The 72,089-nt window shown below is 35.8% G+C and overlaps 2 protein-coding genes across 2 annotated transcripts in view; one reads left to right on the top strand and one right to left on the bottom strand.

Moving 5' to 3' along the window:
* REPTOR-BP (REPTOR-binding partner) overlaps positions 1-13,830 on the top strand; it is a 35,599-nt gene extending 21,769 nt beyond the window's left edge. The window contains exons 2-4 of the mRNA XM_089106710.1: positions 4,880-4,991; positions 6,500-6,621; positions 11,868-13,830. Of these exons, the coding sequence (XP_088962836.1) occupies positions 4,880-4,991; positions 6,500-6,621; positions 11,868-11,945 (312 nt within the window). The 3' untranslated portion in view covers positions 11,946-13,830. The remainder of the gene's footprint in view (positions 1-4,879; positions 4,992-6,499; positions 6,622-11,867) is intronic.
* Positions 13,831-17,820: 3,990 nt separating this feature from the next.
* Positions 17,821-42,525, bottom strand: LOC148939492 (mitochondrial nicotinamide adenine dinucleotide transporter SLC25A51). Its single transcript, XM_089106662.1, has 3 exons — positions 42,451-42,525; positions 26,160-26,365; positions 17,821-20,263 (listed from the first exon to the last, which is right to left on the bottom strand). Exons 2-3 carry the CDS (start codon positions 26,340-26,342, stop codon positions 19,514-19,516), a joined length of 933 nt encoding a protein of 310 aa, XP_088962788.1. The 5' UTR covers positions 26,343-26,365; positions 42,451-42,525; the 3' UTR covers positions 17,821-19,513.
* Positions 42,526-72,089: the final 29,564 nt, after the last annotated feature.

Raw genomic sequence — 72,089 nt, forward strand, 5'->3', positions numbered from 1 at the left:
TTGACCTCCGGGGGAGGGGAACATGTCCCAGAAACCACACCCTGGATCCGTCCCTGTACTCGGTGGCAATCAATAAGCTTTTAACCCCTCCAAAAGCTTGTAATTTTTAAGACTTCTGAGTTTCTTCTGAATTGCCTCATTTTATCTGTTGAATTTCTACGCATCATGCTTAAAATGGTAATTAGCGCTTTAGTTGATCATTTTTAGACCCGCAGGGGCTAATGACCCTACTTGCAGTGTGCAGAGCTAGTGCCACCATAATTTACCACTCAGCTACCCAGGGGTTAATGCTTCTGCCCGCAGAGCGTAAGCGCGGTAGGTGCCATTATCTAGCACCTAATCCTCCAGACATTTTAAACTACTCTTGCTTAGGATAAGTATAAGGTACTCATCCTTGCCAAGTATAAGGTCCTCTGACTGAGGTTCGACGTATCGTCCCCCCTGGAAAATTCTCTTCATATGTAAAACTGAGGAGCCGAAAAGAAAAATTAAGACAAATAAAAAGAATAGAGAAAAGAAGATAGTCTGGTTCTATGTGTTGCTAGTATAATTTACAAAAGTTCATGTCATTACTATTGCGATTTTTCTATTGCATTACTGCAAAAAAAATTGTATTACACGCAAGGGATTTTAAAGTACCATTGCTTAGTATCAGTACAGGGCTCTCTGACTAGGACCTGGCGTACCCACCCCGAAAATTTTGCCCACACGGATTCATGTCATTATTGTTGCAATTTTTCTACTGCATTACTGCAAAAAAAAAAAAAAAATTACCTTCTCGTAAGAAATTATAATTACGTTATTTTCGCTTCTTGGACCTTAACATTTTATGAGAACTCATACCCTTGTAGAAAAAATAGATAAATAAAAGGACGCATCAATGCTACCCATGGAAACAAGGATGATTTTTCTTGACGTTCAAGGTGGGGGGGGGGGAGTGCAATTTCCTGTATAAAATTTTCAACAGTGGCAATTCCAACGGTGTAATTTCATTTCGATCTGGCGCCATTTTGTGGGATTTTAGGCTCTTCTTCAGAATTCCTATAAATTTATTCTCTAAATAATATTTAGGCTACTATTAAGATCAATGAAAATAATAGAAAATAATAAAAAATTGTAATAATTACCATTTCTGAATCAGCTAAAGCATTATTTTACAAGGAATTAAAAAAAAAGTATTTTAAAATTTCTTGTTATTATGGTCCTTGGTTCGCTTTTTACTACGGTGCAGCTCTCCCCATAACCACGATAGTATGCGATAAGAACTCAGACTAGGGTTTTTCGTAATTCCATCGAGAATCATTGTGCTAATATATTATATATATATATATATATATATATATATATATATATGTATATGATATATATATATATATATATATATATATATATATATATATATATATATATATATATATATATATATATATATATATATAATCGAATGTATGTCTGTTTGGCGTTTATGCATTATCACACTATACCTCGGATTACCAAGAAATTTGAAGAAGGTGTTGGGTACGCTCTCGCGACGGGTTTAGGTATAAACTTTTCCTCTCCTCCCCCAATCCCCTCTTATTACTTTTCGTGCTGCCTGAAATTAGATATCTCTGAACACAAATGTTTGACAGTCCCTTTCGGTCCCATTATTTACATTTTCTGGATATTCAATGAACGGGTTATTTAATTATGAATTCTTTCATCTAACACCTTTCCGAAATTATAATTTTGTTTTTTTTCAATAAATTCTCTGAATCTGGTATTCAGTTTCGTTAACTTGGTATTCAGCCATTTTTTTCAATTTTAAAAATACTATCATTATTTTACATATGTGGAAAATCTTTCTTGGGGGGGGGGGGGAATTGTCTTGGAGATTTTGATTTTGATACCCCTCCTAAATTGTCAGGGAAATACTAAAGCGAATTTAATTTGTATATGTTTCCCGACTCTTTTACCTATGTAATCAAAATAAATAAGTGATTTATGTAAATGTAGGGTAAAGGACAAGTTTATTCAGTCTGCGATTAACTCCATTGTGGGAAGCATGATGTTTGAAAAAATAATCGATATTTGTGTTTATCAATTCAGTGCAGTATCGTATTTTTCTATTAATGGACTCGATTTCCCAGTGAAGGAGAATTGTTTGGGGGATTTTTTGCGGGGGGTGGGGGGTTCCTTGAATTGCATTTCTTTTGAGGTCTCAGCAACGCGCGACGGGTAATGGGATAAGCTAGTGTTAAATAAAGAAACTTTTTTTTAACTGATAGTAAGGAGCAACACTAAAATTAAAAATGAACAGAAATTATTCGTACATGAGGGGGACTGTTCCCTTCTCAATCTTTTGCTGTTTACCATGAGCGCCCATAAGCTGAATTCCGGGGGGGGGGCGTACCGGGTCTAATGGGCACTATTCATACTACATATTAGAAATCTCAAAACCAAAATTAAAAGATGAGGCACCCTCATTCGGCCAGGAGGGGCTGGTGCCCCCTCCTGCCCCCCTTATGGGCGCCCATGCTGTTTACGCTAAAATTTCCTATTGTTTAAAAAAGCTTCTTCTTTGAATTCAAATGCCTTTGTGTTGAGCAGTCGTTCTTAAAGAATTCGGACTAAATTCAAACTTTAGATTAAAGAGCGAGGGGTTGAGGAGGGGGCAACGCCCTCGTATACGGAATAAATTCTATTTGTTTTAAGGTTTAGTGTTGGTCCTTACTTTCTTTTGAAAAACTTTTTTTATTAAAGTTCTGATCATGTTTCAAATCATACCCAGGCTTAATCAAGGTATGATGTGGGGTACTGGTCCCATAAACCCCGTTTTCTTGCTGTTAAATTGTATATATCAGTAACTGTAAATTGATTGGAAGTGTCCCGCTTGTTCAGTTTTTCTGCTCAAGAATTAAGAAGTTGGATTATAAATAAAATTTTGGACTAAATATGAATATTTAGTCAAATGTTCGATGAACAGTAGTCTTGTTGAATAAGTTGTCAATAATTTTTTTCTAAAGAATTTTGGATCGACGGAGAGGGGTATTATTGTTCATATGGATGGCGTAACTTTTGATCTTCTACGCGGCTGAAGCCATCATGACCTCTTCAATAGGGTTCTCTGATGTTTAAAGAAACAGTATACATATGTTTAAACTGATATTATGTATTATAGTTGTCAGTGCCAGTTAAGTCCAAGGGAAGTAATTGCTTGTACGTTTTTACTGTGAAAAAACACCCTGAGCCTTGGCTATTCTACTTTTAACATCTTCACTGCTCCCACCATCTTTACTAATAATACTACCAAGGTAAGTGAAGCTGCCCACCTGATCAATCTTACGTACTAGTAATTACGTACGTAATTAGTCGCAGCCTGTTATCTCTGTGTGCTTCCATCATAGAGCAATCCTTCTGTAGTTGCCACTAATTTTATATTTTCAACTTATTTACTTTAACGTTTATTTTACCATGCTATGATAAGTCAGCCCCCTAAAATATGTAAATAAAAATAAATAGTGTATTATATTCTACACCATAGATAACTGCCAAGAATATTCAAAAATTCCTTCTTTTCTTCATTATTTTTATTGGTCTTGCTTTCTTTTTGGCTGCTCAATTACGTATGTGGGGAAATTTTCCAGAGGGAGATTGTACAAGAGGGGGGATTCTCCAGGTGGAATTTTCTGTGGAGGGATTGTGCGGAGGAAATTTCCAGGGAAAATACGCCTAGTGCCCTCTGACTGATCTTCGTTTTATGTTTCCAATTTTCGTTTCTGGATATACTAAACTTAGCTGGGCTACTATTTTTCAAGGAGTATTCTATTAGTTAACAAACCACTCTAGATAACCTCGAATAAAGCCAGTCAGGTGGGTTGTAGCACCTCCAGAGATGAAGTGCTACCTTTAAAGGCAGGGTCTGATTCGGTGTCAATGACTATCTCCAGTCAAGAATAAGGTAATAAAACTGCCTAATGCCCTCCCCCCTTCTAACCAATTGACGTGCCTGTCTCTCACATCTGGGCTTACTGATGTTTTACTAAGCAGTCTTCTCTCCCTATTCCACTAAATTCCTAAGCAAAAAGCGGAAGATCATATGAAACCTAGTGAATAATGAAACCTAAAATGTGACCGACTTTGTTTTTGACCTATTGGCTCTTTTATCTAGTGCTGTAGTTCAGGTACGTGCATAGTAATTGATTTTGGGATTGGTAAATTTGTCAAATTAACGGAAACAGGTAAATCAAATGTCACACGATATTGTCCATTCTTGTTCAGTTTTGACGATTACATTCATCAGACATTAACATATAATTACTATTCCGCTTCCATGTTCAACTTTTGCGTTGCTTGGCTTCAAAAAATTTTGCTTCGTGTCCAATTCACTCAATGTTTAGGGCCAAATGTGATCTTAAATATTCCAATGTAGCATCTATTAAAAATGAATGTCAAACATTCCTTGCAGCAAAATTGGAAATAGCTCGCAACTTGAAATAAGGTAGGGGATGATATCCACAGGACACAACACCTGTTCCCCTTCATCCATGTGTTCCTTCGCCTAGGCCATGGAGCCTTACGGGAGACGACGAAACAATTAATTTGTCTTGTAATTTTTTTGCTGGACTAAATAAATTGGTGTTGACTGATCGACCACCTACTTAAGGAAGCACGGCTTTACAGTTTAATTTCGAACAATGTATTATTTACCGATTTTAGCTCTTATATTCTTCTTTTTTTTTTTTTTTTTTTTTTTTTTTTTTTTTACAAAATTGTTGTTGTTTCCCTGGTTTTATTTTTGTGCACTTTGTTTTATAGCTTAACAAAATTGATACCCAATCTAGTTGCACAAATATTTTTCTCTACACATTCCTTTTATTGATTTTCACTTTCTTTATAGGATGCTAAATATCAAAACCTAGATAGTAAAGAAGGACCGTCTGAAGAGGACGCAAGACCTGGGCGGCGACCTGGAAAAAGACAGGAAAGGAGCGATATGAAAGCGAAACTAGGTCGGTCTTTATGATAGAAACCAGTTTTTTTAAACTTTTATCTACAATTTAAGCATTAATAAGGCGAAAACTAAGAACAACTAAGAGAAGGAATGTCAGAGACTCAGACCGCCATGCATGACTGGCCCGAGAGTATTTAGTTATGGCCAGCGATCTAAATTAGCGATATTTGAGCTTTTTTCATAAAACAAACTTAAAGTCAATGTATTTGCGTGTATTTATATTTGTACTAATTCAATTGTAAAAATACTAAAATGTTTTTCTGAAATACTGTTATTTTATATAACTTATTAGTCAATCGTTTTGGGTATGTTAATAGGAAATACAAAACATGCATCCTGGTTCGCACTCTTCAAAAATTCGTTGTCACATACCTGCCGTTTGCTTGCTCCCCCTCCCCCCTCGAACGAGAGCCTCTGGTTTAGACTCCTAGGTGAATATCTTTAGTATAATTCCAAATAAGTGCAACCGTTTTGACACCATACATCAATGATATATTGAAACTCTTAAAGATATCAAGTTGACCTTTAAAATCATGCACTTTTTTTGCGAAGAGGGTTCACTGAACACTTTCGTGTGTACTAAAGGCACACCATAGACACAGAGGTAATAGCTTTAGAGACGGGGAGATGCAGAGCCATGTCAACCTTGTGACGCCAGTAATTTGTTGCGCTATATATGTCGTGAATGTTTTATATCATAGGTGCACGCTCTTCCGTTCCTAGAGGGCGGCGGGGAGCAGAGTATTTCTCCCTAGGAAAGAGGTATTAAAACTATAAATAAGTGTATTCCAGGTCATTATGTTTGAATTTCTCTCTTATACGCCCCCTCCTTTGTGCTGGTGTGCTTTAAGTTGAGCTCTAAGCTTTTCTTTATATTAAATAAGCATTTAGTTAAATCCTTGCCTGACAATACGTTCTATTGACCCTTCGGAAGATAGAATTCAACTCCTAGGCGAGGATATGCAGACATTTAGAGACAAATTCAAAGAAATCACTACAAATTATCAGCATAAAAAACTAGTTTGAAAACACAGATAATAAGAAAAACCAATAAAACAGACTTCAGGCTGGGACGCTCATCGTATTCAATTCAAGACACCAGGTTAAAAACAGGACTTCAGGTAGGGATGTACATCAGGAAGGGGCATTTAGGACGTACATCAGAAAGGGGCAATACATCTCACTTTCTATGATTGGTAATGTCGATAACTCCCAGCCAATCATTGTCTGAGAACAATCGCGTGAATGGGTGTCTGAGCCGTTTCCAAGTTTACAAAGCCAAACAGCCTGAAAGGTCTGTATGTTTCCAATAATCACGGGAGTGTACATTTTTTCTTTTTCTTTGTTTTTATACCTGAAGGCAAGCAAGGTTTTCTCATTATTTAGAATGCTTTCAGTCAGCTCTAATTAAATTGTCATGGATTTTTTTTTATTTGTCATGTCTACCCACCTTATTCTGAACATATGTTTTTTTTTACCGTTTTCACTTTTTTTTTCTTTTTACAGAGAGGAGTCGTCAAAGTGCTAGAGAGTGTAGAGCCAGGAAGAAGCTGCGTTATCAATATCTTGAGGAGCTAATTTCTTCTCGTGAAAAGGCGATCTTCGAGCTTAGAAAAGAGCTGGAAAGAGTAAGTTTGGTTATTTTTATTAATTTGTTAATAATATTAGAATTATCCCCTACTCTGTCTTGGTCTGTTTCATGTACAATTATTTGGTTATTTTACGAAGCTTTGTATCGTTTTTTAACTGCTATTACAATTCTAAGGAGCTGTTCGGAGCCAATTTTTAAACTCTTTTTCATTGATTTCCTGCTATATTGGGTTTTTTCTTCATTTTTTTTTGTAGGTTTTCTTTTCCTCTTGAAGGAGAATATTGAAAAAGAAGAGAGGTGATAACGATAAAAAGTCACTCACTATATAAGACACAAAAGAATATGAATTGTGAAAGTTGAATGTAGTTTTGCTTTATCGTTGTTTGTGGTTGCAGTTGACGATATTTGTGTCACTTCTTAGAAGAAATTGATTTTTACCTTTTAAATTAATTTTGTTTTTACTTATATTTTAAATCTTAGAGCTTGAATTTTTTTTTTTTTTAATTTGCAACGAGAGGAAAAACACCCTTTGAATGTCCTCCTGACTCTACAAACGCTTTTATTTAATTTCGTTTGTGGGGCGGGGAGGGGGGGGGGACAAGTTTTGCGATCAATATTTTATATTCTTTAGGTGGTCTGATGAGGGTGACATTCCGCATGCGTACTGATTTGCCATGGTTGTTCACGAATCAGTTATAACCAAATGATATTAATTAATTATAATCGATTTTTTTTTAATTAACACTATTCACCTCTAAAAAGCATCCATAGCTCAGTGTCAGACTACTCGCGTGTCACGCGGGTGGATCGATTTGATTTTTGGTCATTGTATTTTTTATATAATTTTTCAAATAAAAAGAGTGAGTGTTCAATTCCTGCTTGGGCATTTTTTTTTTTAGTCCGTTCTGTGTGATTTTTTCTGATAATTCACTATTTTTGTAAATGTGATGCACTTATTTTTTAAACTTATCAAGCATTTGAATTCAAAAGGGAATAGAACTCATCCAGTTTCATGGTTTGCAACTACATTCTTAGTAGATCACTAAATCCATACCCCAACCCCTTGCCACTTAGGGGTTGGGAAAATGTAGGCATGTGGTTCTGGAAGCACTCAAAGTTGTATATTAATAGAAGGATTACTTATTGTTGTATTTACTTATTCAAATTATTTACTTATTTTCACTATCTAATAGACATGATAAAACTATTTGTAATGTATAGCCTATACAGAAATAATAGCACTAAAAACCTATTTGCATTTTTTTCCTGTGATATTTTTTAGTTGCCAGGTTGCATTCCAACTTTTTCTTGTTTATTGCTATTCTACGCCTGTATATCTAACGGTTTTTGGTGTTTAGCAGGTGTGGGGGGGGGGGGGTGTTTAGTGAAATAAGTTCGAGATACGGAATGTTTGCTCATGTTTTGAAAACCTTGAAAATCTTCTCTTGAAAAATCGTTACTACTAGAGCGCCAAGGAAATCGGTGCACGATAAAAAATCTTAGAAATTATTTCTTAATATGTAGTTCATTTTTAACATAGACGAGCGCATATTTTCTTGCCTGCTCTGCATGACATTAAACTTATTTAAAACGTTAAACCCAAACCAATGTCGGTTACAATGTGGGAATACTCAACTAGTTCCATTCTAAATTCCTGTTCTCCGTGACTAAAAATGTATTGTTTTGTAAAGTATGGATAATAAACCTTTTGTTGTAAACTTGACCTTTTGCAGGAATACTCAGCTAGTTCCATATAGATATGATTTATATTTCTGATAGTACAAGTGCATTAAAAAAATAAGCAGAATTTTTTAATTGTTTATTGATATTAATATTACAATGGATCTTTCAACATACAATGGATTTACAACATTTATTATTACAATAGATTTTTCAACTTAACCTCCTTCATTGTCAAATCACTTTTCCAGGTGATCCATCCTTTTAGACTATTTTTAACCAAATCTAGAGATCCCTTCATCCTTCTAAGAAGTCCACAAGTACAGCTCCTTCACAGTCACAGAAAACGGTTGCCATTACCTTGTTGACGAAAATTTCATCTATTTTTGGAATGCCCCTCGTATTATTGCATTTTGTGGTACTGGGAAGGTAAACTCGGACCCAAGAGTCGAAATTGAACGATGGGTTGAAGAACGTGCAGAGCTGTATTGATAGCTTATTAAAAATAAATAATAGAAACTCCTTGTTTCGACATCAGGTTATACGCCATAATTTCAGGAAACTTTTCGATAAATACGGAACTTATGCTTAGGTTTTGAAAACCATGAACATCTTCTTTAAAAAAAATAGTTCCAACTTAGAAGTTAATTCTTAGTGCGCAGTTCATTTTTAATATAGAAGAGCGCATGTTTTCTTGCGAGTTCGAAAAAATTCGGAACTATACTGGATGAACCAGGAAGATTTAACCTATAAATCTTTTGCAAACCTTTAGTAATGAAAGGCTTGAGAGCTAGATAGTCTCCGTGAGAGGGAAAGCTGGCATAACTGTTTTAGAGTCGCATAAAAATGATTGTTTTCACTTCTTGATGATAGTCTATCATCCTAGCGCAGATAGACAGACAATAAGGGTAATTTAGATAGTCTTAATCAGTTCTGTGAGCCATTTGAAGGCAATTGGAGACCAAAAATGATTCAAAGATTTATGACCAACCATGTCCACAGGATTGGCAAGCGAGTGGACGACTGATATTTCTAATTAACAGTCCATCTAAAGAGCGAAGTTGAAACTTAAAACGAACAAAAATTATTGCTTCACAGTCCATCTAACATAATTTAATAAAACTAGTACAAATAAACCATCTGATGATGTTTTCCTATGTTTGTAGGATTATAGAAAACTAGCGCATTTGTTATAGCTAGTCTCACCAGTTATAATACCCATGGCGAGTAATATTACAATTTTAAATTGTAAAAAAACACGCTTTAGTATTGCTCGAAATGAAGAACAAATAAACCATAATATGAACTCTGGAAATCCGGGTATTCTGTCCATACAACGGAGCATTTCAAGTTATGATACAAATTCTAATGGAAGTCTGTAGTGCTAATACTATCAAGATGGCTTCACTTCCAACTTGTCTGCTAAATAATCATAAAATATGCCTGAAATGCTTTATTTTTATACTATAGAAAGTGTTCTTAAATGGTTTACTTTTACTGTATAAAATCTCCTATATTGTTTTGTGTTTCCAATAAAGCGCTAGTTTTCTGTAATCCTAAAAACATAGGGAAATATTATCCGTTGGTTTATTTGTACTAGTTTATTGATATATGTTAGATAGATCGTGAAGTAATAATTTTTGTTCGTCTTAAGTTCCAACTTCGCTCTTCACTTCCCTCAGAAAAACTTTTTTTTTAAATTTAGAATATAGGGCGAAAAAATCGGACATCCGTTTCATGGGTGAATTCTTCTCATTTCGTGGACTGGATGTTTGTGGGAAGATGTTGAAAGAACTTTAGACCTAATACCTACTGGAATATCTCACCATGAGGAGTTAAGCATGGGGTATGGATTTCTGCTGGATATCGATCATTTCGGTGAAAAAGTGGGGCACCTTTATGTAACGAACTGAAAATTTAATGTGTTGGTGAAACATACAATGAAATCTAATTTAGTAAACTCGAAGAATTCACATATATTAAAATACATGGGTTTCACTTCATTTACGCTCATAACATAGAAGGTGATCCATATTCGAAAGTGATTCCAATATATTAGTTCATTTGATTTGTCCGACTCATTTAAGAAATTGTGGCTCATTAGTTTTGACGGGTTTAAATCTAATTGACTCCTTAAATTTTTTTAGTACATTCATTTGAATTCTTTAAATATTATTAATAATTTCATTAGTCTAATTCGTTTGCATAGAAATTCCAATGCATTAGTTTTTGAAAGTTAAGACTTTCTGCATTACCTAGCAAGAGTCTTATAAATCTAAAACGGCCAGTACAAGCAATGATTTTGCTGCTCAGGTTGGGAAAGGGGTTTCAGCTACAGACAGGATTACGATGGAAAGGTCTTTTTTGACCCCTCCATTCTGGAAATCAGCCAAACTTGTATCACTGAAAAACAAAGATCTATTGTTATCTTGTACCGACTGAAGGGACTGCTCATCTCTAAATGATGAGGACGAGGAGGGTTTTGACCATTGGGGGGGGGCATAGAGTGGTGGAAGCCCGAAAAAGTTTATGTTTATTAATCTCTAATTTTTAAAGGGGTTAAGAGGAGTGCTTTTCTTCATGCATCTCGCTGTAACTTGTTTTTCTGTCTCTTCTTTTTATCTTGAAAAGTTAAAACCTCCTTTAAAAATGATTCTTGTTATAATGGTTCAGGTTATGGACATTTCAATGTCCATAAGTTCTGTTATTGTAGCCTAGGAAAATCGAATCTCAATGTCTGGAATTATTCATGTGAAAGTATTTTTTTAATCCCCTTGAGACTTTTATTGTCGATTTTCAACTGTATTTTCAATTCTTACTTCAAAATTGGAAGTATTAGAGAGATTTCCATACTATTGTATTCGTTAATCAGATACGATTACTACTATTTAAAACTAGAAGTTCAAATGTGGTTTCTAAAACTCTACAAAGTCAAACTCTTGTTAGAGATTCAATGAATTTTAGAAAGAAGAATGCACAAGAAAAAGCTTAAGCCCTAGTCTACTATTGAGAACATTAAGCCCTATTGAGAACATTATATAAAATACTACTGAAACCAGACATGTGTGAAGTATTTTGTCTTCGAGGGGGTGGGAGGGGGGGATTTCGAAAAGCGCTAGGAAACAGGCGAACTATGTGAAAAACATGGAATTTTCCTGGGTAAATCTTAAGAATCGAAAGATTATTGGGGACATGGGCGAAAAGGTCCCCTCTCCCCCATGCACGCATGTTGAAAATATCTATAGATATTGAGGATGTAGTAACAAACGTAGTTATTTTTTCCAAGACCACATTGCCTTTTCTATGACGAAACAAATAAGAATTCCAAATAGGGATAGGTTCTTTAATTAGACAGCGAAACAAATACATACAAAAGCTCTAGATGACATATGACATTGGCAGTCATTATCATCAGTAGAAAAACTAACGTATTAAAATTAAAACGAACTATATGTATACTGAAACAAAATAATAACTTCCTGGTCAAAGCAAGTTTCCGGGCCATTGGAACTATCCCTATTTGGAATTCTTATTTGTTTCGTCACAAACGTAGTTCTGTGTGGCATTAGCAGTAAAAATTTTAAAATTGAAATTGTTTTGCAGTATCGACAGATGGTGCATGACCTGGACGATGGTCGTACGCCAGATGGACTTCAGCAACTAATCGATGAAGGAAACTAGTTGGCTCCTTAGCCTTGTAAAGACTAAATTTTAATATATTCTTGTTCTTTTAAAACTATCGTATTGTTTTCGCTTGCAAATGGAATTTACAAAAAAAATTTGTTGTTGATGAAAAGAGTTAATGCCGAGATTTGATGACAATTAATTTGATTTTTAAATTCTGTGCTGGTAATCTTTTTTAAATTTGTATAAAAGTTAATCTCTATAACATTTGTATAAGAGCTAATCTCTATAAAATGTATGTAAAGATTTGTATAAGAATCTAAGTAATCACTAATTTTCAGACATGTTGTCTTTCCATCTTTGAGCTTGTCAAATCAAGCGCAATTTACCATGGTAACACTTTTTGAGAAGACTAATAAAACATACCTTTAGTCAGGTGTTGAGACCCCCAAATCCAACAGGTCTTTTAGTTTTAAATTCAAGTGTCAAACAGTTGATTGGCTATTTTCCAAAAAGAATTATTAATGTCCCATATTGACAGAAACGTTTTGGTCAGGGAACCCATAGCAATTTTTTCTTTTTTATACAAATTTTGCCTTTTTCATACTAATACTTAATGAAATATATTGTCCCGACTCAAACAAATAAGCAAAGATAAAATAATCATGAACACTTTTTTAAAAACTTCTCCTCATAATGTCTGGTACAAACCAGCCATGTGTCAGTTATTATTGTTAGGTTTATTAATCAGTTGCATTAATCCATTGAGAATCATATGAGGCTGAACCAGATAAATTAAATTGATCATTAAGAATCATCATGGAGCATTTCTTCTTTTCAAAGTTGGAACTGATGTGTTTTTGAGACCGAACGCGTGGGAAACTAGTTATATACTCGCTTTCATATATGGCAGTGTCATAGCAAAATCATCCTTCAAATTAGAAAAATTCAAATGTAACCCCAGGACGGCAGAAAAATGACCTACCAAAACTTGCAGAGGGAATGTAAGCGTTAATACTTAGAAATAACTTGTTTCTGAAAAGTGACGGGGAGAGAATATCTCTCTTAATTCCTTTATATACGTCCAACATGAGGACACTGCCATCAGGCTCTTTGAAGTGAATACCCCGATGAAACTGGGACTAATAATTTGAATTAAAGAAGGCCTCAATATAATACAATCAAATTTTCATGGATATTGTGCGCCGCCTTAAAACTTGTCGTAAGGCTCTATTGCTTAGGATGGGTTTATTGCTTTGGATGTCAATGATTCCGAACCTAATCTTGATTTAGTCAATTCATCTTACCATTGTTTTATATGATCATTTGTTTTCCAAAAGAAAAAAATTGCGTCCAATAGAGGGAAAAAACTAATATCCTTGATATTTCATTCTCATTTTGTTAGATCTTCTGGTAGGAAAGATTATTTTGAAATATATAGTAGTTAGTTGCGACACCCTCAACATTGTCCAACGCATCCCACATTTGACCCTTTTGCCCCCCCCCCCTAATGAGTTTAATTGGTGTATCCATCCTTCGCACTTTAAATGAAGAAATTATTTTTTTTTATTCCTTTTATTTTTCATTAAAGAAAGATCACTTTTTTTTATTTTTTTTTTATTTTTTTTATTTATATTTCATTTATTTATATTTTTTATTTATAATTTCTTATAATTTTTATGATTATTTATAATATAATTATTTATGATATGAATTAAACTTATTTAAAAATTTTATTTATAAATTTTTATTTTTCGTTTTATCCCATCTGTTGTCGAATAATATTTTGTGTTTTGTCGCATCCCATCTCTTATCTCGGCATCAACTCTTCAAGTAGAAAAAATAAAGATAAGCTTTACAAGAATTACAAATGTTGCTTTCAGTGTTACCAGTGATTTTATTGTTTGGTTTCTGGATAAAAATATATTGTACCTTTATCGTTTCTTTTTATTTTGCGTGCATAATTTAAGAATATAGATATAGTAGCTGAGTGGAGAGATGTTAATGGTCAAAATTTGAAAAAGCTACACAAATACAAACTTTATATTTTGCAAGTATAACTTGGTCCATCAAAAAAAAGTCAAAACAATAGCTGCGTTAAGTTTATTTCTTCTAAAGCAGGATTCACGGAGATGCCAAATGAATAATGGCATTAGCAGTGACCTTTCCTATTGTTTTTTTTTGTCTGGTGGGATGCATTTTTCTAATAGAATATATTGCTAATGCACCTTTTTTTTTAAAAGGGAAATCACGGCGATACCAAATAATGATGGTGTAAGCATTGAGCTTGAATTATTTCTTCTAACGGAACATACTTTTTTTGAAAAAAGATCGTATAAAGTAATTGCACATGAGTTGAGTAATGCTTATAACGCCAATATAATGTAACCTAGCGAATAATAGAAGAAAAGAAAGAGTGAATATAATTATTCATAAGAAAAAAAAAACTTAAAATTCAAACTAACTTTAGAAACAAAACAAAATGGGGTAGAAGGGGGAAGCTAAGCTGGCGTAGAAACAAAACGATGAAAAAAATAATCAAGTATATCAATAATTAGTCCCAAATTAAGTTTAAATTAAACATGTCCAGCCATAAATTTGCGTCAAATCGTAGTTGTTACACCTATTATTACTAGTATGGGTGAACTCACTACGCTGAGTCGAGGCTCAGGCCACAAAGTCCCATTGCCTCCACACCGCCCTAAAAAAATCAATTAATGGTTGGATTGCTACTGTTTAGTTTCGCCTTCCTTGCCATGTATGTCTCTAGGTTTCAGACATTATCTTCTCTAACTATGTCTGACTCTTACTAGATTAACTTCCGATTTGGGATATATCTCCAACCAGCATCTAATCCTGACTGGAAATTCTTCCATTAGATGTCTTTCATTTTATGGAAATTTTAAATTACCCTACAAGTCTTAACAATAGAACAGTATTATCCTTGGAAAATGAGTTGCAAGTATCTACATAGTTTATAATTTTCCCTCTTCGTGCCTCATATATCCGATTGCAATGATAAAGAATCTGCAGTCTGAGAGCGCTTTTAATTGCTTCTTCCTCTGGAAAAATGTTTGTAGGTTGAACTCTTATACATAGCTCCTTGGCAGTTCCATGATACGCTGAAATGATTCCTGGACAGGCTAGACTTATTAAGCACGCTTATTAAAGGAGTAACGTGGTTCATAACATGAGTCAAATTGACCGAGTCCACTTCACCATATGGTAGATCTGTCGAACTACCATCTTATCTGGATACATAATCTTGTCTGGAGCTAATCCCCGGTTTTTCCTCGTCATTCTTTGACAATGGATATGGTCACGTCTAAAACCTTTCTGTGATAATTGCCAAAAACCATTAACTAATCTGGTCTCAAAGGGCGGATCAATTGGGAAACTTGTGTTCAATCATACTTTGGTTCTTCTGATCTACATTGGTCCTTTTTATGAATTATGAAATAAATCCAAAGCACAAGAAGAAAGACTAAGATCATCGAAGCTCTGCATAACCGAACGTGAATTTATGTTCAACAACAAGCTTTTGCTAATGTTAAGAATATAACCTATTAACAAAGTTCTTTTTGTTTTGTTAGTAGTAACAATTTATTTTCAAAAACCACAAACAAAAACAATCAGAAGCACACCAAAAGCGTCGCTTACAAGGTTGAGCTACTAACAAAAAATGTCAAATATAAGGTAAAAGGATTTGAGAGGGGGTGAAACAGTGTACTGGGAAATGTATACATAAATATTTTGTATAAATTGTCCGCCAGCAGCAAAAATAGTTCTAAAAAAGGGCCCAGATGAAGAATAAAATAACCGCTGGACCCAATTATGTCCATAAAAAAGAAGAAGAAAAACACAGGTGGACAATGGTGTAATGTTGATACTATAAGCTTTTAACAACCTATGTTTTGCAAATTTATTGTGCAGATTATCCCAAATTGAACTAATTTTGGCAAAAAATGTACAGTCTTCTTGCATAAGGTTTTAATTTAAAAATACGGTTCGTTTTTTTTTTACTAATAACTAAGTTCTCTCAAAATTAATAACAACTAGTTGAGGTTCGATCTATAGCCTTGGCCTATTATCTTAGAATAAGGGAGCCCAAAGGAGAGGGAAGGGGCAACTACTGCTTCTCCAACTCCTTTGAAGACCAAAAATACATAAGCAATGCAAAAGTAACGAAGCTCGAAAAAACATGGTACTTTTTTTTACGCAAAAAATACCCCCCCCCCTCGACCAAAAAACTGGACCAACTTGTCATTGCAGAAATTTCTGCATGCTCCCTTGTCCTCGTATTACACTTTTAAATAATCCAACATACGTGGAAAATTGAACATAGCTCTGCAAAGAGTCCTGTTAGTTTCCACATGAAGGATTGAAAATATTCTTACTTACATATCTTCTTCATAGGGTGCATTGCTTTTAGTTTGCTATCAAGCGCCCCCACCTAGTGAAGAGCATTATGCCTTTCATGTATTTTTCTCTCCCCGGCCACTTTCGATAGCCATAGAACCCATACAGTGGAAACTGGCGCTAGTATTGACAAAAACCACCAACGCCATCTTGCGTTTGGTCATTCTTGGCATTTTCTTCAAGCTTCATATTTGTGTTTTTTTTCAGAAACTGAGATTAAACCATTATTACTAAACTAATTTTGCCTTATTGTTACACAGAGAAAATGCAAAGAAACGCCAGTTTATGATTTTTTGGTGACACTAGCGCCAGTTTCTGCTCTTGCATGTTACCCATAATCTTTCATACACCCCTTAATCCTTTGAGTCACTCTAATAGGTTATACCCCTTTTTTAATAGAGAGTATAGCCTTTGTCGATACTGTATATTCTGTCTACTGTTATAAGGTGATACCACTTTTAGAATAGCGGGGAATATAAGGCATTTAGACATTCTTTTCAGGTAAAACTAAGATAAAAAGCCGAGTCACATAAAACCTATTAAAAGTTTATTTTCAAACAACTGAGAATCAAATTGAAGACCAACAATTAATCAAAAAATAGTAACAACGGAACAACGGAAGTCACTAACAACGGAGACACGGGCCAAATTTCTCAATAATAATCCTATCATAGCAATCTATTACCACTTCTATAATTCAACCCCTCTGAGAACAAAAGTCCTGGTTCGTTGGCCCCCTCCTCCTACATCTCTGGATTTAAATTCTGAATGCTCTCATAAAAATAACCAATAACATTTAACTGAAAGTTTATAGTAAAAGGAGCTCATAGTCGAACGCTAAAATGGAATACAACTAGAGCATGATGTAATTACAAATATGTTTCGATTTCCAAAAAAATAAAAATGATTAATTGTTAGAAAAATATATTATACATTTTAGGACGATAATTTGCTATTTATAAAAAATAATTAGTTAATTCAGAAAACTACATTTATGTATTGTTTTTACTCGAGAAAAAAGTCATAAAATCAAATTCTTACAAACTAATAGCACAATAAGAAAATCTAAGTTCAAGACTTTACAAAAAACACTTCTGAGATGAAAAGCGCAAAAAACTGTCATAAAGGCGAAATATTTTCTTATATTATTTTACTAATTCTTCATCATGATCCAAACTATAAATTTTAAGGATCGCCATGCACACCGAGGCATAATTTCGGTCAAAATGACTTTTCATTTTCCATCACTCATTTCGGTTAGACTACTTTAAACTCTTATTTACGCAAGTTTTAAAAGAAAATCTCAGAATTAAAAATATGATAAATATATATACACTGGCCACATTCAATTGGCTCTAGAAAACAAATTTTGGTTTTAGAGCTATTCGGACAAATTAGGTAGGACCAAGGCCGTATCTAAGGGGAGGGGGTACCGGGTTTGAATCCCCCCGTCCTAATTTTTTTCGATCTCGTAAAAAAGCAACAATAGTGCATATAAATAAATTTTGATGCGTTTTGTAGTTTTTTTGTACACCCCCCCCCCCGAACAAAATCATGAATACGGCCTTAGGCAGAACATATGGCTCTAGGAGATAAAGACGCTAATTGCTACTCTGACAGCGTCAATAAAGTGCACGAAGTCATCAATAAGTCATTTTTCCACCAACTTTTATAAAGTACTTTGTGGTGCCCAGAAAGAAGTTGGTTTAGTGTAGCTGTTTCGATAAAGTAAGCAGAGTCGACCAATAGAACAAGGCAGATGAGGCAAAATTTTCAAATTGGAAAAATATGGAATTCCAAAGTTAAAAAATCACTTACTTCTTTTGTCAGAGTTATATCAATAGAATATAAATAGTCATTGAAAGGAAGGTAAAATGTTTACGTTGAAAGTTTAAATTGTTCTTTAAATAGAATTTCTGGTAAATCAACGCGCTCAAGTTCTCGTCTGAGCGGTCAAAACCCAGACTGTATAAACAAAGAGAAATTAATTATTTTTGTGAATCCTAAATGCCGACTACAAACAGTAATACAATCAAAGAACTCAAAGATATTTGTGCATTGAGACATCCCTCGTTTTGAATAAAAAAGTATTATTGGTATATTCTATTCTAAAACATACCGACTTATTCATAATAAGACCCAAAGTTCAACAATCAAAATTTACAAATTGCGACGAATCTGCCATGATAAAAAAAAAACAAAAAAAAAAAAACGTGAAATATTCCTCAATCAGTCAGGTACACATAACTTTATTTGATTTGACTCCTAATTTCGTATTTTTTTTAATAATAAAAAAAGATAAATCTAAAAAATATTTTTTGGGAATTTGAGCCTGATTTTCAAACGATTTTTTTTTACATCAGAGGGGATATTACGCATTGAATATATCACGAAAAAAAATTTGGTTTTAGTCACAAACTGAATTTAAGAAAAACTATCAAGCAGTATTTAAGTATTTAATTTTTCTCTGTAAGTATTTTCCTCAAAAACAAAATCTTCTTGCACGGGTATGTTATAGATTTATTTAAGTTAAGGGCAATGAGGGTTTAGAGCACGAGATAAAAAAACATTTGAATTAAGAAAATATAACTTGATACTTTTTCATTTAAGAGGCAACGTAGACTATTTTTGGTGTATTAGTTTTAAATTTAATTTTTGTACTTATTTTGAGCATTTAAGAACTGCTAAAAAAAAAAAATTATTTCCTAGTTTCAGGCCAAATCATACGTTTTCACTAATCTTGCCCAGCACATTTTCTTTAACAAACATTTATGTTTTCGTACATAAAAAATAGGTCTTTTGTAGGGCTGTAGTTTTTAGAGAAGGGGGCTCCCAGGATTTAAACCAGATTTACGATAAATGTCACCTTTTTTTTGTTTCAACAAAACTATTTTCATATAACCTTTCAATCTTTATTAGTGTGGAACAAGCGGAAGGTGAAACTTCAAATTTCCACCGGGCCTCATTTAGGCTGTAAATTCGTAAAAAAAATGATTTAACAATCACAAACATTTTCTAAGTTCTCGAGAAATCAAAATTCTGGAAGTAGTGTATTCAGGAACTCGGAAGTTACTTGTTCTTACCCAAAATCGGGCTTTAGATCCATCCCCGAAACTTTTCATTCACGCAGCACAATGCTTTTCCAAAGTTTCCGAGCCTCCCTCCCTCTTCTACGCTTTTACCTAAAATGTGTGGAAGTTAGAAAATCAAGGATAATTGATCATATCTTTTTGATATAGCAACTTATGTAATAACTCATAAGATGCATTAATTATACCCCAACTTAACAGGGCCCGAGTATAATTCACATGAACCCCATAAAACATTCGATGCAGCGACTGCCCTCTTTGATGATAAATCACTTTAAATGATTCTGTCATGCTTTGATGTGGTCCACCCAGATGACACTGCATATGCGTTTTGATAATATTAACAGGATAAAAAACAGTACTTATAAAAGCCCCAACCATTGCCCCACAAACAAAATCTGATATTAGATTTCCAATATGTGACTCTGTGTGTGGCAACAATGGTTTAATATGCTCGCGTAAATAGAAAAACATAACATTGCTGAAACCATTACGAACTATTATCGGTACAAGGCCTCTATAATATTCCTTCACGCCGTACGGCTTTAATTCACTAAAAGCATGGAACGTGTTCTTAAACCGATTTTGATAATGTTGATCTTGCATTATCATCTGGACACGTTCAAATGGACAAAGTATGGCTTCCGTCCACCCAGCCAACATCGCCGAGACAGATTTATTTGTTTGATGAGGAACTCGTGGAAAATATTTAGTGATCAAATGCTGGAATTTATCATACATTCCAAACATTATGGATATTGAGACTGTCTTTTGGCACAGGGGTGGTAGAAGGCCGCGATAAAGGTTCCGATATCCTTCAGATTTCAGCTGCTCAACTGCATGCTTTGTGTGCATTCCATGGAGCATCTTGAATATATAAAAGATAAAACTTAATATAAAGAAATATTAACATTGTGAACGGGATTGAATATTTATAAATGATATGTACTATAAATATATATTTATTCATATACATCTACAAGTATGAATTCAAGTATCTGTGGAATCAGAGATTTTGCAGCTAAATTATTATAGCTACAAATTTGAAATTTTTCAAAAATAACCCTGGAGTCATGAAAATGGAAACTAAGCTATAAAAAAAATATATGTATACATATTTAAACTTGAGATGTGACATCATTAAAAAGAGAAAAGAAATTTGCCTGAATGTTTTCATACCATTAAGCTGTTTTAAAAAGCCTCAATCAGGGCTAACTGTGACAGCTGACTGCCCCCTACAAGTGGAGGGGGCCAGGAAAAGAACTGACAAAGATATATATATATATATATATATATATATATATATATATATATATATATATATATATATATATATATATATATACATATATATATGAAAAAGAAACTCAGAAAATGTCACGGCGTAAAACATTGGTCATGGTACTTGAACGGCTTTTATATGTAAAATCCTCATATCATCCTAAAACATGTCAAAATATAAAAGAAATAGACATAAATAAATAGGATATCCTATATTATTCAATATTATCAGTTCTTTGATTTTTTTTTTAGAATCAAAGGCAACGCTATAGCGTTGCCTATAGTAGAGGCCATACGACTCCAATGTTTTATTATTTTTTTTTTCCCAAAGGCACTTCATATGGAAGGGGTTGTCGTATAAACTTCAAAGCGGGCTCATTTGATTGGAAATCGAGACTTCTAGTGCCCTTTTAAAAGGTCAAAAGTGATTGGAAGGCAACTTAACATCCCTTCCACGCCCACTATTTCCCCAAACACATCCAATCAAAATTTTGAGATGGCCATTCTGTTCAACGTAGTTGAAGATTCTGAAAATTAGGTCTTTGAGGAAGACAATCCCCCCATAGCCCCCAGGGCAAGGGTTGTAAGTTATGACCTGGGGGCATATAAGGTTTTTATAGAAAGCGTTGTCGTAGATAATTCAAAAAGGGCTCATTCGATTGGAAATCTAAATGGCTAGTGCCCTTTTTAATAGTCGAAAGTGATTGGAAGGCAACTAACACCCCTCCCACGCCCTCCATTTCCCCAAACACATCTAACCAAAATCTTGAGATAGCCATTTTGTTCAACGTAGTTATTCCCTGGGGGCATATATGGTTCTTATGGAAGGGATGCTTGTATAAACTTCAAAGAAGGCTCTTTTGATTGGAAGTTGAGAGTTCTAGTTCACTTTTTAAGAGTCAAAAGAGATTGGAGGGCACCTTGCCCCCCATGCCCTTTTTTCCTCAAACCCATCCGATAAGAACTTTGGGATAGCCATTTTCGGCACAACCCCCAGGGCCCGAGGGCAGGCGTTGTAAGTTATGCCCTGGGAGAATTTGTGGTTCTTATGGAAGGGATGCTCGTATAAACTTCAGAGAGGGCTCATTTGATTGGAAATTGAAAGTTCTAGTTCAATTTTTAAGAGTAAAAAAATATCCGAGGGCACCTAGCCCCCCCCCCACACATACCCTTTTTTACCCAAGCCCATCCGATAAAATTTTTAGAATAGCAATTTCATTAAAAATAGTTCAAAGTTCAGATAACAAAAACTCCGGTGTACACACAGCCCCCCAGTGCCCAGGGATAGCTGCTGTAAGTTATGCCCTGGGGGCATATATGGCTGTTATTGAAGGGATGCTCGTATAAACTTCATAGAGGGCTCATTTGGTTGGAAATTGAAAGTTGTAATTCACCTTTTAAGAGTAAAAAATGATCGGAGTGCAGCTAGCCTCCCCCCACACTCCATTTATTTTTTCCCCATAGGCACTTCATATAGAAGGGGTCGTCGTATAAACTTCAAAGAGGGCTCATTCGATTGGAAATCGAGAGTTAGAGTGCCATTTTTAAGAGTCAAAAGTGATCAGAGGGCAACTCGCCCCCAAGCCCTTTTCCCCCAAATACATCTGATAAAAAATTTGAGGTAGCCATTTTGTTAAAAATAGTTCAAAGATCATATAACCAAAACTCCTTTACGTATGGCCCTTTCGTTAAAAATGGTTCAAAGGTCCGATAAGAAAAATTCCTGTGTCGACGCACCCCCCCCCCAGGGCCGGGGACAGGCGTTGTAAGTATTGCTGTGGGGGCATATATGGTTTTTATGGAAGGTATGCTCGTATAAACTTCAGAGAGGGCTCATTTGATTGTAAATTGAAAGTTCTAGTTCCCTTTTAAAGGGCAAAAGATATCGAAGGGGAACTAGCCCCCCCCCCCTCCATGCCCTTTTTTCCTCAAACATATCCGACAAGAACTGAAATAGCCATTTCTTTAAAAAATAGTTCAAAGACCATATAATAAAACCTCTGGGGTCAGCAAAACTCCCCAGGGCCAGGAGACAGGCGATGTAAGTAATACTCTGGGGAAATATATAGTTCTTATGGAAGGGATGCTCGTATAAACTTCGGAGAGGGCTTATATGATTGGAAACTGAGAGTTCTCGTTCCCTTTTTAAGAGTCAAAAAAGATCGGTTTTAGACTTTTACATTGAGAGAAGGAGGCAATATCCAAACTCTTTTGTGGAGTGATTTTTGTTCTTTTCAAGTATTATGTGCATATTCAATTTAAGTTTCACTCGGTTTGATATATATTTATTCGTTTACAGTAATATATATTTTATTTTTGTTTTAATTTATTGTTTATCTTATTTATGTTAGAGTTAATTTTCATCTATACTTCAATAGGAAAATATTTTTTTTCGTTTTAAGCTTGATTTTCATATTCAATCTAAGCATTACTCGCTTTAAGATCTATTTATTCATTTATATTGTTACTTGTTGTATGTTTTTTCCTATGATTGTTTATTTAATTTCTGTTAGTTTTGGGTTTCATTTATTCTTTAATAGTAATTTCTGGTCGTTTTGAGTTTGAATTTTAACAGGTATTTGTATATGCTGAGCTTAAGTTTAAAATGGCCTTTACTTTTCTTTGAATAACTTATTTTTCAGAAAGTTTTTTCTAATTAATCTAAAAAAATGACTAGTTTCTCAAGCACACGCTTTAGGTAGCCAGGTACCATAGAGAAATTTATTTCAAAGGGGGTATACGTTCAAAAATAAACAAACATCAACAGTTATAATAAAATTATAAGAAAAATGTAAGGTACTATAGGAAAAATTATAAAACCGCGGTGGGATCAGAGCCAGAGGGCAGAAGGCTTTTTACCCACGTGTGTGTTCCTGTATATAATAAACTATGTAGTAATATAGTCCTTTTGATTGCATAATGGTTACAAAAGATTTTTACCATGATTGATCTACTCCACCCCCAAATAAGCTGCCTCGACTAAATCTGTATATTTATAGCCCCCCCCCCTCAATTTTTCTACATTCTTTTTTGTAAATTCACCTCTTTTTGGTGCTTCAGACAAATTTGCAAGACGAACTTCCAAGTCAAAAATTTAGGCCATGATACTTTTTTTGTACACCGACGTTATTTTCGTGTTTTTTATTTTTTGCAAGTTTTAAGAGTAACTTTAAATGCTGAATCTGATGAAAGAATATGGTTAAGTTTACTGTTTGGATTTCTATGTTCCGAAGTTCAAAATTATATTTGAAATAATTAGTAAATTGTCAAACACATTATCTAATTTCTCAAAAGAAAAAACATGTATTTGTTTTAGAAATAACACATTTTCAGCTAGATTTCTTTTAAACTTCAATGAAAACAGTGAGTTCAAATTTGACAGTCATGGTAAGCAAATTTTAAAAATGCTATCTATGAAGCAGGTAGACCACTGCAATTCCGCCCAATGAACCAACAACACCTCTTACGAGTATGTTTTATGGAAAAAGCACTATGTCACTATGCTTTTTTTTGGAAAAGCACTAGCAAAACTATTTGGTTTGGGGCGCAATATCTTCGTCAGACCTGGTTTGTTGCTCTAACCCATCAGTTGGTTTAGCCTATATGGTACAAAGCATTATTTCTTTAAAGGAAGAGGACGCTAGAAAACATCAACTAAATTTTCAAAATACGAAATTATTGTTTATTTTACTTGCAATGATGATACAGACAGATCTTCCAAGGTCAAAATAAATATAGGAGTCTAATCAATATCAGAATATTTTCCTTGAAGTAAATATTGTTTCCACATGAAATTTGATTTTTTCCTCTACCAAAGAATATGTCTTTCTAATAATACCTTTTTCTTGTTTAATTATCTGGAGATGCTAATAATAATGTCTCTATCTTTATCATTGACAAGTTCTACCAAGATTCATTCTCACAACTCCTTAGATTTCTTGACATTAGCATAACTTAAGAACTTTATGAAATGTTATGTAATCTAAGGGACCAAATTGGGTCTGTAACATAGGTGGCGCTGAGTAGATTCTAGTTCTATTAGGAATTTACCATTACGTCATTTTGTATACGTTATGGAGAAGTCAATAGCAGAAACAACATAGCATTTATTAATGAACAATAAACAGCTTTTGAAAATAAATGAAAAATAGCAAGCTTTTTCTAGAAAGCCTTTTACACTTTATAAGAGCTTGAATTTTCATCTCTATTCCACATTTCTCATTTTTAAACAGTTTGCTAAAGATGATTGTGATGATTTTAGACAATGAATCAGATAGATTCATGGGTTTTTATATTAAGGTAGCGTGAAAAGACTTGTTTCAGTGTGAAAGTTTACACTTAATACAGCATAACTTAACCACTCAGCACAGAACATTACATACATAGCATAAAATGTTCATTATAATGAATCCAAAGGAATCGTTTTGTCAACAGGATATGATGCAATTCACTAGCGGATCCAGGGGGACCCCCCACCCCAAGATTTTTTCTGGTGCCCTCATACCTTGTTTTTTTCTTCTTCTTTTTCACTTTTTTTTTTAAATAGATTTGTCAATTTGGTCAATTATTGGCACCCTTGTCACATTGACACCCCCCCCCCAAAAAAAATTTATTCTAGATCAGCCCCTGATGCAATTGAAAATATCTGAAAAATAAAACTAGAAAGAATACAAAAAATTTTTGCATGTACCTTCAAGATTAATTAATTACACACCTGATGAAACTTGTTTTATTTCCAAATCAAATAGCTTGAAATAATAATTACACATCGGATAAACTAACTGACGAAATAACTAATATTAGTCAGACGAATTGACTAGTATTTCAAATTAATTTGAATAATTTATTTACTTTCCAGCAGTAAGAGAGCTTCCTCCTTAAAATCATAAAAAAAATTTCAAATCTAAAACTAAAAAGATAATAATGATTTAAAATTATGTACACATAATTATGTAAAATCTTTTTTCGCCAACAAATACATTTTACATGATTGTATCGAGTTTCATCAGATGTGTGATTAATTTTTTCAAGTGTTGTTATTTGAATACTATTTTAGCACTATTTTTCACATATTTTCAACTGCACCACATCATGCTGATTAAAATATTTCTTTGAATTCGATACATTGAATCTTCAATTGAAGATCATGTTCATATTGACAGAAAATCGCATTTTCCACTATATGAAAATAATTCCAAATAAACTATAAAAATGCGGAATTTTATGAAGTCCAATTTTAAAAGAAATTTCTACTATTAAATTAGACTATCCCATAAATTAGTTAGTTTAATTTAAAGTATACTTTTTAAAGTAAACAGGTTGTAATAATTGTAATTATGTGTTGAAGAAAGTTACCCCTCCCCCTCTTTAATTTTATTCTTAAGATGACCCTTGAATGTTTATGCAGGTCTTTATGATAATATTACTCTGCTGGATATACTGTTATACCTTGTTGAATATAATAATAAAAAAAGGAGTTTACCTGTCTAAACATAACCTTGTTGATTGGAAAGGTGGTAGTAATATTGATAAAGGCTGCCCCCCATCCACAAACAAATTCTCGAATTTCAAAATCATTTGGCCCTGGATGTATTACTGCTTTTGCTCTATGAACAGATTTTTCCAAAAAACGCCTTGGACCATCACTGTCTTTTCTTGTATCCATGGTTTTTCAGTTGCTTCATTTCCCTGAAAGATTTCAGATTAACGGAAAAAATTAACTGAAAGTCTATTGTTGAAGAAGGATTTCATCTCTGCCCAGAGACGAATTGCAAATTTTGCATAATTCCTATTGAAAAATTTGGGGAGATAAACTTGGTTGCTAGATCATATCTCTGTCCTATACTTTCTCTTCTGACTTAAGTCCCATCCTTCCTTGGAGGTCTTCTTGGGGCCTCTTTTTTCGTAATGGCGTGGATATGTCATCTGTATGCCTCACAGTATTCTGCTAGGCAAAGAAGGTCAGAATGGCAAAGAGGCGCAAAATTTTCCTTCCACCTCTTTGGGGGGCGACCCCGAGGGTGAGAACCGTGAATTTGGAATTCAAAGACGATTTTGGGAGACAGGACTGACTCATTCGTTATACGTGCCCGAGTCAACGAAATTTCTGAAGTTGGATCTTGGTGAGGGTTGTTCATTTAATTTTAAGGCGCTCAAGGAGTTTGACGTTTGAAAGGCAGGTAATACCAACACTGCAGCAGAGACATTTAGTTTCAAACGCTGTGAGTCGACACTGGTCATCTACCTTCAACGTCCATGTTTCACATGAGTATATCGTGATGGGGTTAATCAACGTATGAAAAAGTCATATCTTAAGTCGTAAAGACAAATCCTTGCTTCGCCATATGGGCCTAAGGGCTTTGAAACTGGAACTCGCGAGGGCGAGTTCCGTATCTAATTTTACAAGCCAGTTAATTCTATCTTTGTTCTAGGCTATCCAGGAATTAATTACTTAATCTCCTCTTTCCTCCAGCTGTTGAATCTCCATTTCTTTACTATCTTTCTTTTTCTTTATGTTATTCCTCTTCCATTTCTCTCTGTTGATTTTTTCTTTTAATTAGATGGGATAGGTATTTTCTGTATTTCTACCTCCAATTGCTTTAATAAATGATTAATAGTGCTTGTAAATGCTACTATGCACGGACACATTAGAATGGATTAAAAAGACCAATTCAAACAGTGACAAAACATGATGAGAGGATACAAAATTTGGGTATACATATTTTTTGATGAATACTGAGTATGAAGGCAAATTACATGAAAATTAACCTCTAAAATTATCATCTAAGAACCACTGAATTTGGAATTGAAATAGACTATATAGACATTTTCTTTTTAATACTTTTCCTATGTGAAGCAAAGCTTATTAATATAGTAAAAACTATATTCTGAATTCCCTTAGCATAAGCTCTATGCTTTATGATGGGTAAGGCTATTCTCCAGATCCACAACCTGGAAGTAATAGTTTCAGAAAAAAAACAGCACTGATTGTGAATATGGGAATGCCATACCAGGATCCTAGCCAGTGCAGTCAATAGGGGGGGGGGGCTCCTAGATTTTTTGGTCCCCTCAAGAGTTTAGATTTTTTGGTCTTTTAATTGAAAACACCTTTATATATTTTTATTAAAAAAAATTACCAACCCGCCAGATTTTGAAAGAATATATTTTGACCTCCCCTTTATCTTGGTAATGTGATGCCACTAAGGCTAGCCAAGGCAGTTTCATCACTATGTCCTTTCCCATACTAAATTCAAAGACTACTGACATTAAATTCACCAATGGCAAAATAGACTTCCAAATATGTGTAAGAACTACACTGTAGAGAATTACTTGAAATTTCATCATGGCCCAGCTTCAATAAACCTTGTAATCAGAAATGTAACAAATTTAAAATCACATTTTTGAATCATACATGGGATGCAGACATATTTCAGTTTTGGCAATCAGCTCACACTGAAAAAACACCTCTCAGTTTTATTACAGTTTTACTACTGATGACGGTCACTGCATATGTGACCGAAATACCTGGTATTTTTGTGAATTTCTGTCACTGTTATCATCATCACTGTCTATTAAAAGGATTTTATCCCTATTTGGACTTTTATTTATCGTCATGGAAAAGCAGTGTGGTCTCTGAAATTATCTAAGATAGATGAATATTGTTTATGTTTTGTTCCTGTTGGTAGTCCTAGTACTCCTAGTGCTCCACAGCTAAATGCATTCTATTTTATTTTTAAAAAACCTTTGAGCATTTTTTCTTAGGAGGCAGGAGGTAAAAAAAGGTGTTTTTAGGTCACTATTTTAAACTAAAGTAAAGAGCAAAGCTATGTCTTCAGCCGAGTAAACAAACTAGCAGAAACTATAATGAACATGAACAATGAGCTAAAAGTTAAAAGAAACATATATTAAACTTGATAAAAAATGAAACCAATAATAAACTTATAATGAACCTTAAAAAAGACCTGTATTCAACTCAAACTCAAAACAAACTATAATTATTGGACATATGCATGCAGAAGTCATCCCCGTTGTACCCCAATAATAGTAAAAAAAAACCCAGATATTTAAGTTAAAAGGTACATATATTGGACTTAATAAAAAATAAAACCAATAATGAACTTATAATGTATGGTACCAAAAATAAAACTGATGTTCAACACAAACTCAAAACGAACAGAAATTACAAGATATACGAACTGGGAAGTTGCCCCCCTTGCACCCCAATTATAGCATGAGTGTCGTTTGCCCTTTACTGAAAGCAATATGTGTTTTAAGCAGCTTCTCTTTTATCATTATAACATTGAGAAATAAATAGACTAGGCCTAACAAAAACTCCCGAAATTGATTCGATTATTTTCATGATATTAATATATTTCCATCAGGCTGGTATGCAATAAAATTCCATTCAAACTTTCTTCATTCTTAACATATTCCTTTAAAAAGCATAAAAGAACCAAATAAGTTTGTCATTAAAAAACTTCACTCCAAAGAACAAAACGGATTTCTTTAAAAAATAAAACTATTTATTTCTAAGTGTAATTTAGGCACTGCTCTATATGTTTAAATAAAATAGACCAAAAAAGAAGAATTTAGACACAAAATTGTTTTTTTAAACATGTAGATTTTCTTTTGCATGATCTTGATTGTTATGGGAATTTTAGTTTTCAATTTTTATAGTTTTATTTAATACATTGATCAAAAAATTGATTTGGTTTTTATTTGTTTACAGCATCAACAACAAAGCAACAAAGAAAAATGATCCCTAAGACACCTCAGTAGCTTCACAAATTATTTTTCTAAGATTATTCCAACCATCTTCCACATTGTCAAATTTTAAATTCTCAAGTTTAGTATTAGTAACTGTTCCGGGAAAGTTTCTCTCAAATTCTCATCCGGGAGTCAACCAACATCATAACTTCCTGGGAGGTAGTTACCCTTCCAAAATAATAACTTTAAATTATCACTAGCCTAATAATAAATTAGACACTAATAATAATAAACCCTATACACTACTAGATGGTGATGTTTACTTTTAGCATCAATAACAGCACTCCTATATACCCTAGTATCTTATATTGATCCTGCCAGTCTTTGGTTTACTATAACATAATTGATGAGGTTTGTTAAAATCTACTTTTCCAAGATTCCATCTTTTCTAGATTCCAAAAATCATGCTCAACTTTGAATCTGATTGGTCAACATTTTTATGCTTGAAATTTGAATAATATTCTACTTCAGAAATTACTAACACCATACATAATTGATGCTTATAATGTGTGCAGTTTTGATTTTATCATTAAATGTAATTATAGTGTAAGGATAGAGCTAATTTTAGCATAGCCAATTGATGTTAGCATAGCCCAGTAATAGCTAGCAATACATGTGTGAGCTGAGGGATGGTTCATTCTGTGTGCAATCAAGTCTCATAGCCCTTAATTGTTTCACCAATAGCATTTAGACCACTAATTCCCAAAACAATGAAAAAATGGGGGTTCACAATTCTAACCTAAGGGTCTGCAAAAATTTATCTGGTTTAGATAATGATGAAATAAGCAGTAATAGGTAAAATCACCACACACTTCAGCCAAGCCATAGCAGAGCTATGTTTGCAGTAAAAACATACTCACTTCTGATTTCGCCCAGTCATCCACCTCACAGTAACAGTGCTTTATGGCAGGGAATAAAAGAGAAAAAAATCACACATGCTAAAAAACAAAGAGATTAACTGGCACCCAGCACTTCTTACCTACCAAAGCAAAGCACAACATCCAGTAGACAATACACACATACAATTCCGATTTTGTCCAGTCATCTTCTTTGCAGAGAAATAGAAATAGTAAGTACAATTTGACTGAAGGAGTGAATAGAATCTGAATGCTGGCAGAATTAAAAAAAATGGTTAAGTAGAATGATCAGACAAGATATGGACTAGTTCTGAGGGCCATAGGAACATCACTGTTCAGTTGAAGAAAAACAAAAGACAAACATGAGAGAATACTAAGAGACCTCAAAGTAAGGAGCATCATATTAACAGAACTATCTGTTTCAGGGATATGATTCATTGTAACAGAAACACTACGTAGTTAGACACAATTCTTGAAGGGTTTGGAAACTGTAAAATTAAGCTTTTATCCTATCAAAGCAATGGCAGGAGAGAAATCTGGACAACTTTTTGGTTAATTGAGTGGAGGTTGCAAAGCATGTGATGTTATTTGTGAGTTAGGCCTTTTTTTATATGTCACCACTTTGTCTCATTAAATAATTTCTTTATTAACCAAAAAGTCTTGAGTGAAAGGGTATTCCTCTGAAGCTGATATTACAGTTCTTTATGTTTAAGGTCCATACCATTTCAGTTTGCTTATGCTCTCTTGATCCATGTCCAAACCATTTTGATTGGCAAACCAATAGCTGTATTTTTGGCACTTGCTTGCCAGGCATCAGAACTGACACAAAGTTTGTAATGAATCTCAGTGGAAAGGATTTTCCTATGCATTGCATGGATTGTATCCAGTCAGGCCCTAATAAGATAGATCTGAAATAAACAGACCATGTGGTTCATAATTTAATCCTCTATCTGAATACAACAATCATTTCACACAATTCGGAAAATTCTGGAATTTTAAGTTACCAGAATTTGAAAAGCCTGATGTCGTTTTAATTTTCAGCTTTCTTGGAATTCTAAGCCACCCCACCCACAACCCTGTAGCCTGGCCCCAAATCCCTTTGTCTCCCTAAAAAGTCTGATTTATAAAATCTAGAGGATGTATGGAGTCCCACCAGTGACATATCTGTATAAATATATGACCATTCCACTACATAAGGAGACATGTCAAGAAAACAATTCTTACTTCAGATTTGCCAATTAACTGAGCAGTATACATGAAGAAACAGATAACAGTATTGATCTTCATACGGGTTTTTGTGCCCGGACGGGGTTCACATATAAAATCTTGGAAGCCCATGACACAGGCATTGTGGTCATCTTGCTTTACTTTGTTAATATTACATAAAATCGGAGTCAGGTCACCCCTGTTGTTTTGGTTCGCTTGTGGGATAAAGTCATTTTGATCACTGAACTTGCAAATATACTCCCACAATCTCTAATGAATTCAATTGCGTTTTTACACTGTTTCACTGGTTGTGATATTGTGAGCTTCATTTTTTCCAAAGGATCAAAGACAATCCTTAGAGCAGCTGTACTGTGGTTACCTCAAATATCTGCTCTTACTGAACAGATTTTGGAACCAATCAACCAAGTAGTTGAGCTTGAGGAAAATATTATGAAGCTGTGTTGTGAGATTTTGATTGCCTCATACAGAAAATCAGAGGAATTCGTGTTTGAATGACCTCCACGTTCACTTGTTCCCTTACCAGAAAATAATGAAGAGCCTGCCTCCAACTGATGACTCCTTTACCTTACATGTAATGAGGTGCATTTACCAGTGGTCCATTATGCTGCAGGCCCTTATGCCTTGCCCCTCATAGTACCCATTAAATCAACCCTTCTTCCTTGGCCATCCACTATTCAGAAAACATTGCCATATTGCAAGTGTAAATCTTGTGGACAAAAATGTCCATGTGCAGATAGGGGTTGCAATATTTTGTGCTCTTGTTGTGGGAAGGGCTGCAAGGTCAAGGCTGATTCAGACAAGGAATAATTGTGCATGGCTTGAAATGGAGGGATACTAGAGAAAAAATTATAATGAATTTGGAATGTGAGTATTAAATAAATAGTGTTAATTCTGACTTTGTTTAGTTTCTTTACATGCATCATTGCTGCAATTTTTTCTAATTAATTGTGTTAGTTTGTTATGAAGACATTCTATGGCCTCTAGCCATTTCTATCTTGTATTTGAGCAGAAAACTGCACCTCAAAATTTGTGGAAGATGCATTTCTTTGCATGAGACACCAAAATACAATAAAATGTCAAGTTTCAGAGTGTTCTATCACTTTCAAGCAAGTGCTGTTGGTATTTTTCAAATCAGCATGGTTGATTTAGGGGGGTAGGCTAATTCTCCTACCTGCCCCATTCTATTGTGGTATGTTTCACATTTTCAACACCTGGACTATAGCACAAGTTCATTCTGCCAAGTCCTACAATTTGGTTGCTGATGAAACACCAGAAGTGTTAAATATGTCACAGCAAAGTTTTATCCATTGCTACAATTACAATTGCACAAGACACAAGGATGAAGTTGATATTTTAGATCTACATATAACATGATTCGTCCTTATCGCTGGCTAGTGCGATTTAAGGTAATTAAGGTAACATGTTACTCAGAAAGCATTGGAAACTTTGAGTCAATCATTAATTTTCTTTGAACTCTTTGGGTAGACTTGCTAAGTTGTGTGGGCAAAGGTGCTGGTGGATGTAACATGGTGGATTCAGATCATAGTGATTCTGTGAAAGAATTTCAGAAGGTGGCAAAGAATGCTCTGCACTGCCCATATATCAACCATGCTCTAAAGCTTCTTCTGTCCAGAGTGTCCAAAACTCTATAGTGTCAATGAAGGAAATAATGTCTTTTTTTATGTTTCTGGAAAACAGAATTATGCAGAAAGCACATTTATCAGGCATGTATAAAAAACCCTGAATCACAAGGCATCATTCCTTAATGGAGTTTGTGGTAGAGTGCCAAAATTGTAGAAGGTCCCTTAACAATTTATATGGACTGATTTTACTACTCAGTCCACTATTACCTTAAATTGCAGCTAAGAGCAATATAAGGATTATTCCTTGCAGAGCTCCAGAATGATGACATGAGTTGTTTTCAAAGTTCTGTAGTGACCAGGTGCTGATCCATGATCAGTAGCATCCCAATTGAGTTTAAACTCTCTGGAGGATCACTCAGCATCCAGCCTTCATTTGAAAACAAAAATGGATTCAGCAGTAACTGTTTCTTTGGATAGTTTGTTCAAACTGTTCCCAATTTGTGATGAAAAGAATTGAGCATGGACTCTAGGTTCCACCATTGGAGCAAAGGAACTTCCTTCCTAGCTATTCCAGAAGAAGAGCTTGGACCTTGCATCTGGAGCAAGTCATGTTAAGAGCCTTCTTACCCAGATGCAAGTTAAACATGGAGAGTGAAAGCAAGTTAAAAAAAAATTTAATGAGGTAAGTAAATAGAACATTGAAGAGAGAACTTGAGGACAATCTCATCAAAGTTCTAAGACCACAGAGCAGAATGAAGAAAGGTATTTTCATCAGAGTCCTCAATTTTTTGTAAAATTATTTTCTGACAAAAAGTGCAAGATCTTAGTACTTTCGGTTGCAAAAAAAAACAGGGCTATATATTTGACCATTAGGGGAAAGGGGTAAAATAAGGCAAAGTGCTTTTTAGAAATGATATAAGCAAGGATTTTAGAATTTTTTTTAGCATTTGCTTCTGCAGGAGCAAACCACTGAACTAGCACCAAATGGATTTTTGATATGCAGAAAGAAGGAAGAAATATTAATTTACCTATATAAAAAAGTGAATAAAAGTGATAGTGCCTGGAATATCTGTTTACTACAATTTTACTGCATGCTATGAAGTAAGAACATGTTTTCTTCTGGTGAGGTCAACCACTAAATTAGCCCAGTAGCCTACCAGAGCTAGTAAATTTTTAATTTTTTACATAATTTAGTCAGGAAGTAAGTGAATACATCACTTAATGCATTTTTTATGCTCTTCCCAAATATAATAATTGCTTCTAGGGCAAATTCCATTTTGTGCCCTTGACTGGGCCACCCCAAAATCTACCTTATTATAGTTTTTAGATTAAGATGCAAAGTTCAAAAATTAGCTAAATACTAATTGGACATATCTTTAAAACGAACCTTTAAACAACTCTCTATGATGTTTTAGTGTCCTGCTAGCAAAAAAAAAAAAAAGATCAGTATTACCCATGCAAAACAGGATTTCCCCCCTGCTGTTCAAGGTGGGGGCTGTATGTTTCCTGTTTAGAATTTTCAACAATAGTGATTCTATGGTATAATTTTGTTTTGCCAGCTTTAATGCTTTTATCAAGGAGTTTCAGGTTCTTTTTAAAAATTAATGCAAATTTTTTTTCAAAAAACCATTTTACTACAATATAAGTCCAATTCCTGAATAAACTAAAAATGGCAGTTTTTTTCTCACTAGACAATGTTTTTCAGAAATGTATTTTTAAGGTTTTCATTACTATAGGCTTTTTTAAATTCTTTAAAGGGTGCTCAAAAAAGAATTTGCTCCAGAAAAAATTAGGCTACTATACTTGGAAAGAGCATAGAAAAGGCACCAAGAGATGTATTCACTTTCTTCCAATCTAAATTATACAGAAAAGTTTAAATTTACCCCAAAGGCCCTTAAAAATATGCAGTTTTCAACATAATTTAGTTGATTTTCATTAGTCCTAATTGTGAAATGCTATTATGAAAACAAATTTGCAGAAACTTTTAAAAACAGCCAGAAACCCCTGTCAAATGATGTCAGTTTTGCTGTAATATCATTTTTGAAGGGTTTCAGGCTCTTCTAAAAATCCCTGCAAATCTGTTTTCAAAATAACATTTTACTATTCAGACTAATGAAAATAACAAATACCATACCTGAATCTGCTACAAAAGAGAAGTTGCTAGCCAGTTTCTTCTTTTCTGGCAAGAATCACTTCCCAGTTTCTTCTTTTAAAAAATGTGATTTAAAATCTTTAAGAAAAACTAAAAACTTTTTTTGTTAGCCTATGGAATGTTTAACCTCGATGGGGTTCATTAAGGGCTCAAAATGTAATTTCCCCCAGAAACAAGTAATGAATTATGAAAAGAACATAAAAAAAACATCAGGTGATGTGTTCCCTTTTTTCCTAGCTAAGTTAGGCTATGTTGAAAACTATATTTATCAGCTAGGCAAACCAAAGTTCCAGAATCTTGCAGTTTTCTTGTAGAGAGTCAAACTACAAAATATATGCCCTTGTAGCTAGTAAGTTGATTGAGAAAAGCAAGATATTATTACAGTAAATTTCTAGGTGGTGTAATAATTTAGCTAGGATAAAAGTGAAAACATCATCACAACGTAAACACAACAGCAACCTTATAAGAAAATCGAAATATATTTTCTTGTGATTATTATCGCTTCTAATCAGCAGTTGTACCAAACCTATCCTGCTCAAGTCATCCTCAGGGCTATACTGTGGTGTTTATTCTCCCCATAGTATAGTGCAGACGGTTTGATATCATCTATTTTCCCTTCTTGTTTTAGTTTTATATTTGTGTTTAAAGCTTTTTCCAATAGGCAATGTTTAGAAGTCCTCCAAAAAAAAAAAGTCCCCCCAGATCCCAAATCAAATTCCATAGTTAAAGATACCCATCCTTGCTGGTCAAGCACATTATCTGAAAGTTCTAATGATAGCTCCAATTCGGAGAATATGACAATGATAACTGTAGGTCCTAATGCAACCATAAATGATGATAATGGGTTTCAAGAGGTCCTCTCTAGAAGCTCTAAAAAAAGGAAAAAAATCTCCCCAATTAAAAGCATTTCCCCTCTCCCTGCCAAAGATCCTCCCTCCAAAAACTTAGGACTTTACCTTAAAATTACTCCCACTAGCCCCTTTGAAATGAAAATGATCACTGCAATAAGAATTGCAATTTCTAAATTGCTAAAATCAATGTTCTCTCTTAACATTAACCGTAATGGATCTCTGCTAATAGCTGTAGAAGCTCAGAAATCCGCAGATACAATAATTAACCTAAAATCCCTTCTGAATTCCCCAATTATTGCATCTAATTGGAACCCAAAACAATCACCAACAAAAATTGTAGTTTATAATGTTCCCCCAGAGATATCTACTCAGGAGTTAAAAAAAGGCCTCTCAGATAGGGCTGGAAACACAATCCCAATTGAGGATGTTACCCAACTTGGAAAACCTAACTCTAATGGCCTAAAAACTAGTAGATCCTTCTTATTCACACTGAAGGATAAAATTGATATCCCAGAAAAATTATTCCTATTTGGACAAATCAAACCACACAAGGAATACAAACCTAAGCCTATTCAGTGTCAGAAGTGTTTGAAACTGGGACACACAACAAACAAATGCAATGAAATTCTCCAAGAGTGTAGTAATTGTAAATCTTTCCATCCTAAAGAGCTGACAACTTGCAACAACACTCAGCCTAAATGCATCAATTGCAAAGGCCCACATGAATCTACAAATAAATCATTATGCCCTGCATACAAGAAAAGAGCTCTAACACTCCAAATATCAACAGAGAAGGCCATCCCATAACCCTTTGCAGCAATGGAAGCAAATGCTGCCCAACAATATCAAATAAAGCCTGTAATGAAACCAACCAAAACCCCCAAGTCAAATGCCCCCAATGCATCAAGCACCCCTTATCAAACACCATCTTCTAAGCCCCCTAGCTCAAATCCCTATCAGAAGGAATCACCAAGCCAACAAGCCTCCTTGTCCGGTGAGATGAGGTCAGCCTGCCCCCCCTCCCAAGATGAAACAAACCAGAAATACTACCAGGAATCAATCCCTTAACCAACAAACAGGATGCACAACCAAAAATTCAATCCCCAAATATATGCTTATTCATTCTAAACTGTAATGTAGTTAAGGCCATGAACATACATCAACTACAGAAAACAAAATCATTGCACAATTGGCAAAAACTCTACATCCCAGAGGATATGCTCATTCAAGCAAAGAAAGATCTTGATTTAGTTTTAACAAAGCTGAACATTGATACAAAGTCATATGAAGAATAAATCAACAACACAACATATATCAATACTCCAATGGAATGTACGATCACTCACTGAAAATAAGCTAAATGAACTAATATCATTTATGAATAATAATTCCATTAATATTGCTTGCCTCCAGGAAACTCATTTAACCCAAAATCAACAAATTAAGTCTCCGGGATATACGATCCGGAGAAAGGATAGATCTTCAGAGAGAAAAGGAGGCGGGGTAGCTTTATTAGTTAATAATAATATAAAATTTTGTGGCATTAATTTTTCAGATTTTGCAAATAATGTTGATGTTATTGGTTTCAGTATTTGGCTGAATAATTTAAAAACCTACATAATAAGCTTTTATAACCCTAATGGCCAAACTACAGATGCCAAGGATTTCTTTAATTATATAAATAATTCTAATATGTTAAAAAATATCATTATTTGTGGTAATTTCAATGCCCACAGCCTTTTGTGGGGGAATAAACCAGCAAATAAAGCTGGTAAATTCATTGAGCATATGACTTTAAATAATAATGAATTAGCTGTTGCTACCCCTCCAAACCTGAACACATATTTCAACCCCAAAAGTGTCAGATTCTCCACAATTGACCTACAAATTGTGTCATTAAATTTTTTGAACACAATTTACATAAATAAAATTGATAGTCTATGTACTGACCACTTTGCTATAGTTTTCTCTCTAAATTAACCTGCTGAAACTTTATCTCATACCTCCAAATATATCAACACTAAAGAAGATTGGTCTATGTTCCAAAATAAGCTAAATGATGAAATTACAAGTTTCATCCAAAGTTCATGCATTTCTAACACCACAGTTGACACACATGCTGAAGCCTTGATATCTTTACTAATAAATACAGCTAATCTTGCTATCTCCGATACAACACCTAAGAAAACATTTCCTAAACAAATTCCTAAAGCATGTTTGACAAATGAGTGCCTAAATAGATGGAGGATAAAAAAGGCAGCTAGGACAGAATTCATAAGAAAAACAGACCTACTACATATTTAAAACAAATTACAAGCAGAATCTAATCTAAAAAGGACTATAATAGATGCTATTATATAAATACTGGAATAATTTTGCAAATAATCTCTCCAGAGAAACGCATGAGCCAATTATACATAAAGTCATAAGCCACATCTGTGGGAAAAAGACTTCCCCTAACCCACTCCTGTATGAGCTTTTACATAATAATACCCATTATGACAATGATAATGGAAAAGCTAACCTATTTGCAACTCTTTTTGTTAATAAGCTAACATCAAATAATCAAAGCAAACTGTCCACAATTCCCATGAACCTAAGTTACAAACCACGCCCAGGATCCGTATACATAACCAATCCATTTTCAATTCAGGAATTGAATAATGCAATACATTAGATTAGGACCAAAACTAGCAGCAGATATGACAATATACACCCTACAAGGATAAAGAATCTCACACCTTCATACAAGCAAGAATTGCTAAATTGTTATAATCAGGCTTGGGTATCTTATATGTTCTACAATATATGGAAATGTTTGTCCCTCCTACCAATCCTAAAGAAAAATAAACCAAAAGATAACCCTGAGTCTTATTGGCCCATAATGATTACACCTGTGATGGGGAAAATAATGGAGAAAATGATTGATCACAGACTCTTTTGGTTTGTTGAAAAAAATAATATGATCCGACACACTCAATCTGGATTCAGGAAATACCACTCCTCAACAGATGCTTTCATTTTGCTAACAAATGCAATAAATGAATCTTTCTCAAAAAATAATATCCTACTGGCAGCTTTCCTAGATTTTGAAGGGTCATATGACAATGTGAACCACCAAATCCTTTTAAATAAACTTGCAAACCTTGGAGTACCCCTAAGCTAGTATCTTTTATTAAATCCTTCATAGAAGTGTGAAGCTTCATTGTTTGTGTTGGTTAAGCCTCTTCACCCCAAAAGACAATATCCAAAGGCCTACCTCAGGGAGCAGTCCTCAGTTGCCTCCTATTTGCCCTATATCTCTGGGACATGAACCTACCCCACACAAATCTACAATATGCTGATGATCTGGTGCTATGGTCATCGGGCAACACCTTTCAGATAGCACAGTCAAATCTGCAAAAGTCACTTTTCCAGTTTGAAAAATTCTCTCAACATTCAGATTTACCCATTGCACCCACCAAGTCAAAAATAATCCAATTTCACCGGAAGCCAAACCATATTAATGCAAAACTAACTCTAAATAAAACAACTATTCCAGAAGATAATAATATTAATTACCTAGGTCTCATGCTTGACCAAAAACTTAATTTCCACCTCCACATTTCAAACACAATAAAAAAATGCTATAGAAAAGCAAATATACTAAAAAGACTTCTTTCCACACCCTGGGGTTGTAAAGAGAAAACCTTACTCCAGTTTTATAAATCACATATAAGACCCCATATTGACTATGGGCTCATCGTCTATGGTGCATGTGCAAAGACCCAGATGCAAAAAATTGAAACAACACAAAATGATATACGTCTCATATTTGGTCTTAGGAAACCCACAAGCACCAAGTTTCTGCTTATGGAGAGTGGATTAACAACAATAAGGGAGAGACGTAGCTTTCTCTTGATAAAACATCTTACAAAAATTGAATCAAATAGCTCACACACATTACATAATTGGTTAAGAAATCTAGCCATGTATAGAGGTATTGCAGATGAGTATGCCAATATTCAAAAGAAGTTCCCTGTACCAGCAAAGTCTATTGCACCTACTTTCCCCCAATCCCCTCCATGGAATTGGTCATTTCCCATAATAAATACTGAATTTTCAAAATGGAATAAAGATTTAACCCTCATTGATTTTGTCCAGAAAAAATTTGCAGAACTTAATACAATTACCTATAAAAATCACTTCCAAATATTTGTTGATGGGTCAAAAATGAATGAGAAGGTTGCAAGTGGTGTTTTCCTTCCTCACCTGAAAATTGCAATGGGCGAGGGATTATTTAATAATTTATCTATAATGTCTGCTGAGTTAAATGCAATAATCATGGCATTAGAACACCTTAAGCAAAACCAACCTTTGATTGAAAATTCAAATAATATGATCATCTATTCCGACTCTTTATCAAGCCTTGAGTTGCTGGCCTCAGCTCCTCAATATAAGTTGGACATTGACACTTATCATTGTCTCAATATTATTGATAATCTTGCTTCAAGTGGCATAAAAACTTACTTTCAGTACATTCCCAGTCACTCTGGCATAAGTGGTAATCATCAGGTTGATGAAATAGCAAAAAATGCTATAAATATTGACCAGCCAAGTGGGAGACCAATCCCAATTAGAGATATTTACCAATGGAGGCTATCAGATATTAATCTTAGTAAGATTAATCCTATCCTTTCCCCCTCTCCAAATAAGTATCTTTCTAAAATTTATCATAGAATTCGTTCTGGAACAAATGGACTAAATTTCCTTGCATTCTCATATAAGCTTTCTAATTCAAGTGGTTCAATTCCCCTGTCCCCTCTTTGCAGGCATTGTAATATGAATAATGAAACAATTGACCATTGCCTATTTGAATGTAATATGCTGACGTCTGCACAACATACCTTGCTTGGTAAACTGTTAAATTACTTCAAACACCACAAAATCCCACTATCAGCCAAGAGCTTAGCCAACTATACCTGCACACAGAGCATAGAAATCGACATCTATCATCTTATATTTGAACTCCTAGAGTTGAAAGATCTGCTGAAAGATATCTGAATATATCTAATAAATATGAGGCAATCAAGCCAGTAGCTCTGTAGCCCACAGAGTGAAGCAAAAGGAAAAGGGCTAAATAGTTTTACTGAAAAGCCCGCCTGCTGTTAAATAGAAGAAGAAGAAGAATCATCTGATACCTTTTTTATTCTTTTTCATAGTTCAGTAATTACTTCTGGGGCTAGTTGCATCTTGAGCCCTTAAAGGGGCCCCAAAGGTATTTCAGTATTGTAACCACACAAAGAAGTTATCAACACTAGTTAAGTTATTGAAAAGTGGTTACAAAAAATATATCACTAGTTTATAAAGTTGTTCAAGAGTAACATATTCCAAAAATACTTATTTATAACATTTGAAACCTCATTTATTAGGCAACTCAAATATACACTGGTGGAAAGTTTAAACTCTCATTTATATCAGAAATATAAATGTGCAAATATATACCCAGCCCCCTAATGGGCAAATATATACCTTGAATCAGTAGGCCTATATATAGGGGTGGGGTTAAAATTCATTTTCAGCAAAATGATTAGGCCTATTATATTTGGAAAGAGCATAAAAAGGCATGGAGTGGTATGTTTACTTTATTTGTAAGCCAATAATATGAATAATGAAAAATTTACCAACTTTACTGTTGAAAATTCAGGATATAGGCTAAATTTGCAAATTAAAGGGGTGGGGTGGGGGGGGGGGGGTTAAAGTTCATGGTAAATTTGTAGTGGGCCATATAATTTAGCTAGGATGAAAGTGAAAACATCATCATCATGCTTTTTTATGCTCTTTCATAGCCTAATTCCATACAAAATACCTTAAGGTTCAAGATGCAATTAGCCCCGGAAGCAATTATTGAATCATGGAAGAGCATAAAAAAGGCATCAAATGAGGTTTTCACTATCATCCTAGCTAAATCATTTTGCCACCTAGAAATTTACCATTATTACAGTACTAGCAGGCAAATTCATGGGTAAGTTTTTGTTTTTCATATTATTGACTTATGAATAAAATAAACATAACACTCAATGCCTTTTTTTATGCTCTTTCTAAATATAATAATCATTTTTGTTGGAAATGGATTTTACCCTCACCCCTATACATACCAATTCAGGGTAGGCTATATATTTGCAGAGTAGGGGAGGGGGGAGAAAGTTTAACTTACCTCTCATTTACATCAGAAATAAAATTTATCCCTCACCCCTAATGTGGAAATATAGCCTAGCCCTATTCAGTTAAAGATTCAGGGATATTTACTCAAAATACGATGACAGCTCTCTAGCTGCAGAGATAAAAATCATCTCACCAGTAACAGTTAAAGATATTAAAGATAAATCACGAAGACAGAGGGATAGGCTAAATAAAATTATTTTCAATTTTGAAATCTTCTGTTTCTTCTCTCATAAAAATACAAATGTTTTTGGCAGAAAAATTAAATTCTAATCATGTGACCTCTGGAATAAATTAAGATAAAATTAGGTCATAAGTTCTTTGAATCTTTGACGTATCAGTTACGGTAAATAGAACAAAATTTTACTTTACAAAGTTTTACTGTGTCAATAAAAAAACATAGGCAAGTTAGCCACCTAGGCATAACCACCAGCATAGGTCTAGTGTTGTTCACTGGGCTGCATTTTGGGTAAATATATACGAAATCATATTATTGAGTTTCAAATAAAGTGAATATACCATTCGATGCCATTTTTATGCTGATTACAAATATAACAACCATTTCCATCGGAAATGAATTTTAGCCCCCCCCCTATAGCCTATGTCAATTCAGGATATAGGCTATATTTCCACATATGGGGGTGGGGGTTAGGTTGGGGGGGCTGAAAATCATTTCCGATAGAAATGATTAGACTAGGTAAAGTTCTACAAAATCATATTATTGAGTCAGGACTAAAGTGAATACACCATTCGATGCCTTTTTTATGCTGATTACAAATATAATAACCATTTCTATTGGAAATGAATTTCAGCCCCCCCCCCCCATATAGGCTATACTTAACCTAACCTAACCCTGAATTGGCATATATAGGGGGGGCTGAAATACTTTCCCGATAGAAATGCTTATTATATTTGTAATCAGCATAAAAAAGGCATTGAATGGTGTATTCACTTTAGTCCTAACTCAATAATATGATTTCATAGAACTTTACCAATGATTATTATATTCATAATCAGCATAAAAAAAGGCATCAAATGGTGTATTGACTTTATTCCTAACTCAATAATATGATTTGGTATAGCAGCATTCACAAGTGTGTCTAGCTAGAATCCCATGTCTAGACACATGTCTAGCCAGAACCCAATGTCTAGGTAACGACCATTCACATGTAAAATTTGGTGCTTAGCTAAAACTACAAATTTAGTTTCAAATTGTCATTTCTAGCCAATCAACAGAGCTTATGCAGGCAAAACTTTCAAATATTATAATCCCTATTTTTACTGCCACAAGCTAATGGATGAGATAAGCAAAACAATTGCCTTAGTGTGCTTCATTATTATGTCTGGTGTTGTATATTGCCTAAAATGAAAGAAACAATTAATGAGAAAACAAAAATTAAATTTCAGTTTACAAATATAAACAAAAATGATGAAAATAATGGATATTGATACATTCTGATTGGCTGTAATAAAAAATCCTAGACATTGAGTTCTAGAGGCTAGAACTCAATGTCTAGCCAAGTGCCTTGTCTAGCATGTCTAGCTAAGTGTCAAATTTTACTTGTGAACATTTGTTGCCTAGACATTGAATTCTGGCTAGATATGTGTCTAGACATAGGATTCTAGCTAGACATGCTTGTGAACGCTGCTTATATATATACTGCATTTTGGCCACTAGCCTGCTTCCTCTAATGTTTATCAGAACCATATAGGAAGAAAAAAAATCTACAAGGAGAGTGTCTTGTTATACCAGTATCTTTGGTGCTAGTGCAGTGGTTGAGCTCCACAGAGGGAAAGACTATAAAATGGTAAAATACTTATATTAACCTTTGGCTATTCCTAAAAGCACCTCACTTTACTTTATCCCACTTCTTCTCTAATGCACAAATATCTAGTCAGAATTATATATTCTTCCTAGATTTTCCTGTTGTGTGATTACCTTAGGCTAATTACCATACCTTGATTTTGACTTTAGAGCAAAATATAGGACCATATTGAATCTGTTCTGCTCCATGTCAAAGATGGTGAAATTTCATCACTGTGTTAAGGTCCAGTGATACATCATAAGAGAGGTCTACTGAAGAGATGCAATTTAAGCCCACTTGGTCACAGTGACCACAAGATAAGTATGGCCTGTGATGACCATTCTCAGTAGAGAGTGCAATCCATAGGCAGAGGAAAAGATCCTTTCTTTCAGTCTCTTTCATGATGCAGAGCTTCTAAATTTGCTATTGATTTTTGTTTTCCTTATTGTGAGCAGTAATTAAATTAATCTGATGTTCACATCAAACATAATTCATTGTAAAAAAAAAAATAGTCAACACTTACCATAGTTAAAAAGTCAAAAATAAAAATAAATATATAACAATAAATTTAATGACTAATTTTCCTGGTTATTATATAACTTAACAGAATTCTTCCAATATCTTTCATGTTTAGTGGGAATGGGAGTCAGTTTGAGGACTTTTTGGGATTTTATATGGGATGGTCTGTTGTGGATAGGAATATAGGTTTTGGGGATGATGGAGTGTAATCAAGGAACAGACAGGCTATTGGTACCAAAACAAAGGCATAGGAGGTTCCTTCTCTTGGCCAACATGGTGAGCTTGAACTTACCTAGTAGATAATGGTATGGAGCCTTCCCTTCACCATTTATGATTCTAACTGCTCATTTTTGGACATTTTCAATCTTATTAGTATGCTCTAAAGAGAGACCAAAATGCCACACTGGAGAAGCAAACTCCAGCATTGACTGAATAAAAGAACAATAAAGTTGGAAAAGATCATTAGGGGGGCAAGAAAATTTTAACAAAAGGTTTAGAAGGAAAACTGGAAGGGAAGCTTGTTTTAGGATATTTTGAACATGGACATCCCACTTCAAGTCAGCAGTAATTGTCACCCCATGTATTTTAATGCATGTGACAGAGATTTTGGGAGGAATGGGGTCTGTGAAAAAAGTGGGTGATTTAAAAAAAATAACTGTCATAACTGAGAATTTATTTGCATTAACTTTCATCTTCAACAAAGAAGCCTCCTATGCAGGGGCGCCATTTGGGGGGGTAGGGAGGGGCCAGGGCCCACCCTAATTTTTCTGGGGGGCCCAAGCTTCCTCCCAAAAAGGCCTTTTTTTTTCTTTTACAAAATATACAGGAACAAAATTACAATTAGCAATTAGTCAAAATTTTGAAACTGCTACATTTATATGTAGATTAAATTAGATAATAGTGAGATTAATAGTGCAACTGGGTCATGCACAGAGTGGCCAACTGGACATATTTTATGTCCAAGGAACATATTTTTACGTGCCTCGACATAATGACATAATAGGTCTAAATTTCGACACGTTTTAGACATCCGGGAAATAAGGTAGGAAAATTTTCAAAAGTTATTACGTAAAACAAATTACTTTCATAAAAAAATGTCATTCATCACCAAAGGGATTCTAAGACTTATATCTACTTATTTTTTTAAGCTCTGTATTTATTTTCCGGGGTTGCTTGCTCTTCCCTGAAGCAAACTTTCTGAAAATGCCTTCAAAATTCTGCCTGACTCAGCACCCAAACAATCCATTGCCGTCGCTTTGGGTCCTTTGAAGGACGTGGTAGTCGGTCAGAGCAAGCTAGTAGAAAACGAGACAACTCAAAGAAACACTGCGCCTGTCACTCCTCAAGAGGCACAATCTGGACGAGATACGACTCAAGATGAAGAGTACCATCGTTCAAGTGGTCCTACTGATATTTCTTCATCCTCCCATGACCATCCATGCCAACCACAGCTGCTACGGTACCCTGCACAGTTTTCAGCAAACGGCAAGCTAAGACGGTCATTTAATATTTCATATTATGGAAAGCATCCTTGGTACAGCCTTTCGCGGCCACGATGAGACTGAATCTTCGGCAAACAAAGGACATTTCGTCGAAACTTGCAATCTTCTCGCCGAGTATTCTCCCACGCTTTTCAACAAGCTACAAAGACGATACAGCCACTACACGTCTCAAGAATACCAGAACGATCTGATTTCAGTTATCGTATCTAGGCTTCTGTCTACAATAGTGCAAGAAGTTAAGCGTGCCAAATACTTTGCTTTTCTTGTTGCCGAGACAAAAGATAATTCGAAGAAAGAACAGCTCGCCAGTCTTCTTAGGTACTTCGACCAGGGAAAAGCACGAGAAAAACCAACAGGATGCTACCATATGAAAAGCCTGGATGCTGAGAGTTTAGCCAGCTTCATTCACGACACAGTGGCGAAACTTGGTCTTGACTGGAACTATTGTATTGATCAGTGCTACGACAGAGCAAGCGTGATGAGCGGGCCCTTCTCTAGTCTTCAAGAGTGACTGAGAGTGAAAGCGCCACAAGCAATGTACATTCATTGCCATGCGCATAGACTAAATTTGGTTATTGCAAACTGCGTAGAAGGTGTTGGGACAGCTGGCTCGTTTTTTTGCTAATCCAAAATCTGTACACGTTCATTTCCAACAGCAACACCAGACATCAGCTTTTTGTCGTGTCCCAAAAGGCTACTCAACTGCCAGTCCTGGAATTAGAAAGAAGTGCTGCGACAAGATGGTCATACTGGTATCGATCAATATCAAAGATAAGACTCCGATATAAATGTGTTCTGGCTGTACTGTCTGCAGTCAGCGAGGGAGCTGATAGTGAAGCTCGAGCAAAAGGAGCTGGGCTCTAGAGAAAAATGGAATCTTTCACAGTTACATTCCAGTTGCTCTATATGGAAACAATTCTGAGGACGACAAACTCCCTTTCTGAGCAGCTTCAGGCAGTTGATCTGGTAATATCTAAGTCCCGCACCTTGATTCAAGCAAAAAGGAAGGAAATAGCTGAACTGCGCTCTGACATTTCATTTGCATCGCTTTTGGAGAAGGCAAAAGAGTTTGCTGAAGGTCTAGAAATTGAAGTACCTGACGTGAATGGACCCACGACCGGATCCTCCTCTGCGGTTCAGAAGAGACGACCTAGAAGAACCCAAAAAATTATTAAACACCTGAAAGAATTCATGACCACTTCGACGTTAGGAAAAAAACTTTGTTGAATCCGACAATAGAGCTCCAACTCTAGCGGAAGAACTGAAAAGAGAATACCTGGAGACTGTAGATCGTCTGATTGTGTAATTCGACAGACGGTTTACAGATAACCTTCCAGTGCTCATTACACTCGAAGCTCTGGACCCCAGCTCTACGAAGTTCATGGATGCAGGGCTCCTCAAGCAATTCTCTGAACTTTATTCTGAAATGGACATTGACCAGATTCTTCTTGAGGCCCAAGCTGGTATTGCCAAGCGGTTTTTGCTCGAGGAGGAGGCGAAGGCGAAGAACTTTACGGACGTCATTGATAATATCAAGACACTTCTAGTGGCTTATCCAGAAATTATTAAGGGCCTTCACATTGCTGCCACACTTCCTGTCACGATAGCCAGCAATGAACTCTTGTTTTCTGGACTGGAAATAGTGAACAAATATCTGTGCTCGACCACAGGAGACGATCGTCTTCGTCACCTGCTTTTAATCTTTGCAGAGAAGGATTTAGTTAAAAACTTGGATTTCGACCAGCTTGTTGACGACTTTGCGAAGATGAAACCACGACGGTTCCCCTTGTTGCCTTGAGTGTTCACTGATCTGTTTCAAAATTTTGTTGTATTTTTTGATTTTGTAAATACACTTGATCGAGCAAAGTTTTGCATCGTCATAGCTGGAGCGTGACTCCGACTTGGACTAAAGTATTTATTGTAAGCAGCGAGCTGAAGAATTCGGCTACAGAATATACTTTAGTCAAAGCGTGAGTTTCTACAGAGTTTCGGCTTTCGTCAAGTTATAGATTCGGAAAAGTGGAAGATTCCCAAACGGCTGTTTTTTTAACATCGCACATACCGTTTCCGCTTTCTTCAGATATCTGGCCTTTTCCGAACTTATGGCATAAGAGCGAAAGAAGGAAAGGCAAAGCAATTGAGACAGTTTTCTTAACTTTTACGGTAACTCCCACGGAAGGCAGTTTTTTTTTCGGATAGAGCTAGAGGCATTTTTTTTTGTATACAAGCCTGCTTTGGGTCCCATGTCGATTGCTTGCCCACCCTAAGGTTTGGCTGAAATGGCGCCTCTGCTCCTATGTGACATCATCAAACAATGTCATAATGGAGCTTTTAATATTTGTTGACAAACCTAAAGTGCAGACAGGTTGTCCACATACTTCCATTGCTCTGTGTGGTCAGTCATGAGGCTGTTAACCATCATAAGAAATAAAATAGGACCCATCAGAATTCCCTGGGGCACCCCACAAAAGATAGGAAGGGGATCAGAATAAACATTTTTATATTTAAGCGCTTGAAAACAATTTGTTAAAAAGAAGGAAACAATTTTAACTAGAAAGGGACTCACTTGAAACTCCATCAGCAGTTTATTTAAGAGGATATTGTGGTCAATTAGGTCAAACCCTTTTCTGGAGATCAATTAATAAAAGATTCAACCAAGTATCAGGGTTTTCAAGGTTTTTAAGAACAGTGTCAAGAAGACTAACAAGATAATGTGAAGTAGATGTCTCCTTCAGGTTTTCAAGTTGTTGTAAGTTAGTGAGTTCAAGAATCTCTGCCTTTAACCAGTTAGCTAAGAAACCCTTGTACATTTTTGAAAAAAAAAACTGGGGTTAAGGTGATTGGTCATACTCCAGTAAAATCATTCATGCCTCCCTTTTTTTGGATTGGAATAATATAGCCCAGCTTCCAGCACAACAGGTAACATCTGGAAATACTAATATCATTAAAAATACTAACAAGGGGTGGCAACGTCTTGATTTCCTCCCAAAGTTGCATAGAACATCATCAATATCCACCTTGACATTGCAATGGATAGACATGTATTCAAGACCATTCAACCTATCCTCTCCTTTCTGTTTTGGATGTATATTTTAAGCTGCTTTGGTGTGTTAAATGAGCACTCTGCAGATGCTACAGTAACTGAGAATACAATCAAGAGTGAATGCAGAGTTAGAAAAAAGTAGTTGTTGCATGAACCAAGAGTTTCATTGTGGAAGGTGTCATAAAGGTTCTTTGCCTGTCTAAACAGGCAACAGTGATATCTAGTAGGTATAATTATGTTTCTGCAAGCAAAGTTACGCTGATGGTTAAAGTATTTCATTTGCTTTGTCAGACGCCAGACAGTGGTGCTATGACTCAGTCAGTCAATGGCCTGAAGAAATTATTGGCTATTCACCTCAGGAGATGTATTTTTTTTTTACCAGTCCTAGGTTTGATATGGTACTCTTTGCAAGAGTTGGCTGTTTTTTTCCCTGCAGTTTATGAAAAAATGAGCAATATAAACAGATATTCAGCTCATCAGTCTGTCTCCTCTCTTCTCCACCAGTTCATTTTCTAGCAGAGAAGTACAGAAGAACTTGCTCAATTCTTGTTGAACTCTTTCCCAGTCTTTCCGAATTGACGTCCTTGCTATCAAAACAGAGACAGCTTGTTTTCTTAGTTTCTTGGCATGATTTGGATGCAGATAAACTCTTCAAGTCAAAATGCTAACACTATAAGCACTGCCCGCCTAGCAGCAAATGTTATCAGGGCTGGAAAAACAAGACCGGCTACTTCTACTCTTGCTCCTAGTAAAGTGAAAAATGCATTCATACATCTCACAGGGCCTAGAAAAAACCGAAATATCTGTTAAAATAGCCGTTTCTGTTTTTAGGAAAAAAAAGAAACGCAATTCTGTTTTTTTCTCCATTTCTGTTCGGTTTTTTAAATGCCGTTTTTTACTGTTTCTGTTTTAGCCAAAAACAGACACGGTGCCGACACCTATTCTGTGTGTATTTTTCAAATAAAATTATCTTATCATAGGCAGCGCAATAGCACTGTCTCAGTGAAGAGCAATGTTGACACAATGTATTATTTATTTGTTTATTTATTTATTTTTTTGGTTTTAAACCAGGGCACTTTGTATAGAAGTTGTCTTAAGAACTTCAAAAAGGGCTAATTCGATTGGAAATTGAGAGGTTAGTGCGCTTTTTAATTGTCAAAAGTGATTGGAGGGCAAATAGCCCCCCTCCCCACGCTCACCATTTCCCCTAACACATCCAATCAAAATTCTGAGATAGTAATTTTGTTTGGCGTATTTGAAAGGTCCGGAAATTATGTCTTTGAGGATGACAACCTGTCCCCCACAGCCCTCAGGGCAAGGGTTGCAAGTTATACCCTGGGGACATATTAGGTTTTTATAGAAAGGGTGGTTCTATAAGCTTTGGAGGAAGCTTATTGGATTGGTAATCTGAAGTTCTAGTGCCCTCTTTCTAGAGTCAAAGGATCAGAGGGCAGCTACCCCCATGTCACATTTTCCTGAAATGCATCCAATAAAAATTTTGAGATAGCCATTTTAATAAAAAGTGGCCAAAGATCATATAAAAAGGATTTTGGGGTTGAAAAAAAAACACTGCCTGGGGGTAAGGGTTGTAAGTTATGCCCCAGGAGCATTTAAGGTTTTTATGGTAGAGATTGTTGGCCCCCCCCCCTACTACACCCTTCTTACCAAACGCATCTGATTGAAATTGCGACATAATCATTTTGTTCAAAATAGTCCAAAGAACATATAACAATGTGTCCAGGGTTGGTACAACACCCAGAGCCCTGGCGCAAGGGTTTTGAGCTATGCCCTGGGAAGATATAAGGTTTTTATGGAATTGCTGGTTGCACAAACTTCAGATGTGGCTCATTTGTTTTGAAATTGGAAGTGGAAGCCTTAGTTCCCTTTTTCATAGGCAGCACGACCACGCTGCCTAAGTAAAGAATGATATGGGCACAATGTATTAATATTTTTTTCCTCCATACCCGGGATTGAAATTGCAAAACGCATCTGATTGAAATTGCAACATAATCATTTTGTTCAAAATAGTCCAAAGAACATATAAGAATGCGTCCAGGGTTGGTACAACACCCAGAGCCATGGGGCAAGGGTTTTAAGCTATGCCCAGGGAGCATATAAGGTTTTTATGGAATTGCTGGTTGCACAAACTTCAGATGGGGCTCATTTGTTTTGAAATTGATAGTGGAAGCTTTAGTTCGCTGTTTCATAGGCAGCGCGATCGTGCTGCCTAAGTAAAGAATGATGTGGGTACAATGTATTTTTTTTCCTCCATACCCGGGCACTTTGTTTCGAAGGGGTTGTCATAGAAACTTCGAAAAGGGCTCATTCAATTGGAAATTGGAGTGACTAGTGCCCTTTTTAATAGTCGAAAGTGATTGGAAGGCAACTAGCCCCCCCCCCCTTCCCACGTCCATCATTCCCCCAAACACATCCAATCAAAATTTTGAGATAGCCATTTTGTTCAGCATTGTTGATTTCCAGATAGAAAATATATTTTTGAGGAGGACACACCCCCACAACCCTCAGGGCAAGGGTTTTAAGTTATGCCCTGAGGGCATATAAGAACGATGTTGGCACAATGTATCATTTATTATTTTTTTTTCCTTTAGAGCAGGGCACTTCGTATCGAAGAAGTTGTTGTAGAAACTTCGAAAAGGGCTCATTCAATTAGAAATTGGAGTGGCTTGTGCCCTTTTTAATATTCGATACTGATTGGAGGGCAACTAGCCCCCCCCCCCACGCCCATCAGTCACCCAAGCACATCCAATAAAAATTTTAAGATTTTGTTCAGCATAGTTGATTTCCAGATAGAAAATATGTTTTTGAGGAGGACACTCCCCCACAACCCTCGTGGCAAGGGTTTTAAGTTATACCCTGGGGGCATATAAGGTTTTTTGTAGAAGGCGTTGTTGTAGAAACTTGAAAAATGGCTCATTCGATTGGAAATTCAAAGGGCTAGTGCCCTTTTTAATAGTCGAAAGTGATTCTAGGGCAACTAGCCCCCCCCCCACGCGCATCATTCCCCAAACACATCCAATCAAAATTTTGAGAGAGCCATATTGTTCAGCGCAGTTGATTTTCAGATAGAAAACATGTTTTTAAGGAGGACACTCCCCCACAACCCTCAGGGCAAGGGCTGTAAGTTATGCCCTTGGGGCATATAAGATTTTTTTTAGAAGGTGTTGTCTTAGAAACTTCAAAAAAGGGTCATTCGATTGGAACTTCAAAAGGTTAGTTCCCGTTTTAATAGTCGAAAGAGATAGGAGGGCAAATAGCCCCCCCCCCCACGCCCATCATTCCCCCAAACACATCCAATCAAAATTTTGAGATAGCCATTTTGTTCAGCATAGTTGATTTCCAGATAGAAAATATGTTTTTGAGGTAGACACTCCCCCACAACCCTCGGGACAAGGGTTTTGAGTTATGCCCTGAGGGCGTATAAGAACAATGTTGGCACAATGTATCATTGATTATTTTTTTCCTTTAGAGCAGGGCACTTCGTATCAAAGAAGTTGTTGTAGAAACTTCATAAAGGGCTCATTCAATTGGAAATTGGAGTGGCTTGTGCCCTTTTTAATAGTCGAAAGTGATTGGAAGGCAACTAACACCCCTTGCACGCCCACCATTTCCTGAAACACATCCAATCAAAATTTTGAGATAGCCATTTCGTTCAGCGTAGTTGATTTCTAGATATAAATTATGTTTTTGAGAAGGTCACTCCCCCCAGCCTTCAGGGCAAGGGTTGTAAGTTATGCCCTAGGGGCATATAAGGTTTATATAGAAGGTGTTGTCATAGAAACCTGCAAAAAAGGTTCATTCGATTGGAAATTCAAAGGGCTAGTGCCCTTTTTAATAGTCGAAAGTGATTGGAGGGCAACCAGCCCCCCCCCCCCACCACACCCACCATTCCCCCAAACACATCTAATCAAAATTTTGAGATATCCATTTTATTCAACGTAGTTGAATATTCTGGAAGTTAGGTCTTTTAGGATGATAGCCCCATCAGAGCCCTTAGTGCAAGGGTTCTAATTTTTGCCCTGAGGGCATATAAGGTTTATATAGAAAGTTTTTGTAGAAATTTCAAAAGGGGTTCATTTGATTGGAAATTCATATTGCCCTTTTTAATAGTCGAAAGTGAGTGGAGAGTAATTAACCCCCTCTCACGCCCACCATTTCCCCAAACACATTCAATCAAAGTTTAGAGATAGCCATTTTGTTCAACGTAGTTGAAAGTTTTGGAAATTATGTATTTAAGGATGAGAAACCCCCCAGAGTCCCCAGGGCAAAGATTGTAAGTTATGCCATCGTTTTTGTTTTCGATGTGGACCACATCAAAAGGGCTAGGGCCAGTTTTAATAGTTGAAAGTGATTGGAGAGTGACTACAGCCCCTCTCACGCCCACCATTTTTCCAAACACATCCAATCAAAATTTTGAGATAGCCATTTTGTTTAAAGTAGTTGAAAGGTATGGAAATTCGGTCTTGAGGATGACAACCACCCTAACAGACCTTAGTGTAAGGATTGTAATTTATGCCCTGGGGGCATATAAAGTGTTTATAGAAAGCGTTGTCGTTTCCAAAAGGGTTCATTCAATTGGAAATCAAAAGACTTAGTGCACGTTTTAATATTCGAAAAGGATGGGAAGGCTCCATATTTTTGTAGTCAAGATCAATGTCGGCATAACGTATTATTTTTTTTGCTCTTTTTGTTTAGGCCAGGGCACCTTGTATCAAAGGGTGTGTCATAGGAATTTTAAAAAGGGCTCATTCGATTGAAAATAGAAAGTGCTGATGCCCTTTTTAATAGTCGAAAGTGATTGGAGGGCAACTAATTCCTCTTCCACTACCACCCTCCCACGCCAACCCTCCCATTTTCCCATTATGTTTAAAAACTAAATGTTGCCTTAAGATTAAATCAAAATGCACTGTGATAATGCTATTTCCCAATAAGGCATCTCAGCAGTATCCCAAGAAATTACAATAGAAATTACAAGAATAACCGAGTCAAACTCAAAACGAGCAGAAATTAACATAAGTTGGGCGCAAAATCCCTATGCCTTCCCAAGGCCAGAACAAAATTTGCACTTTACTGAAAAAATGTAAAGTTTTTACTTTTATAACTTTAATAAATCAAATAATATTAACATTTTGATTACTAAATATCACTATATATATATTAAACTGACAATGCACATTCATTTGTATTTTTCAGTTAAGTGCAAATTTTGTTCTGGGCTTGGGAAGGCATAGGGGTTTTGAGCCCAACTTATATTAATTTCTGCTCGTTTTGAGTTTGACTAGGTTATTTATTGTAATTTCTGTACGTTTTGTGTTTCATTTATTTATCGATGCTGATTTATGGTAGTTTCAGGCTCGGTAGATTATTTAATGTTATTTTTGCTAATTTTTTGTTTAATGGAGTTCTTTACTTTTCTCTGAAAAACTTATTTTGTGGAAAAAGTTTTTTTAATTAGTAAGAGTCAAAGGTGATTTGAGAATAACCAGCCCCCCACGCCCACCATTTCCCTAAACACATCCAATCAAAATTTTGAGATTGCAATTTTGTTCAGCGTAGTTGAAGGGTCTGGAAATTATGTCTTTGAGGACGACAACCCCCTCCCCTCCCTCACAGCACAAGGGTTAAAAGTTATGCCCTGGGGACAAATAAGGTTTTTATAGAATGGATGGTTGTATATACTTTGGACGGGGCTTATTGGATTGGTAATCAGAATTTATAGTGTTCGTTTTAAGAGTCGAAGTGATCAGAGGGTAGTTAATCCCCTCCCTCCCCTCTCACATGTCGTGTTTTCCTTAGGTGCATCCAATAGAATTTTTGGGATGGGCATTTTATTCAAAATAATCCAAAGATTATGTAACAAGGCTTTTGAAGTTGATAAAACCACCAGAGCCTTGGGGCAAGGGTGTTGAGTTATGCCCTAACGGCATTAAAGACTATTGATGCAGATAATTCTGAAGACCATGCTGCCTTTCCATGATGATAAATAAAAGTTCAAATAGGGATAAATCCTTTTAATTGACACTAATAATTCACAAAAATACTGGATGTTTTGGTGACATGTGCAGTGACCGTTGTCAGCAGAAATACTAAAATAAGCAATTAAAAAGAATAATTTGTATACAAAATAAAATAACTACGTATTGTTTAATAACCTTATTTTTCAAAGCAATACCGGAAGTGAGTCTCCTTGACCTTCCTGGGTCTGGTTCGTTAGCATTATTTGAACTAACAATTGGACAGAGGTTAATCGCATTGGGTGAAATGAACCTTACTCTATCTAACTTTAATAAATTATCGTAAATAAAGTTCAATCCAAATTCACGTGTGTCCGTTTAAAGTCATGTTCTTGATAAAATTTTCTTAATTTAAATTGTCCCGAAAATTTTGTTTTAAACCCCTCCCTAGAAATCAGAGAGACATTATTGAACAAGATAAAATGGTCTGGAAAATCAAAAATATGTTCCAATAGAGCTGAAGTGAAATCTTCAGGTTTGGAGTTTTGTCCGCTTTAAAGCAAAGTTCCAAACCTGAAGATTTCACTTTAGCTGTATTGGAACATATTTTTGATATATCGACAATGTCATAGAAATGGCTAATTGTATTAAGTTGAGTACTAACACTACTACTGTGGCTGCTATTACAGCTATACTTAAAGGCATGAAGGTGAAATTTTCAGAGAATTTTTAGGTGGGAAGGTAAACTGAATCACAACACAACATCCGTATGCAGGTTGTCAAAAGGACATGTCAGCAATATCAAAGGAACAGTTTTGTATGTGAATTATAACTTGCAATGCGTGTTGTGGGGCATGTTGAAATGGCCAAAAGACAATATTTGCATCTTAATACAACTGCTTCTTCTACTACAAAAACTGATACTATTACTATTACTGCTAATACTATTACTGCAACTAAAGCTAAGACTACTACTATTAATTCTACTGCTACTGTGCTACTATTACTGCTACTAAGGCTAAGGGTATTAAGGCGAAAATTTTGGGTAATATTGAAACTGTATTGAACTAAATCGAAACCCACTATGCCCACATAGGTCGTGAAGAAGATGTACCAGCAATGCTTCAGGAACGGTTGATGGTATTAAGTTCAAACTTTCATCATGTGTTGAAGGGGATGTAAAAAAAAGGTGCTTTGTGCTTACTGCTGCTAATGCCACTACTGCTACTACAACTATTGCTATTAGGCCTACACAAGCTAAGGGTATTAAGGTGAAGCTTTCAAGGAATATTTAGCCAGACGTGGAACTAAATCAAAACGTACTTTGATCATGTAGATTGTTAAAAGGGTGACAAAGCAATACCGTGATAACGGCTTGCATTATTAAGTCAGACCTTTCAGGCTAAGTTGTGGTGGATTTTGAACTATCCAGAAGACACTATATGTATACTTTTTAAACTACTTTTACATTTACTATAACTAATGACACTAAGGGCAATAAGTTGAAACTTTTAGTGAACGTTTAAGGGGAGTTTCAATTAAGCAAAAAACTTCGTTCATGCAGGTATTAAAAGGGCATTCAAACAATATCATAGGTAGTGCTGCTCTATCATAGCTAGTAATGTCATTGTTATTTTAAAAGAGCTACTTTGATTGGATATTAAAAGTTCTAGTGCCCTTTTTAAGAGTCAAAAGTGATTGGAGGGCAATCAGCCCTCATCTTTAGCTCATAATTTCCCAAAAATTCTTAATCAAAATTTTAAAACGGCTGTTTTGTTCAGCATAGCTGAATAGTCGAGCAACTATATTTCTAGAGTTATTGGGTAGGTCAACCCCCCACAGTTATGCAATTTACCCATTATGCTTAAAAACTAAATGTTGCTTTAAAATTAAAGCAGAACTCACTATGTATGCTGGCTGCCAATAAGACATCTCAGCAATATCCCAAGAATTACTGAGGGTATTAGGTTCAAACTTTTGGGGCTACTTCTACTACTACTTCTGCTCTTAAAATTTAACCAAATCAAAAGAGTGTTAGTGTATCCAGGCTGTCAATGAGCATAGATAGAATTTTTTGGGAACGGTAATAAGTTTTATTTTTCAGGTCAACTAGAGTAGGTATAAATAGTCCAGGAAGGGAATGGTTTGACTGGGAACAAATTGCAAGAGAAAAGATTCTTTGACTACCTGACTCAAAAAAATTTGCTGATTCCAAGTGTGCAAAGTTTGCTCATCTATCTGTTTCACAAATTTGTTATTTTGAGGTTGAGGTTGATTTTGTGGGGGTGAATCTCGTGTTTCATATATAGGTATATAAAAACGAAATTGATGTCTAGAATAGTGTAACAGGTCACGGTGCATACGAAAATCACCTTTAATTGAACGTAAAATTAAAACTTAGGTTTTTTGAGGTTGAGGTTGATTTTAAGAAGGTGAAATTTGTGCTTCCATATAAAGGAGTACTACATCAAAATTTATGTCTAGAATAGGGTATTAGATCACGGTGATTATGAGAATCACCTTTAGCCTATATGAACGTAAAACTAAAAATTAGGTGTTTTGAGGTTGAGGTTGATTTTGAGGAGGTGAATTCGTTTTTACATATAAAGGCGCACAGCAACAGAATTGATGTCTAGAATAGGATACTAGATCACGGTGATTATGAAAATCACCTTTATTTGAACGTAAAACTAAAACTTTCATTTAAATATTCCATTATTGTTAAACCACGCTTAATCTGAAAGAAACCGGTCTTAAAATGTAGAATGGCAACTATGACCCAGTTCGATGTTTTAACTAACGATTAAAACATTCTTGACTTTTTCAGTTATGTAATATACAAATGCGAAAAAAAAACGAAATATCAATATTCACATATCTTTGTTATCTTCCAGATCATCAGCTCTGAGAAACTCAGTTGTAACACAGTTAGCACTACTTGTTCCCTTGCAAGGTCCACAGGCACAGGATCATTTCATGCCTTTTTTTACTAGTGCGTCGCATATTTGAGCAGTCAGTTTTGCAGTTACAGTGAAAAAATGCAAAGGGAGAGTTGGGGGCAGCTGGTAGTTCTCCAAAAATAGGGGAATATAGTCCATTCTGAATTACCCAACCCAGCTGGGTAGGGTCGAGATTACATCCCAGGGATTTCCACGATCTAACTTGCAAATTAACTCGAAATGAGTGGAAGCTGCAAGCATCACTGGGGGGAGGGAGAACTTTTGACTCGACATACAAAGACGATGCTGTAACTTTCTCGATGAATTTGAGATGACGAAACTGATTGAGGGTTGAAATTGAGCCTGGGCACTTATATAAAAGCATCATTGTTTTCTCCCCAGCTGCTGAAATCTCGTGCTTGGTCGGTCAATAAAAACTTTAGCGGATTCGTAAAACTCATTGTTTTTTTTATCAGAAATGTAGTCCCACTGACTTCTCAATGCCATAGATACGACAAGTTGAATCGCACCCAAGGAAGGCGTGGACATACAGGATTGTGCTACATATATGAGATCCAAGTTTGAGTTTTGTTGCATTTATATCCCAAATTCTATTCTTTGAGATTCCAGCTCAAGGCTCAGAGTAAAAGTAGATCGCTTGGCTACCTTTCTGTGCGTGATAACACAGGAGTATAAGCACATCTGTGTCTTCTCCAACCAGGACAGTAGGCATTAAAGAAGCAGGTCGAACTGCAGTTAGAACAATGTGAAGATCAGTGTCATTTTCTGCCTGGTATACCTGACACCCAGCTTTGGTCAGGTACTCACTGGTCATGGCTATGATTGCCTGCTTATTCTTGAAGTTCCTTAGGAACACTTCTTTCTTTGTAGGAGAGACCATATTCCTTTTAAAATTGATATACGGGTACGATCGTGACCCTTTCCGTCACAAAAGGGTGATGTCTTTGATTGAAGATGCTTGGTTGTATTCGTCGAAAGCCACCGACGTCCTTTGCAACCCGTATTTCCTTGCAACGTTGTCAACGTACTTCTGGCAGATACTATCATAAGTTGAGTTATTGTCCCAAGGGATCCGCTGAAGCAGTGCCCCACCATCGAGAACTATATGCTTGTCTCTGAAATCTTTAACGAAGTCTTCAGTTTTTGGCTTCTGTTCTACAACTAGACACCACATCGCATCGGTAAGGGCAGGCTTATCGGCTAATCATGGAAGTCCATTTGCTTCAAAAAGTGACGGAGGTGGCGAGCATAATTCATACTCGAAGTATGACTCCAAATTATCGTCGCTATTTCCAGCAATGGTCACCAGCCGATCAAACAGCAGTGCTGGATCAACGTCAACTGACTGTCCATTAATAACTGGTGCAGCTTTATAAGCAAGCGTTACGGCCACAGACTTTTATGGCCACGTTACGGCAAGCGTTACATTGTTTCTTGTCCGACGGATCTAGCTGTGTCGACCTTGACTTTTGTATCAGCCGTAACTCCAGAAGTAATGTTTCGCAAGCTCGGGTCTTCTGCAAAAGGGGTATTCTCAGCAAGAAAGCAAACAAGCTTGCTAGTGTCATGGTTGTCGCGTTCAGTCCTCGACACTGTAACTTCTTTGTGCTGTTTGCTTGTCTCGTATTGGACCATAGCAAAATTTTGCATCGGTAAATTAATTGCACGGCTTTAGAAATTGATTATCATCAAGCATTTTCAGATGTGCCTTTTTACCAACTTCGACGAACGGGAATTAAAAGTCACCGCCGCGCAAGGGCCTTGCCCACTGCGACTGCAAAGTCTCTAAAATAGAATCCATCACAGCTGGCGTCCAAAGGGCTTATCATTTTTTTTCTATACCAAAATGTTTTATTACATATCAGCAAAAACTCTTGCAGTTTTTACTCTGACCTTACTACGCTGTAATCTGCTATCACAAATAAAAAACCCGACTTCTAACCTTTTTTGAAAAAAATGAAACAACAGAACTTCACCGTCTGCTGAACAACGCTCACTGACTGAACGCAACTTTGACCTGTTACCCATTAATCGACTGGCCAGATAAGGCGAAATACGATGGAACAGGTTTAATCACTAACATGAATTGCACTTTACTGAAAAAAATACAATGAATGTGCATTGTCAGTTTAATATACATATACTGTTATTTAGTAATCAAAATGTTTATATTATTTGATTTATTAAAGTTGTAAAAGTAAAAAAATTTAAATTTTTTTCCAGTAAAGTGCAGAATGTGTTCTGGCCATGGGAAGACATAGGGGTTTTGAGCCCAACTTATGTTAATTTCTGCTCGTTTTGAGTTTGACTCGGTTATTTATTGTAACTTCTGTTGATTTTGGGTTTCATTTATTTATTGATGCTGATTTATGGTAGTTTCACGCTTGGTAGATTATTTGATTTTATTTTTGCTCATTTTTGGTTTAATGGAGTTCTTTAATTTTCTTTGAAAAACTTATTTTGTGGAAAATGTTTTTTTTTTAATTAATTTCTGTTCGTTTTATATTGACATAGTCTTTTCAGGGAAAAAGAATATTATACTTAAAATTTTTTTGTTTTTTTTAAGACTTTATAGTTTGACCTTCTATTTGTATACTGGAGAAAAATTTTCATCAATTTTTTACAACATACACCCTCTTAAAAATCTAGACACAAATAGTAGTGTTTAATTTAGTTTCATACCTCCTCTAGCTGACCTGAAATGGAAAACTTGATACCATTCGCTAAAAAATCTGTTTACTTTCATTGATAGCTTGGATAGACCTACGCTATTTTGCTTCCATTGCTCTGTGTGGTCAGTCATGAGGCTATTAACCATTAAAGAAATAAAATGGGACCCATCAGAATTCCCTGGGGCACCCCACAAAAGATGGGAAGGGGATCGGAATAAACATTTTTATATTTAAGCACTTGAAAACAATCAGAGGCAACGCTGTAGCGTTGCCTATAGTAAAGGTCATACGTCTCCAATGTTTTATTATTATTATTTTTTTTTTCCCAGAGGCACTTCATATGGAAGGGGTCGTCGTAGAAACTTCAAAGGGGGCTCATTCGATTGGAAATCGAGAGTTCTAGTGCCCTTTTTAATAGTCGAAAATGATTGGAGGGCAAATAGCCCCCCACGCCCATCATTCCCCCAAACACATCCAATCAAAATTTTGAGATAGCCATTTTTTTCAGCGTAGTTGATTTCCAGATAGGAAATATATTTTTGAGGAGGACACTCCCCCACAACCCTCAGGGCAGGGGTTTTAAGTTATGCCCTAGGGTCATATAAGGTTTTTTATAGAAGGCGTTGTCGTAGAAACTTCAAAACAGGCTCTTTCGATTGAAAGTTAAAAGGCTAGTGCCCTTTTTAATAGTCGAAAGTGATTTGAGTGCAACTAGCCCCCCCCCCCCCTACGCCCATCGTTTCCCTAAACACATCCAATCAAAAATTTGAGATCGCCATTTTGTTCAGCATAGTTGATTTCCAGATAGAAAATAGGTTTTTGAGGAGGACACTCCCCCACAACCTTCAGGGCAAGGATTTTAAGTTATACCCTGGGGGCATATAAGGTTTTTATAGATGGCGTTGTCGTAGAAACTTCAAAAAAGGCTCATTCGATTGTAAATTCAAAGGGATAGTGCCCTTTTTAATAGTCGAAAGTGATTGAAGGGCAACTAGCCCCCCCATCATTCCCCAAACACATCCAATCAAACTTTTGAGATAGCCATTTTGCTCAGCGTAGTTGATTTCCAGATAGAAAACATGTTTTTGAGGAGGGCAATCCCCCACAACCCTCAGGGCAAGGGTTTTAAGCTATACCCTGGGGGCATACAAGGTTTTTATAGAAGGCGTTGTCGAAGAAACTTCAAAAAAGGCTGATTCGATTAGAAATTCACAGGGCTAGTGCCCTTTTTAATAGTCGAAAGTGATTGGAGGGCAACTAGCCACCCCCCCCCCCCACGCCCATCATTCCCCCAAACACATCCAATCAAAATTTTGAGATAACTATTTTGTTCAGCGTAGTTGATTCCCAGATAGAAAACATATTTTTGAGGAGGTCACTCCCCAACAACCCTCAGGGCAAGGGTTTTGATTTATGCCCTGGGGGTATATAAGGTTTTTATAGAAGGCGTTGTCGTAGAAGCTTCAAAAAAGGCTCATTCGATTGGAAATTCAAAGGGATAGTGCCCTTTTTAATAGACGAAAGTGATTGCAGGGCAACTAGCCCCCCCCCCACACCCATCATTCCCCCAAATACATCCAATCAAAATTTTGAGATAGCCATTTTGTTCAGCGTAGTTGATTTCCAGATAGAAAATATTTTTTTGATGAGGACAATCCCCCACAACACATAGGGCAAGGGTTTTAAGTTATGCCCTGGGGCCATATAAGGTTTTTATAGAAGGCGTTGTCGTAGAAGCTTCAAAAAAGGCTCATTCGATTGGAAATTCAAAGGGATAGTGCCCTTTTTAATAGTCGAAAGTGATTGCAGGGCAACTAGCCCCCCCCACGCCCATTATTCCCCCAAACACATCCAATCAAAATTTTGAGATAGCCATTTTGTTCAGCGTAGTTGATTTCCAGATAGAAAATATGTTTTTGAGGAGGACACTCCCCCACAACCCTCAAGGCAATGGTTTTAAGTTATATCCTGGGGGCATATAAGGTTTTTATAGAAGGTGGTGTAATAGAAACTTCAAAAAAGCCTCATTCGATTGGAAATTCCAGGGGCTAGTGCCCTTTTTAATAGTCGAAAGTGATTTGAGGGCAACTAACCCCCCTCTCACGCCCACCTTTTCCCTAAACACATCCAATCAAAATTTTGAGACAGCCATTTTATTAAACGTAGTTTTAATGTCTGGAAATTATGCCTTTGAGGATGAAAACTCCCCCACAGCCCTCAGGGCAAGGGTTGTAATTTAAGGATACTCCGAATCCTTCATATTATTTTTTATGGAAGGGATACTCGTATAAACTTTAGAGAGGGATAATTTGTTTGTAAATTTACTGTTATGGTTAAATTTTGAAAAGTCAAAATAGATTGGTGGGTAACTAGCCCCCCCCCCCGCCTCCACGCCCTAAATGCATCAGATAAAAATTTTGTTAAAAATAGTTGAAAGGTTAAGTAACAAAACTCTGGCGTCGACAAAACCCCCCAGGGCCCGGGGTCAGGAAGGTATTCTCGTATAAACTTCAGAGAGGGCTCATTTGATTGGAAATTGGAAGTTATAGTCCAGCTCTTACGAGTCAAAATCTATCGAAGGGAAAATACCCCCCCTCCCCGCGCCCTTTTTCACCACCCCACCCTTTGAACTAATTCTGTTTATACCTGAAGGCCCAATCAGAGTTAGAATGTTTTGGTATTAACACACACCTTTTAGGCATCTACTCTCCTCCCTAACAAGGAAAGAAACAGAGAGTGTAAGGCAGTGGCGGATCCAGGTGAAGGGCGAGGGGGGCACCTCCCCCCTAATTTTAATTTGTAATTCAATAAACCCGGTTCCAAAGTTTATGCGACCACCTCTTCCACATAAAGTGCCCCTGGAAAAAACGCTCCCCCACAACCGTCAATGCAAGGGTTTTAAGTTATACCCTGGGGGCATATAAGGTTTTTATAGAAGGCGGTGTCGTAGAAACTTCAAAATAGGCTCATTCGATTGGAAATTCAAAGGGCTAGTGCCCTTTTTAATAGTAGAAAGTGATTTGAGAGCAACTAACCCCCTCTCACGCTCACCTTTTCCACAAACACATCCAATCAAAATTTTGATACAGTTATTTTATTAAACGTAGTTTTAAGTTCTTGAAATTAGGTCTTTGAGGATGACAGATCCCCCACAGCCCTCAGGGCAAGGGTTGTAATTTTAGTATTCTCCGAATCCTTCATATTATTTTTTATGGAAGGGATACTCGTATAAACTTTAGAGAGGGCTCATTTGATTGGAATTGAAAGCTCTGGTTCACTTTTTAAGAGTCAAAAGAGATTGGAGGGCAACTAGCCCTCCCCCCTCCTCCACGCCCTAAATGCATCAGATAAAAATTTGTTAAAAATAGTTGAAAGGTTAAGTAACAAAACTCTGGCGTCGACAAAACACCCCAGGGCCCGGGGGCAGGAAGGGATTCTCGTATAAACTTCAGAGAGGGCTCATTTGATTGGAACTTGGAAGTTCTAGTTCAGCTCTTACGAGTCAAAATCGATCGAAGGGCAAATATCCCCCACGCCCTTTTCTCCCACCCCTCCCTTCCAAATAATTATATTTATAACTGAATACCCAATTAGAGTTATACCGTTGGGGTATTAACACACACCTATTCGACATATGCTCTCCTTCCGACCACGGAATGAAACAGAGAGATTAAAGCAATGGTAAATCCGGACGAGCTGCAAGGGGCGCGCCTCCCCTCCCCCTCACATAGCATAAAGTAATGTAACTTACTTAACTAACGCAAAATTTCGCTAATTAAACTTGCTCCTAACGCAAGTTTATCGGATCAACCTATTTTGCGCCCCCCCCTAAAAAATTCTGGATCCACCCCTGGTGTAAGGGCACTATAAATTTTAATTTGTAATTAAATAAACCCCGTTCCAAAGTTTATGCGACCACCTCTTCCACATAAAGTGCCCCTGGAAAAATAAATAAGTATTAATTCATTGAACCCCTATGGCTCTTTACTTAGGAAACGCTATAGCATTGCTTCCGACCTAAAAAGTTGAGTAGAAATTTCAGCTTCCATTCTTATGAATATCCGAAATTATCTGAGGGGAATATGTTTGGGGGATCATATTCCACGGCTGGGAAATTTCTGCTGGGTGGTAGTTAATGAGGGAGAACTATCGGAAGGAAAAGAAAATGTTCTTGGAGGGGGGAGGAATTTGCCAGGGGCGGGTTTTCCAAATGTGGATTTTGCAGAGAGGGGACGACTAAACCCATTCGATAATATTCTAAAATTTACATTTGAAAGTAATGGGAATAAAGAATGAACGGAAATGTGAAAGATAACACTTCAGGTTCCTTTAGACGATTTTGTTCGTTTCTTTTGAAAAAAGACATTTTCAAAAGACAGATTATTTTCATTTGTATTACTTTCTCTGTGGCTGCTCAATTATGCATGTGAGGGGAGAGACTTCCCCCCACCACTTTCTCCGCTAAGGTTTAAGTTTTTATCTAAAGCCTTAAAAATGAACGCAATGCGATAAAAGTATAACTTAAAATAACATATATAGAATAATATATGCACATAACGCGGAACAATTAATCAAAATTGCATATTATGAGTTGAGGCTCACCCAAATGATGGGCCAGGGGGCTCACCATTCCACAATCTATGAAATCCTTGCTGCAATAACTGAAAATATAAAGCATTTGTGAGTATTTTAACGTCTTCCACAACTCAAACGGTCCAACATTCTACAGCCCAATGAGCCTGTCTAAACTCCTAAATCGGGAACGGAGGAGATAAGTGAAGTTCGCCCCGTATTGGATGAGTCTCCAACCTCACCCTCCTCCTCTCCTACTGTCTACGATAAAGTTTTCTTCCTTCTGCCAACTACGCCGCCCCCACCCCAAAGACTTTAATAAGGTAAAGTTTTGTATGGGAATAACACATAGTAAATCTGCTATAATTGTCGAACTATAATGTTAAAATATATGCTCTGTAATAGATCAAAAATTACTTTGGCACACAAAATCCTGTTACGGTCAATTTCAAACAGTCGTGATCCCTTTTCGTCAGCAAGTGAAATGGTCAAAACACCCTTATTGGAGCTATTTTTTCAATCCATTCGTTGTTGCCAATCGCTGTCCACAAGTTATGCAAGATATCTATTGTTCATATATAAGATTTTATCAAAGATGTAATCGTATAGACTTTGAAAAAAGCCTCATTCGATTTAAATTGAAAGTTCTAGATCCGTTTTTTAAAGTAAAGAATAATCGGACAGTAAGCAACCCCCCCCCCCCATGCCATAAAAACTTAAAACTTTTTGCAATCAAAAACGAACAAAAATTAATTAAAAAAAAAAAATTACGAAAAATATTTTTTTCAAATAAAAGTAAAGGCCATTTTAAACTTAAGCTCAGCAGATATGAATACATGTTAAAATGAAAACTCAAAACGACCAGAAAATAATATTAAAGAATAAATGAAACGCAAAATGAACAGAAATTAAATAAGCAATCATAGCAAAAAACATGCAAAAAGTAATAATAAAAAGGAATAAATAGATCTTAAAGCGAGTAATGCTTAGACTAGATATGAAAATCAAGCTTAAAACGAAAAAAAAAATAGTTTGCTATTAAAGTATAAATGAAACTTAAAACGAACAGAAATTAAATAAACAATCAATGTGAACAAACATACAATATATATTAATGTAAATGAATAAATAAATCTTAAAAAGAGTGAAACTTAAATTGAATATGCAAATCAAGTTTGAATCGAATAAAAATAACTACAAACAAGAGTATGGGTATCGCCTCATTGCAGAAGCCTAAAACCTACTGCGTCATTGGCGCTTTACTGAAAACGAATCATATTACAAATGTTATCTTTTGTACTTAATATTTAAAATAAATATTAAAATTACGGTAAAATTTTGAACTGATGAGCTTTCAGCAATTAATATGATTATACATCAAATATTCAGTTTAATTCATTAGTTCTTTCAAAGATTGGTCAAGACAAATATAGTTTCACTGCAAACAAAATTTGGATACTACCTCCTTCTTTCACTGCGAAAACCTAAAGTCTTCTGCGTCATTCGCGCTTCACTGGAAACGAATTACTCTTATATTACAAATTTATCCTTTTCCAGTTCTTACAGCATTGAAAATGAAAATAAAAATTAAAATGAAAAATAATCTTCGACCGATGGATCTTTCAACAATTAATATCATTTTATATCTAATATTCAATTTGATTTTGTCATCAATATCTACCTTGACATTGCAATTGATAGACATGTATTCAAGACCATTCAACCTATCCTCTCCTTTCTGTTTTGGATGTATGTTTTAAGCTGCTTTAGTGTGTTAAATGAGCACTCTGCAGATGCTACTGTAACTGAGTATACAATCAAGAGTGAATGCAGAGTTGGAAAAAAGTAGTTGTTGCATGAACCAAGAGTTTCATTGTGGAAGGTGTCATAAAGGTTCTTTGCCTGTCTAAACAGGCAACAGTGATATCTAGTTGGTATAATCATGTTTCTGCAACCAAAGTTACGTTGATGGTTAAAGTATTTCATTTGCTTTGTCAGACACCAGACAGTGGTGCTATGACTCAGTCAATGGCCTGAAGAAATTATTGGCTATTCACCCCAGGAGATGTATTTTTTTTAACAGTCCTAGGCTTGACATGCTACTCTTTGCAAGAGTTGGCTGTTTTTTGCCCTGCAGTTTATGAAAAAATGAGCAATATAAACAGATATTCAGCTCATCAGTCTTTCTCCTCTTCTCCACCAGTTCATTTTCTAGCAGAGAAGTACACAAGAACTTGCTATATTCTCGTTGAACTCTATCCCAGTCTTTCCCAATTGACGTCCTTCCTATCAAGACAGAGAGTAACCAAGATGCTTTACTGACTCCAGATCATGAAGACAGCTTGTTTTCTTAGTTTCTCGGCATGATTTGGATGCAGTTGAACTCTTCAAGTCAAAATGCTAACACAATAAGCACTGCCTGCATAGCAGCAAAAGTTATCAGGGCTGGTAAAACAAGACTGGCTACTTCTACTCTTGCTCCTAGTAAAGTGCAATTGCATTTATACATCTTGCAGTGCCTAGAAAAAACCGAAATATCTGTTAAATTAGCCATTTCTGTTTTTCGGAAAAAAAAAGAAACGCAATTCTGTTTTTTTCTCCATTTCTGTTCTGTTTTTTAATTGCCGTTTTTTTACTGTTTCTGTTTTAGCCAAAAACAGAAACGGTGCCGACCCCTATTCTGTGTGTATTTGTCAAATAAAATTATCGTATCATAGGCAGCGCAATAGCACTGTCTAAGTGAAGAGCAATGTTGACACAATGTATTATTTATTTGTTTATTTATTTATTTTTTCGGTTTTAAACCAGGGCACTTTGTATAGAAGGAGTTGTCTTAAGAACTTCAAAAGGGCTAATTCGATTGGAAATTGAGAGGTTAGTGCGCTTTTTAATAGTCGAAAGTGATTGGAGGGCAAATAGCATTAAGCTTCGGAGGAAGCTTATTGGATTGGTAATCTGAAGTTCTAGTGCCCTCTTTCTAGAGTCAAAGGATCAGAGGGCAGCTACCCCCATGTCATATTTTCCTGAAATGCATCCAATAAAGATTATGAGATAGCCATTATATTAAAAAGTGGCCAAAGATCATATAAAAAGGATTTTGGGGTTGAAAAAAAAACACTGCCTGGGGGTAAGGGTTGTAAGTTATGCCCCAGGGGCATTTAAGATTTTAATGGTAGGGATGGTTGCATAAACTTTAGAGGAGGCTCAATTGGTTGAAAAGTAGAAGTTCTGGTTCCTTTTTCGGAGTTTGGAAATTATGTTTTTAAGGAAGACACCCCCCTCCCTCACAGTACAAGGGTTGAAAGTTATGCCCTGGGGACAAATAAGGTTTTTATAGAATGGGTGGTTGTATATACTTTAATAACACGGCTTTAGAATTTGATTATCATCAAGCATTTTCAGAAGTGCCTTTTTACCAACTTCGACGAACGGGAATTAAAAGTCACCGCCGCGCAAGGGCCTTGCCCACTGCGACTAAAAGGTCTCTAAAATAGAATCCATCACAGCGGGCGTCCAAAGGGCTTTATCATATTTTTTCTATACCAAAATGTTTTATTACATATCAGCAAAAACTCCTGCAGTCTTTACTCTGACCTTACTACGCTGTAATCTGCTATCACAAATAAAAAACCCGACTTCTTACCTTTTTAGAAAAAAATGAAACAGCAGAACTTCACCGTCTGCTGAACAACGCTCACTGAATGAACGCAACATTGACCTGTTACCCATTAATCGACTGGACAGATAAGGCGAAATACGATGGAACAGGTTTAATCACTAACATAAATTGCACTTTACTGAAAAAAATACAATGAATCTACATTGTCAGTTTAATATACATATACTGTTATTTAGTAATCAAAATGTTAATATTATTTGATTTATTAAAGTTATAAAAGTAAAAACATTTATATTTTTGTCAGTAAAGTGCAGAATGGGTTCTGGCCGTGGGAAGGCATTTTTGAGCCCAACTTATGTTAATTCCTGGTCGTTTTTAGTGTGACTCAGTTATTTATTGTAATTTCTGCTCGTTTTGGGTTTAGTTTATTTATCGCTGCTGATTTGTGGTAGTCTCACGTTAGGTAGATTAGTTGATTTAATTTTGGCTCCTATTTGGTTTAATGAAGTCTCTTACTTTTCTTTGAAAAACTTGTCTTGTGAGAAAAGTTTTTTATTTAATTTATTTTTGTTTGTTTTACACTGAAAAAGTATTTTCAGGGGAAAAGAATATTATACTTCAAATTTTTTTCGTTTTTTTAAGACTTTATAGTTTGGCCTTCTATTTGTATGCGGGAGAAATATTTTTTTTATCAATTTTTAACAACATACACCCTCTTAAAAATCTGGACACAAATAGTAGTGTTTAATTTAGTTTCATACCTCCTCTAGTTGACCTGAAATGGAAAACTTGACACCATTCGCAAAAAAATCTGTTTACTTTCTTTGATAGCTAGGGTATACTTACGCTATTTTGATTTGGTTAAATTTTAAGAGCAGAAGTAGCCCCGAAAGTTTGAACATAATACCCTCAGTCGTTCTTGGGATACTGCTGAGATGTCCTATTGGGAATTAACACTAACACAGTGCATTTTGATATAATCTTAAGGAAACATATAGTTTTTAAACATAATGGGCAAATGGGTGTGTGGGCGTGGGAGGGGGATTAGTTGCCCTCCAATCAATTTCGATTATTAAAAAGGGCATCAGCCTTTTCTATTTTCAATCGAATGAGCCCTTTTCGAAGTTCCCACGATAACTCCTTCGATACGAAGTATCCTGGTCTAAACAACAACAACAACAAAACAAATAATACATTATATCCACATCAATCTTTACTCAAAAAAATGTCAAGCCTTCCAATCACTTTCGATTATTAAAAAGGGCACTAGGCCTTTAGATTTCCAATCGAATGAGCCCTTTTTGAGTTTCTACGACAACGCTTACTATAAACACCTTATATGCCCACAGGGAATAAATTACAACCCTTACCCTAAAGGCTGTGAGGGTGGTTGTCATCCTCAAAGGCCTAATTTCCAAAACTATCCAAAACTACGTTAAACAAAATGACTATCTCGAAACTTTGATTGGATGTGTTTGGTGAAATGGTGGGCGTGAGAGGGATGTTAGTCGCTGTCCAATCACTTTCAACTATTAAAAAAGGCACTAGACCTTTCAATTTCCAATCAAATGAGCCCTTTTGAAGTTTCTACGACAACGCTTTCAATAAAAACCTTATATGCCCCTAGGGTATAACTTACAACCCTTGCCTTGAGGGCTGCGGGGGGGGGGGTTGTCATCCTCAAAAATCTAATTTCCAGAACTTTCTACTATGGTGAACAAAATGGTGATCTGAAAATTTTGATTGGATGCGTTTTTGGGAATGGTGGGCGTGAGAGGGGGGTTAGTTACCCTCTAATTACCTTCGACTATTAAGAAAGGAACTAGCCCTCTCAATTTCCAATTGAATGAACCCCTTTTGAAGTTTTTACGACAACTCTATAAGAACTTTGTATGCCCCCAGGGCATAACTTACAACCTTTGCCTTGGGGGCTCTGGGGGGGGGGTGTGTGTCATCCTTAAATACATATTTTCCAGAACTTTCAACTACGTTGAACAAAATGGTGGGCATGAGAGGGGGGTTAATTGCTCTCCACTCACTTTTGACTATTAAAAGGGGCAATTAGTTGCCCTCAAATCACTTTCGACTATTAGAAAGGGCTCTAGCCCTTTGAATTTCAAATCAAATGAGCCCTGTTTCAAGTTTTTACGACAAAGATTTAAAAAAATGCCCCAGGGCATAACTTATAACCCTTGCCCTGAAGACTGTGGGGGGGGGGAGTGTCCTGCTCAAAGGTATAATGTCCAGAACTTTAAACTGCGTGGAAAAAAATGGCTAAAATTTTGATTGGATATGTTTGGGGAAATGATGGGTGTGGAAGGGGTGTTAGTTGCCTTCCAGTCACTTCCGACTATAAAAAGGGCACAGTCATTTCAATTTCCAATCGAATGACCCCTTTTTGAAGATTGTACGACAACACTTTCTGTAAAAACATTATATGCCCCCAGGGCACAACTTACAACCCTTGCCCTGAGGGCTTTGGGTGGTTGTCATCCTCAAAGACCTAATTTCCAGAACTGTCAACTTTTATAACTTATAACTTTTATAAATGTTTTTACTTTTATAACTTTAATAAATCAAATAATATTAACATTTTGGTTACTAAATTTCAGTATATGCATATTAAACTGACAATGCAAATTCATTTATATTTTTTCAGTAAAGTGCAATTTTTTCTGGCCTTGGGAAGGCATAGGGGTTTTGCGCCCAACTTATGTTAATTTCTGCTCGTTTTGAGTTTGACTCGGTTAATTATTGTAATTTCTGTTCGTTTTGGGTTTCATTTATTTGTCAATGCTGATTTGTGGTGGTTTCACGCTTGGTAGATTATTTTATTTTATTTTTGCTCAGTTTTTGTTTAAGAGTTCTTTACTTTTCTTTGAAGAACTTATTTTGTGGAAAAAGTTTTTTTAATTAATTTCGTTTCGATTTATATTGACATAGTCTTTTCAGGGAAAAAGAAAATACTACTTTAAATCTTTTCGTTTTTTAAGACTTTATAATTTGGCCTGCTATTTGTATGCCGGAGAAAAATTTTCAGCAATTCTTAACAGCATACACCCTTTTAAAAATCTGGAAATATCTCAAAATTTTTATTGGATGTGTTTGGGG

This window comes from Artemia sp. Qi Xiang Cuo, chromosome 21 (assembly GCF_049724085.1).
Source record: "Artemia sp. Qi Xiang Cuo chromosome 21, ASM4972408v1, whole genome shotgun sequence".
In the NCBI taxonomy this organism is placed as follows: domain Eukaryota; kingdom Metazoa; phylum Arthropoda; class Branchiopoda; order Anostraca; family Artemiidae; genus Artemia; species Artemia sp. Qi Xiang Cuo.

Bases quoted from the DNA above. Each gene is read 5' to 3' on its own strand.
- LOC148939492 (XM_089106662.1), bottom strand. From the start codon at position 26,342: ATGGATACAAGAAAAGACAGTGATGGTCCAAGGCGTTTTTTGGAAAAA. The intron at 20,264-26,159 runs GTAAACTCCTTT...TATATATTCAAG, and splicing joins ACAAGGTTATGTTTAGACAG to ATGCTCCATGGAATGCACAC.